Source organism: Camelus ferus, chromosome 16, assembly GCF_009834535.1.
Source record: "Camelus ferus isolate YT-003-E chromosome 16, BCGSAC_Cfer_1.0, whole genome shotgun sequence".
Classification (NCBI taxonomy): Eukaryota; Metazoa; Chordata; class Mammalia; order Artiodactyla; family Camelidae; genus Camelus; species Camelus ferus.
In genome coordinates, this window is record NC_045711.1 from 2,048,749 (window position 1) to 2,117,914 (window position 69,166).

General features: G+C 44.7%; 2 protein-coding genes across 29 annotated transcripts; both read left to right on the top strand.

The window, feature by feature from the left end:
• Positions 1–2,268: 2,268 nt before the first annotated feature.
• On the top strand, positions 2,269–4,458 carry LOC102504527 (C-C motif chemokine 4). Its single transcript, XM_006173582.3, has 3 exons — positions 2,269–2,900; positions 3,400–3,514; positions 4,079–4,458. Exons 1-3 carry the CDS (start codon positions 2,825–2,827, stop codon positions 4,164–4,166), a joined length of 279 nt encoding a protein of 92 aa, XP_006173644.1. The 5' UTR covers positions 2,269–2,824; the 3' UTR covers positions 4,167–4,458.
• A 20,765-nt stretch (positions 4,459–25,223) lies between these two features.
• Positions 25,224–60,672, top strand: LOC102509355 (NFX1-type zinc finger-containing protein 1 homolog). 28 transcript variants are annotated; one of them, XM_032498253.1, is made up of 14 exons: positions 30,129–30,283; positions 31,447–31,548; positions 32,480–32,581; positions 39,374–39,475; positions 44,914–45,051; positions 46,379–46,516; positions 48,405–48,512; positions 50,421–50,528; positions 52,487–52,594; positions 54,490–54,597; positions 56,495–56,602; positions 58,554–58,661; positions 60,098–60,246; positions 60,426–60,672. In XM_032498253.1, the coding sequence occupies exons 1-14, from the start codon at positions 30,217–30,219 to the stop codon at positions 60,453–60,455; spliced, it is 1,476 nt and encodes a 491-aa protein (XP_032354144.1). In that variant the 5' UTR covers positions 30,129–30,216; the 3' UTR covers positions 60,456–60,672. The 28 variants fall into 28 exon arrangements, with proteins under 28 accessions (XP_032354154.1, XP_032354157.1, XP_032354169.1 ...); XM_032498255.1 differs by having other exon boundaries at positions 46,409–46,516; XM_032498254.1 differs by having other exon boundaries at positions 44,944–45,051.
• The last annotated feature ends 8,494 nt before the right edge of the window (positions 60,673–69,166 follow it).

Here is a 69,166-nt window from a genome sequence, read left to right on the forward strand (position 1 = left end):
TCAGAGAAAGCCACAGACTTGGATACGCTGAGGGAAACCAAAAGTACTAGGACCTTTGTAAGGTCGTGGTACTGCTGGGGCTAGTGGTCCTGCTTTCAGCCTGGGCAGGCTGGGAGGACAAAATGACATAACAGATGTGAAAGTACCCAGAATAGAGTTGCAAGCCCAATGGCAGTAAGGGTTGGGAAGGGGAAACCTCTTACCAGCATAGGTGAGGGGAAGGGTAGGGCTTTCTTGCTCAGGAGTGACGGGGTGGCCCACAGCAGGCACATGGAGCTCCCTGGAACCATGGTTGACCCTTGCTGTCACTTCTCACATCCCTGAGCTGGAACTAGTTGATCCTAGAATAGCATCCTTTATGATACAGTCACTGGGTATGTAGGTGGAGGAAGGGGGAGGAGGAGAACCACTACCCCGTCATGGCTGGCGAACCACAGAATTCAGTTGGAAGAGAGGTCAGGGAAGTTTCTCCGAAAAGATGAGCAACTTTTTTGTTTGTGTGTTCGAGAGGCACTTGTTAGCATTCTCTATCGACCGTTACTTAGAAATGGCCTTGATGTATAAACCTTGGCAGCCATTGATTTAGCTGAACAGACTGACACAAGGCTCTGTACTCTCAGTGTGGAATTTCACTGGTGTGAACACAGCATTATTGCTGAGACCTTCATGAATAAAACATTTTACCTCTATGAGCCAAAGATCAAATCAAGCCTACAAAGCAAAAGTCAACAGTCAAACTCATTGTGTGGCTCAGTGCAGACTAATCACCCATTCTTATCTGTTACCATTCCCCTGATATATCTTCATAATCTCTCCTTGGCTTGAAGATGACACATACTTTATTCCATCTCACAGTATGGTTATTTCTGTCACTGTCAACACCATCACTAGATGAAGAACTCTGAGGGGCAGGGACGGGGCTTCGTTCAGCTCTGTCTGCCCCAACAGAGAGCAGATGACTACTAAATTGGGTTGAATGGAAATGCCATGGATAACCAAGTCTGTGTAGATTCTGGGCATCACATCCTCTTTCCCTTAAAGCAAGGTTGCATGAAGATGAAACTCCATCAGCCAGGACAGACCATGAGAGATACTAGCACATATGATATCAGAGGATCACAGAATGTTAGAACTGGGGATGGGGGTCTTGGTGAAGATCAGAACATTTGAAGCCAGACTTACAGAAAGAAAAAGGTGAGGACACAAAGAATGGAGGAAAGAAGTACAGTTTGTGTGCGTGTGTAGGTGGTGGGGGCAGGGATGGGGGAGAGTGATGATGAAGTAGGATGACACTGTACGTTATTGAGTGACCCTGAAACACTCCAAGATGCTGCTCTGAGCCCTTCTATCTCACATCTCTATGGCACCTGGGAGGCCTGGCTCCCTCTTATCACTGTTTCTCAGAGCAGAGGCCAGTAGCAATGGGAGCAGGTGGGTCAGAGTGGTTGAGCTGAAGATGGATAGAGATCTTGATCTCATCACCCCAGTGGCCCTCACTTGCCCCGATTCATGCACTGCTACTGTATTCCTGGCCTTTGGAAGCTTCATGTTGTTGCCTTCAGGTCCACAGCAGCTGCCACACCAGGCAGGGCTTTACATGAATACAAAGAATTCCCTGTGGATGACTGGGAAACACCCACACGCTTAGACTGCACCCTTTTTCTGCCACCTAGATGAAATCATTGCTAGATACATCCAGTTCCATTTGTATACTGGAGGAACGTCTTTATCTGGGTCTTCCAAACTTGATTCTAACTGAATTCTTTCTCCTTTTCTATTCTTGGTCCAAGGGAGCACAGTGGAATGTTGATTTCTTTGGCCTTTCCTTCTTGTTCTGGGACAGACTGGCCCCAATTTTTTTTTTTTTTCTTGCATTCAGCCCTAATAAGATGAGTCTCTATGGGTGGCATGGCCTTTAGCGGTCAGCAGTTTCTCTCTTTGGGGTCACGTCCTGTACTTGTCCTGCAGGTGACAGGGTGCAAAGAAAATGGATTTTAGAGTCAGATGATTCTCAGTCCAAATCTTGGCACTGCCACTGAACAGCTATGTGTTTATCTGTGAACTCTGCTCTGCTTTCTGTTCCTTATTGCCTTGGGGGAATCATCCACCCCTGCTCAGGGTTATGGCAGGATTAGAGGTGTGTATAGGGTGGATTGCCCAGTGCCTGGCACACGGTGAAATGTTGAATAAGTAGAAGTTATACTCGTACTGCAGGGTCCTTCAATGCTGGAATCTTTCTTTATGCCCAAGGAAGCATTAGAGGCATTGAAGTCACTCAGCCCAGCAGAAGGAGGCCTAGAAATGGAACACAGAATCCTGGCTGCTGCTTCCTTCTTGGGGCCAGGCTTGTGGCCACCCTGGAAAGACTGATACCATTTTCGGGAGGTGTCAACCACTAAGAGCAGCATGATTCTCATCTACAGGCCCCTTCTAGCAGGTGTGAAGGATCTATCTTTCTTTCTCGGGTTTGCAATTCTCCCCCAAGTCTCAGTCACTGCCTTTGGTGTACCACTTCCCTCTAGGGGTTCAGCCCACTTCTTCTCCCCTCCACCTCCCTCCGCTTTCCTCCGTGATGACATCGCTGGGGAAGAGAAAGCGGTGCCGAACGCCTCACGATCGCTGGCTTGTTTCCTTATCGGCACCATGACATCATCTGTACCCTGGAAATTCCGCCCTCTTTTCTGTGCCCTCACCTCTGTCTCAGGGCTCAGAGTTCCTATAAAGAGGGGTTCCCAACTCAGTATCAGCACAGAGCACAGTTGGGTTCTGAAGCTTCTGGGTTCTGCAGTCTCAGCCCCGGGCAAGTCTCTCCTCCGCCAAGACCATGAAGCTCTGCGTGACTGTCCTCTCCCTCCTCGTGCTGCTGGCTGCCTTCTGCTCTCCCGCACTCTCAGCACCAAGTAAGTCTGCCCTTTCATCTGCCCCTGGGTCACGATGTAGGCAGCGCTGACTTTTCTCGTTGGGGCTAGTACAGCAGTGGCATCTGGGGATGCACCAGAAGGGAGCCAGGAAGATTTCCCAGTAGTTAAATGTAGAGTCTGGTAGGCATTCAGCAGTATTCAAGTTCCTGTTTTCTTAAGAAATAGCAACCAGTAGACTTGTTTAAGCAAGTGCCTGTCTTGCTCTGTGCCTTGGTTTCCCCATCTGTAAAATGAAGGGAGTTAGACACATCCTCTGAGACCCAGTCCACCCTCAACCTTCTAGAATTCTTTCACAATCTTCTCCTAGGATCCTCTATTCAGAATAAGGCTCCTGCTCAGAGTGGGTGGGATTGGATGCCAGGGACAACATTTGGGGATCGGGTAGATGTACAGGGATGCCCACTGAATAGGTACACCTAGAAGCCAAAATGAACAGCTCCGGGCAGATCGTTCATCTCCCCTTGGCCTTTCTTTCCAGTGGGCTCAGACCCTCCCACTTCCTGCTGCTTCTCTTACGCCCAGCGGAAGCTTCCTCGCAACTTCGTGATGGATTACTATGAGACCAGCAGCCTCTGCTCCCAGCCAGCCGTGGTGTGAGTATCGTCCCTGGGGCCTTTCTGGGAGGAGAGAATGAGGGCGGGATTAGAAAAGGAGGCCTGCCTGGGGCAGGAGAGACCAGGAGAGACGAAGCCTCAGGGAGGCAGGTCAGAGCTGGTGGCCTCAAGAAAAGCAGAGAGGAACAGGCCATGAAGTCACCTGTTGAGTCCTAGAGGGACCTCAGGGGAGGGGGAGGCACTTTCTGGGGAGGAAGCTAGCCAGCGGCCAGGAAACCTGGGAAAGTCAAAAAGATGACAGGAGATGTGGGCTGATTACTTAAACTGTGCTTAGAAAACAGTGGAAAAGTCAGGGATAGCAGGAAGTGAATGGGGAGATATGTCCATACTGTTTGCAAAACTCATTGGCTCCTGGGCAACCCAGGAGGCCACAGCGAAATCCGGGGTGGAAGTTACAAGGAGTCCGGTCCCAGCAGCACCCCAGGAAGGGTTTTCCCATGCACTTGACTGTCCAACATGGGCCCCGGCCACGCAGAGGGAGAGACCCCCCCACAACAGGCAAGGTCCCAGGGGATTCTAATCTGTCCACTCCTTGTTCCACAGATTCCAAACCAAAAAGGGCAGGCAGGTGTGTGCCAACCCCAGCGAGTCCTGGGTCCAGGAGTACGTGGATGACCTGGAACTGAACTGAGCTACTCTGAGCCCGGGGCAGGTGTTCTCCAGGGAAGGTCACCTGAGCCTGACGCTTCTCAGCGAGACGCCCCCTTTCCACGCTCATGACTCCTCTCCATAGTCCCTGTTCCTTCTCTTAATTTAATCTTTATAATGTGCTGTGTTATTGCATTTGGTGTTGTTTCCCATTATTTATGTTAGTTTTGTCAAAGGACATGTATCCCCCATGGGGATGGTCCACCATCACTGTGTCTCTGCTGTTGCGGATACATGGATAATGCAACTCATTCCAAGTGTTTTCATAATAAAACTTAAAAAAAATGGAGACAGTTTCTTTGTGCTTTAATTTGATTTGGGAATTGTAAAGGGAATCGCCTGGTATTATTAACAGGGGCAAACTACAGTTTGCAGACACCATACGAGTGAGCAATTACTTAGTACTTAATATGGGATAAAATGTCTAAAGACACAACCTCACTTAATACTTTCAACAAGGATTTAATACCCTTATAAAATAGGGACTGTTATCATCAATTTCACAGATGAGGAAACGGGGGCACAGAGGAGATGTGACTTGCTAAGGCTTGTAGGTCTGCTTGGGGAGCGTCGTGAAAGGATGATTCAAAACAGATAGCTATCAGCGGGGGTGGGTATAGCTCAGTGGTAGAGTGTGTGCTTAGCATGCACAAAGTCCTGGGTTCAATCCCCAGTACCTCTGTAAAAAAAAATAAAATAAAAAAATTAAATTAAATTAAAAAATAATAAATAAAATAAAATAAAATAAAAAAACTCCCAAATCCAAAGACGAAAAAAAGAAATCTTAGAAAAAAAAAAGATAGCTGTGCTAAGGGTTATCATTTCAATGTCTTGAAAAGAAGTTGTAAGTAGCAGCAGCAGCACAAGGCAGAGGGAAGGTGAAGCAGCTCAGAGTCAGAAAAGGAGGCGTCCATCACTCTCATCACCTTGCCTTCCTGGACCTCAGTTTTCCCACCTGTGAGGGGGGAGTGATATTATCCCCTGTGAAGGGCTGTTACAGGGTGATGTGCAAAGCACTCATCATGGGGCCCAGCATCTGGAAGATTCTCTATTTCCCTCTTTAGAGCCTCAGCCTTTTCACTTAAAGTGGGCTGTCATGTCTGGTCCTCCCATCAGGCAGATCAGACTTGTTAGTGGATGGGCTCTCTAAAGCCCAAAGCAAATGTGAAGTGTTCTCTTGAGGACAGAAGAACGAATGTCAGATTTGGTTCTGGAGCGCTGGGGGAGTGACCTCAAGCCACTTCTCCTTCACAGCCCTTCAGTCAGGGTTGTTCACCCTTCAAACTCTTCCTATGACGTGGGTCAGGGAGAACATGGCTCTGAAGTAGCATTATGTGCACTATTAAGTCTTCATCCACAGGGCACAGAATCTTGGTCTCAAAGCTGGGAGGACCCTCTCAGACCATCTGGTCCAACTCTATCATATTATGGAAACTGAGGGCCAGGGCCTGAGACATGACGTGCTAAAAACCACCTAGAAAGTGTCAAGGCCAGTGCCAAATCCCAGGTTAGTCCCATTTTCTGTGCTCCTTGTGATATGCCTCTGTGATCCCCATAAGGACAACTCATTGTGTAAGGAGGGTAAAGCCGGGGCTACCTCAAAATTGTGTGTCCTTTTTTTTAAATTGAACTATAGTTGATTTACAGTATTGTGTTAGTTTCAGGTGTACAGCAAAGTATACATATATATGCATAACTGAATATATATGTATACACATATGTATTCTTTTTCAGATTCTTTTCCATTATAGGTTATTATAAGATATTGAATATAGTTCCCTGTGCTATATAGTAAATCCTTATTGCTTATTTTACATATAGTAGTGTGCATCTGTTAATCTCATATGCCTCATTTATCTTTCCCTATGCCCTTTCCCGTTTGGTAACTATAAGTTTTCTATGTCTGTGAACCTGCTTCTGTTTTGTAAATAAGTTCATTTGTATTATTTTTTGATTCCACATATAAGGGATATCACATAATATTTGTCTGTCTTTATCTGACTTACTTCACTTAGTATGATAATCTCTAGGTCCACCCATGTTGCTGCAAATGATGATATTGCATTCTTTTTTATGGCTGAGTAGTATTCCGTTGTATGTATGGATGTATGGATATATCGCATCTTCTTTCTCCATTCATCTGTTGATAGACACTTAGGTTGCTTCTATGTCTTGGATATTGTAAATAATACTGCTGTAAACATTGGGGTGCATGTATGTTTTCAAATTCGAATTTTCATCTTTTCCAGATAGATACCCAGGAGTAGGATTGCTGAATCATATAGAAACTCTATTTTTAGTTTTTTAAGGAAGCTCCATACTGTTTTCCATAGTAGCTTCACCAATTTACATTCCCACCAACAGTGAAGGAGGGTTCCCTTTTCTCTGCACCCTCTTCAGTGCTTATTTTTTGTAGAATTTTTTACGATGGCCATCCTGACTGGTGTGAGGTAATACCTCATTGTAGTTTGGATTTGCATGTCTTATTTGAGTGTTCTTAGTCTGATGCAAAAGCAGAACCTTGTATCTCTCTGGGGCCGATAGACACAATTTCCTTCCTTGCCCTGCCCTCGACCACTCCCATCATCCCAGAGTTCCAATAGAAACCTTCTTCAGATTCCACAGAGACTGAGAGAAGGAGGCTGGGAGCAGAACTGATCTCAAAAGTTATTAGGAGAAGCTAGCAGCAGTGAACCTGACTAGTCTTGGCTTCTGCTTTTCATCTCTAGATCAGAGCTGTCTAGTAGGTAGCCACTAGCCACAAGTGGCTATTTATATTTCAGTTTAATTCGACTTAAATTTAGAATTCATTTCCTCAGTTGGACTAGTCACATTTCAAGTGCTCACTGGCTGCATGTGGCTAGTGGCTGCCGTATTGGACAGTGCAGCTATAGAACATTTCCATCATCGTAGAAATTTCCACTGGATAGATATTCTCAGGGCCCAAAGGGAGTGAAAGGAGGGGGAGTTGGGTTGGCATGGAAGGTGACAGTGTGGTCTTTGGCAAAAGATACACAACTCTATTCTAAAGCAAGGGGTTAGAAGAGAGAATGGATGATCCCCAGGCCTGAGACAAGGTACAAATCACTGTGGTGACCTAAATAATGCCCCTCAAGGTGATTCACGTCATAATCCCCAGAACCTGTGTATATTACCTTAGGTGGCAAAAAAAAAAGACTTGATAGATGTGATCAAGTTAAAGATGCTGAGAAGAAAAGATTATCCTGGATTATTTGGCTGGACCCTAAATCTGGTCATAAGTGTCCTTAGAAGAGGGGGCAGAAGGAGATCTAACTACAGAAGAGAAGGCAATGTGATAACAAAAGCAAGGAGCCATGCTGCTGGCTTTGAAGGTGGTGGAAGAGACCAGGAGCCAAGGAATGCAAGGATGCAGCTCTAGAAGCTGGAAAAGGCAAGGAAATGGTGTCTTTCCTAGAGCTTCCAGAAGGAGCGCAGTCCCTTTGACTTTAGCTCAGTGAAACAGATTTTGGACTTCTGACCTCTAGAGAATAAATATGTGTTGTTTTAGGATACCAAGTCTGTGTAATTTGTTACAGCAGCAGTAAGACATTAATACAAATCACCAACTGAAGAATCACTGACAGTGTCCCCCTCCAGTGCAGTGTGGAAGGTGCATTCTAGAAGATGAGACAAACTTCCCCACAGGGGAAACCCAGGGTGAAGCGGACACATTCCAAGGCGATGGACTATGATGGGGTGGGACATTTCAAGGGAAGGTTCTGCTTCCGCAGCGGAGTATGAGGGCTGAAGCTTCACCAAGGTTTCAACACCCATCAGCCACATTAAGAGGAAGTCTGACTCTTCTTGAGACTCCTGCAGCTTTCCGGGGGTCTTGAATTCCTGTCTGGAGGAATCCATCCCCTCATTTGTCTAATGAAGCCCAGAGCAGAGCCATGACTCGTCTCTGGTTACATTACAGAGAGAGGACAGGGTTGGGGCCAGCATCTGGACCTCCTCCCTCACAGTGGAGCCCTTCTCACCACACCTCCCTGCCCCCGAGCAAACAGGAAGGGAGAAACTCAGCCCCACAGAGGCCGGATGTCCAGGGAAGATGGCAGGAGACTTGCACACCCTCATGAGCAAATGCTTTACCCAGGAATTACAGATTACAGTGTGGAATCCTCGCTGTGGGGCAATGCAGGACTTCACCTGTTGTGCAATATCAGACTTCGTTTTTCCTTTCTCCTCGTTTCATAAAACTTCCTTTTCTTACCCAGAGATAGGGAGATTGTATCTGCTTACATGACTGCCCAGTTGAGGTTTCTCTGTGTTCCTGGTTGGTGGCCAGAGCCAGAACAGATGAGACTGGATGGGGGATGGGAACCACTGGGCGCCAAACCTGGGTTTTCTGCTCTCCTGCAGGGCCCACCTCCCTCATCTCCCTCTCCAGACGGAGGTTGTCTGTTTCCTCATGTTCTGATTTATGCAAACTTTCTGTCTCTCGCTACCTCACCGCAACCCAGAATCTTCTATAATGCTCCCCTGACACAGGCATTTTCCTCTTAGGAGGCCAGGAGCTGAGCAAGCAGAAGCAGGGGCCGAGGATGAAAGTTGAGCTGCGGATGGTGAAAGAAACCACAGCTCTTCCTGATGACTGAGCGCTGAGCTGCTTTGTAGACTTACGCTTCATGGACCTAGGGACCTGTCCCCTCTCTCTCTCTCTTTTCCGGTTGTCTCCATTTGTTCTCCCCGCCAAACGCCTCACCTCATGGGTTCCCGTTGGGTCCAGGCCGGCAGGAAAGTGGAAGAAGATGTAGGAGCTGAGAGAAATGTGTGACTGCATTTCCCTACTTTTTAAATAGCTCCATTTTTAGAAACATGATAACTGTGTAAAATACATCCACTTAGAAGAAAAGATTAAGTTACAGTTTTTTTTTCAGGGTAAGACAGGTTTGGTCCCAACAGGATGGTCTGGGGACACCCGCTTATATGACAACTCCCAGCGTAGTCACGGGGAGATCATTTCTCCAGGCTGTATTAACTCCTTCTGAATCTCACAACCCTGGGTGCCGGGACTCCCCAAGGAGACCTGTTGCCTACAGTGACTCCTTATTCATCTCCAGGAATCCTTTCTTCTTTCTGCCCGAGGCTGGAAGAAGGGGGTCCCAGCACTTCCGAGCTCCTCACTGTGCCAGACACTACACTGCCCGGGTTTCATGTATAGTCTTCTTTAATCCTGGAAAATATTTGGGTAGATATCATTGTTCCCATCTTAAAGATGAGAAAACCAAGGCTCTAAACGGTCAAGAGATAGAGTCACAGTCTAGAGATGGATTTTTTTCCTTAACCTTCTCAGTTGTGATCCCTGCAGCCCAATTTGATTTTCACTAGCACTCCTTTTCTATAACCTTCCTACACATCCACCCTGGAATCATTAAGCCCCTCTCCCTTCCATCCTGCCTCTCTATCTCCTTGATTGGGGAGGTTGGAGAAGCCTGTCTTCTCCCCTTTTATTTTGTAAAAGAGCAAATTCTTGACTCTTCCTGCCTGACTGTAGAGGGCGCTGTTGCGCCTGTGACGCAAGATGAAGTCTGGGGATTGAAGTCCTAACCTAAACGGCTGTTGGAATTCCTGACGTAGAGCAGCCAAGTAATAGTTTGGTATCATGCCCTCGGTGACCTTAAAATTAATAATTTTTGAATAGGTAACAATGGACATTGTATAATATTCAAAAGAATATCCAACCAAGATAAATCTCCCTCCTGCTTCTATCACCCTAGGAGACTAGGACACTTCCCTACGAGCCACAAGTGACTGTTTCCACTCTTTAACAAATTCATGCATAGATTCAACAAACTTTTAGAGGCATCAGGAAATAGAACAACACAAGTGATAAGAAGGAAATCCCAGACCACTGGGGCCTTAGGTTTCAAGCGTTTCTCCTAAAGGGGCTTTAAACCTCTCCTTTAACACGTTCCTTCAGCTTTACTAAGTTCCTGCCAGCTGTGCTCTGGTACAAATTTAATTCCAACATAAAACACTTCCTTGAGCTTTGAAGATGCTCCTTTTCCTCCCCTGCACTCAATTCCCCAGACCAAGGGTAGCTGGAAACATCCTTGGTAAGTTTCACAAGCCTGTCTAATTCATGTGATGTTTGTACATTTCAAAGTCTGGACTTGGAGGTGCAAGAATGTTAACTTTATCTTTCCCATAAATGAGCCCAGCTCTCTGGCCCCCATTTCTTTGGGTGGTAGGAGATGTAATCTGGCCACAAGGTGGGCATAAATGCTTCCTGATGTTTTTTCTCTAACCAAGAATCTCCCACCTGTCATCCCTCTTCCTTGTCTCCCATTCTTCCCAGGGTCGCTCTGCATCCTGGGGGCTAGTGTGTGATCAGGCTGCTGGGGGCACAGGAATCTTGCTCCTTGTCATCTCCTGACCTCTGCTGGTTTCTACTGAGTGCATCTCTGTCACTGGGCATCAGTCCCTCTGTTGTATCACTGTTCTGTCATGGCTCCCTAGGTTGGGTCCATGACTCTGCTCCTTTTGTCCCATCCTAAGCTCCTCTGAGCCCACCAGGCCTGGGGCTTCTTGGACAGGCTGGCAGCCTCCCTGGGCTGTTCCCCCTTCCTGCCCCCCTCTATCTACAGTCCACCTTCTTCCCTGGGCAGGGATGGGGCCCTATTAAGATTATTCTCAGATGTCTACCTTTTCAACTCATATCTTTTATCCTCCCATTGGAGAGATCTTATTTTCTCTCCTAGTAAGTGAAGAGCTAGCTCTTAAATCATGAATTTAAAAAATGTATCTATTCTTTATGGTATCAGCCTTATCTCCAGTTTCCTTTGGGGCTTGGCCTTTTGAACACCTTCCCCCCCACTTCCTCCCACCTCCACTCAAATCTTTTTCTCCCCAAAAGCTCAGCTCTACAAAAAGAAAGCCTGTGTTTTCAGAACTATTCTGTAGGGTTGAGCCAGGATGGAGGAGTAGAGAGGCTCACAGCTTGTCCTCTCCCACAAATACACCAAGAATGACATCTACAAGCCCACTGAATCGCAGAACACTTACTGAACTCTGGCAGAGTGGCTCTCGGTTAGAAATACAGGAGGATTCTCACAAAATCCGCTGAAGCACTCCAACCCTGCCTGCTACACACCGCAGCTCAGAAATGGGTCCAGAAACCCCTACTCCAGCAACAGGGGGAGCAGACCAGGCCCCTGTCAAGGCTGTGACAACTACAGAACAAAAAAAGAAGGCCCAGATCAGCAACAACAAGCCCTGATCACCATAACTCCAACCACACCCCCAATCAAAGGGATACCAGCCAGCACACACGGAAGGGAGGCGTGGCAACCAGCCATGCTAAGAACAGCCCTCGCAACAAAACTATTAGATGCACACAGTCTACACCCGAACTGCTCCCACTTTAAATAAAAACAAACAAAAATTAAAACAGCCCTTCAAGACCACAGCAGATAACTGATCCTCTTAAATCCACGGAGCCAGAGAAACGTAAGTAAAATGAAGAAGCAGAGGAACTTACTCCCAATGAAAAGAACAAGAGAAGTCCCCTAAGAACGATCAATGAAACAGAACTCAATGGTCTACCAGATCATGGCTTCAAAAAGGGAATGATCAACACACTGAAGGAACTAAGAGACACTGTCAGTAGAGACCGAGAATACTGTAAAAAGGAAATTGAAACTATAAGGAAGAGCCAATTAAAAACAGAAAACTCAATTGCTGAGAACAATTATGTAGAGTCTGAAGAAAAACCCACTGAGGCACTCGAACGACTTGTTTCTCTAAGCTGTGTCCACCCTCCCCTAAGGGCAGCGAGTCTCCACTTCTAATTGTCTGCTTGCAACAGAGGGGAATGGGAGTGAGTATAAGAAATTGGAGAGGGAGGGAAGACACCTTGTAAATTCCTCACAACGTTGTCTGTTACACTCTGAAAGTAATGCAGAAAGGCAACAGGCCCACAGGTGTTAGGAACACATCTTTGGCCAGATCTGTGCCGTTTGACTTTGCAAGTTTGATCATCTCTGACCTAAGTCTCATGATCCATAACAAAATCTCTTGGTGTCTATCTTCAGCTTTTCATGACACAAGACAAAAGATGCAACACAAACAAGGTGTGGGACTTGGGGGCTGAGCATGCATTTAGGTGTTTGAAGGATTTGGCAGGAATGGGAAATGAGGACGAAATTCCAGGAAAAATGGATCCTAGGAAATTCAGGAGTCTAAACACAGAGGCTGCTATCACCTTATATAGTCTTGTGTGCCATCCTGGGAAAAAAAAAAAAAGAATAAAACTTCAATGGATGCAGGGGTGACGGTTGGGTTTTGCGGACTGAGGACATCTAGGAATTCCCAAGGTCTAGACTCAATCTTCTCCCTTAATTTTTTATATGCACCCAATGGCTGCTGCAGACATCAGGCCCCTTCAAATGGTAATATGTCATGAGAACTGGCCAAAGCCCCAAATTTGTGATGGTGATTCGAGCACTAGAAATCAGCTTTTTATAGGGACATCATTTTGTTTTGTTTTTTTTCACAAAGAAATAAAGGTTTTTATTAGGTAGGTGAAGTGTCCTTCATTTCCATGTGCATAAAAAAGCATTTTGGGGAGTTTTTCTAGAAGCCCACCAGTGGAGACATCACATCTAGGGGGCTGGGGCGGGCTTGAAGCGTTGGCAGGGTGTGACTTTTTTTGAGTCTCACTTTTCATCATTTGGGACACAGGGACGCAATGAAAGCAACCCCACCCACAGGCTTGTGCGCTTTCAGTGTGATGATGTGTGTTAAAATACAGGACCTGCCACGCAATCGCGTGCTTAATAAAGGTCCCGTGTTTGCGTGATTACTGAGAAGAGTCCTTCCTGGACAAGCCTGCAGTGTCTGTTATTGAAATGTCTACCTCAGCAAGACTATTGTTACAGGCCATAATTATCCTTTGCTTTGGAAAGGATAATTATCCTATCCTTTGGAAACTCCAACAAACAGGTTACACTGTGTTAGAGAATTTCTGCTAATTAAGTTTCTTCACATAACTCTTTGTCTTATATTCCCAATTGGGATACATCCCAAGGGGAGGATGAGAATATACAGTTTGAAATAATCCATTAAGAATTTAATCTGGGGAAGTGAGACTAAAAATGTCCTAGATCAGCGTGTGAGACATCCACGTCTCTTTCCCTGTGGGGAGGAGGTGTCAGTTGTATAGCCTTTTTCTTCCCCTTTCAGTTTTATTGAGATGTAATTGACATACAGCACTGTATAAATTTAAAGTATATAAAATAATGGATTTGACTTATATATATATCATGAAATGGTTACAGTAGGTGTAGTGAACATCCATTATTATCTTATTTACGTACAACATTAAAGAAATAGAAAAAAAATTTTCCTTGTGATTCGAACTCTTAAGATGTACTCTCTTAACAGCTTTCATTTATAACTTACAGCAGTGTTAATTATCTTTATCGTGTTGTACATTACACCCTTTACAGGACTTACTTAACTTATACCTGAAAGTTTGTACCTTTTGACTACCTTCACCTAATCCCTCCTCCCCCACCTCTGCCTCTGGTAACCACAAGTCTGATATCTTTTTCTATGAATTTGTTTGTGTGTTTTTTTAAATTGAAGTATAGTCAGTTACAATGTGTCAGTTTCCAGGTGTACAGCATAATGTTTCAATCATACATATACATACATACATTCATTTTCATATTCTTTTTTCATTATAGGTTAGTACAAGATATTGAAAATAGTCCTGGTGCTATACAGAAGAAATTTTTTTAATCTAATTTATATATAGTAGTTAATATTTGCGAATCTTGAACCTCCGATTATCCATTTCCACCCCCTTTCCCCCTAGTAACCATAAATTTGTTTACTATGTCTGAGTTTATTTCTGTTTTGTAGATAAGTTCATTAGTGTCTTCTCTTTTTCTTTTTTTTTTTTTTAAGGTTCCACATATGAGAGATATCATATGGTATTTTTCATTCTCTTTCTGGTTTACTTCACTTAGAATAACGATCTCCAGATCCATCCATGTTGCTGCAATTGGCATTATTTTATTCTTTTTTATGGCTGAGTAGTATAAATATATTGTATAAATATACCACAGCTTCTTTATCCAGTCATCTGTCGATGGACATTTAGGTTGTTTCCATGTCTTGGCTATTGTATTTAGTGCTGCTATGAATATTGGGGTGCATGTGTTGTTTGTTTTTGAAGCATTAATAATTGACCTACCACATTATGTTAGTTCCTGGTGAGTCAATATTTCTGTACATTTCAAAATGATCCCAGCTGAATTATATATATACATATATATTTATAAACCACACTTTCTTTATCTATTCATCTAATCAGATATACAAGTACAGGAGGCTCAGAGGGTCCCAAACAGGAAGAACCCAAACAGACCCACACCAAGACATATCATAATCAAGATGGCCAGAGTCAAGGATAAAGAAATGATCCTAAAGGCAGCAAGAGAAAAACAAAGAGTGAGTTACAAGGGAACCCCCATAAGGCTCTCAGCTGATTTCTCTACACAAACAATACAGGCCAGAAGGGAGTAGCAAGATATATCCAAAGTCCTGAATGAAGAAAAGATGCAGCCTAGGATACTCTATCCAGCAAGGCTATCCTTTAGAATAGAAGGAGAGACAAAGAATTTCAAAGACAAGCAAAAACTAAAAGAGTTTAGCAACACTAAACCCATGCTAAAAGAAATATTGACAGGTCTACTCTAAGTAGAAAAGAAGCAGGATGCTACAAAAATGAGAAACTCATAACTGGAAAGGAGATAACTGCCATGAATTACAAAAAGAATAAACACAAAATTGTAAAAGAAGACATCTAAATCATTAAGAGTGGGAGAGGGAAGCAAGGAAAGCCACTGTGGCAAACAGTATGGAGATTCCTCAAAAGACTAGGAATAGACTTACCATAGGACCCAGGAATCCCACTCTTGGGCATATATACAGAAGGAACCCTACTTCAAAATGACACCTGCACCCCAATGTTCATAGCAGCACTATTTACAATAGCCAAGACATGGAAACAGCCTAAATGTCCATCAACAGATGACTGAATAAAAAAGATGTGGTATATTTATACGATGGAATACTATTCAGCCACAAAAACTGACAACATAATGCCATTTGCAGCAACATGGATGTTCCTGGAGAATGTCATTCTAAGTGATGTAAGCCAGAAAGAGAAAGAAAAATATGAGATTGCTCATATGATGAATCTAAAACAAAACAAAACATAAATATAGAACGGAAACAGACTCATAGACATGGAATAAAAACTTGTGGTTGCCAAGGGGGCGGGGGGCGGGAAGGGACAGACTGGGATTTTAAAATGAAGAATAGATAAACAAGATTATACTGTATAGCACAGGGAAATATACAAGATCTTGTGGTAGCTCACAGCGAAAAAAAAAATGTGACAATGAATATATATATGTTCACGTATAACTGAAAAATTGTGCTCTATACTGGAATTTGACACAACATTGTAAAATGACTATTACTCAATAAAAAATGTAAAAACAAAACAAAAAAGTTGTTCTACCACATTATGTTAGTTCCTGGTGATTCAATATTTCTGTACATTTCAAAATGACCCCAGCTGCATTATATACATACATATATATTTATAAACCACACTTTCTTTATCTATTCATCTACTGATGGGCATCTTGGTTTCTTGGCAGATATGAAATGTACAGTATGGGGAATATAGTTAATAATTATGTAATATCTTTGTATGGTGCCAGATGACAACTAGGCTAACAAGTGTTCCTGCGCTCTCCAGCTTGGCATGTGCATTTCCAAGAAAAACCATACCCTCTTTAGAGAGAAACCAGTTGTGAAATAGAACAAAGAAACTAGAACATCTTGGGGCACTCCCTAGAGAGCTTATATTTTTATCCTCTTCCTGCTGTACTGCCTCCCGCCCCACCCTCTTTCCTGGTGGCGCTGAGTATAAGTTGGAGCTGGGCTCTGTCTGCGCATCACATCAAAGGCCAACATGAAGACAGGCACCTATTTTTGTTCTGGTGGCTTTCATCATGGTGGGGATGGAGGTGGCCTGCGCTCAGAGACCTCCTCTTCAAGGTGAGGACGTTGAGAGGACACTAGTCTGAGGGCAGAGAAGGCTCAGAGCCCAGCGTTAGACCTGGGGATGGTTTGGCACAGACACAGCAATGTAGCTACTGCAGAGTGGAGGTTTGGCATTGATCAGACTCATTGCATTTGATCTAAGTGAGATGTCACCCTGCATTTCCCATTCTCCTTATCAGATTGGGTTGAGTCTGGTTAGGAGTTGGGGATAAAGGGTGAGGATTTTCTCCAGTGCCCTGGATGTGAGACTCCAAAGGGGAGTGGCTCCGGGATGAGCACAGGGTATGTGTGAGGGAGGGACACGGCTGTCTGTGAGCGAAGGTTTTCTAATATTTTCTTATAAGGTGAAAATGAGAGGGTGTGACAGTGCAGGTTTCGTGTCTTCTGAGGCTCTGCAGCTTTTGGAGCAGGGGGAATGCTCTCCTAAGGCCCAGACTGTGGGCATAAGAGTGAGAGTGGAGCCATCAAGGCTGAGGGAGGAGTCCAGAGTTCAGAGCCCGACGGAAGCAATGGAAGAGGCGGGGGTCCTGCCAGCGCCGAGGGCTTCGGACATCCAGCGTTAGCTCTCACGCCTGTTTTGGCGACCGTATCAGACTCCACAAAAACCATTGTACATTTCAGGACGACAGAGACCTGGAGTCTGCCCAGAAGTGCCCAAAGGGATGGCTGGGATTTGTGCTGAAATGTGCTCAGGGGATGAATCTTGTCCCAAAGGAATGAAATGCTGCAGCAATGGGTGTGGTCATGTCTGCAAACTTCCTGTCCCCAAAGTGAGTATAAATCAGCCATACCTGGCCAAGGGTGTAGTCAGCTCCCCAGTGGACTTTGCTGGGCAGACGGCTTCTCACATGGCACTGCACTCAAAGGGGCTTAACTCTTCCTGGAAAACGGGTCTTCCTGGGAGGAAGAGGGAAAGGAAAGAGAACCCCAAGTGATGAGTATCTCCTGTGTCAGGCAGGCATTGTGCTGGAATTGAGATAAAAAGGCAAACACAGCCAGGTGAGGGAGACACAGCTGGGTAAATAATTACAACCTAGTGTGATAAGTGCTTTGTACAGATTTCTCCTAAATTCAGGGTTGGGGTGGGGGTGGCAAAGGGAGGCGTTACTGGTTTTGCCTGCAGGGAGAAGGACTGGGAAACATGTCAGAGAGTAGAGAACACTTAAAGGAGAGCGTAAAGGATGCATAAAGTTTGCTGGAGGAAGGAAGGGAGAGCAGTTCAGATGGTGGGAGGAACATGGGCCCTGCACTGGAGACGGGGAAGTGACTGTAGTCAGTAGAGGTTCCAGCATCTCAGGAAGGTTGGTGGAGAATCAGCCATGCCAGAGTCCAAAGAGGAATGAGCTGCCCACTGAAGAGTTTGGTAAACTTCTGGAGGTTTCTAAGTGGAGGAAACATCATGTTCAAATCTCTATTTCAGAAGGGTGGCTCTGGTGACTATGTGAAAGGTGGACCAGACGTTTACTGAGCGTGCCTGGAGACCAGCCCCAGAAGATTTTTTGTGAGTCAGTAAATCCGATGCTTGGCACAACAGTCAGACTCTTCTATATCCATTCCTGGCTATTTCCTGCCCCTGAAATTGCAGCCTTGGAAGATGAAGCTCTAAAATGGTGGAATGGCTACTTTCTAAAAAGCTTGTTTCCAAAATAAACTCTCTGTGGCATTATTGGGGCGGTGTCATTCTTTCCACTTTGGCATTCTGGTGGACCCTCTGTGGACTAGCAGGACCATATGTGTGCACTGCAGTGAGCCCATGAGTAGGCGGTACCCAGGATACCAACAGCAGAGGCAAAGTCCTCTCAGCTAGTTCCTTTCCTCCTTTCATGTCTGTGTTTCCCGACAGGGCAGAAGGCACAAGAATATTTTCTCAAGCATTCTGTCAATATGATTGTGGTCAAGCAAAAAAAAAAAAAAAAAAAAAAAAAAAAAGACCTTGTAGCACATAGCAGGCCTGTTGGAGCATCCTTTATTAGGGCAAGACTCAGAAGGAGCAGGAGAGGAACAAGTATGGGCATTACCCCATTGTAAGGCAACACACTCACATCTAGCTGGACTGGATGCCTAACTCCAGGAGAGGGACCCTGACCCTCGGGATGTGGAGTTTTGGGTGACATGAGTCAGGAAGTACCAGCTCCTATCCTGGAGTGATTAGGAGTTAGGCTACAGTTAGGAGATGGGCTCTGGGGATGGAGCCTTGGATTCAGACTTTACCTGAGGCAGAGGGTCAACCTAGGTCTCCCAAAGAAGCCCTGACAAAAGTCATGGTCTGGACTGACTGCTACAAGCTTGCTCTCTCTGAGATCTCCATTCACTTCTTTCCACCTAGACTCCCCCCACCTAGCCTGCTGAGTTTGGTCTTCCATATCTGTGTGTCCCTGTCACTAACACTGCTCTTGCTTCTCACATAGCACATCTTGCAATCCCGTGCCCCAAGGCCTCACCAGTCTGTGTGTTGGAATAAGGGCATATTAGCACTGAAATCTTCTCTCACTGGCTGGTCATCCCCATCCCAAACCCCTCCATGCTCCAGTTTCCCTCGGTCATTTGTGGGGGCTCATGAACGTACCCCTAAAATGTTCTCCCTTTATCTGCCATTCTGAATGCCAAGGTCTAACCTTTCCCTGCAATGATACTCGAGGACGCATCCCACAGCTTCCACTTTAGGTTTCTGCCCTCTAGATAGTGGTGATGTCCCTACAAAGTTGTTTGTGCTCTTTTGTAAACTTCTCATTTCTCTCCCCTGCATTTAAACCTCCTTCATAGTTAGGGGAAAACTCTGTTTCTCTCTTTGGAAGTTGATAAGGCCCAGGCGCTCCCTCCCGACTTCCTGACAGGTGGGGCTTGCATTAGCATGCTTCTTTCTGAAGATGTGGACGTGTAGGAAGTGACACATGGACTTAGGGACAGACAGAAACAACTCACGGCATCATAGATGCCAGCAACTGCATCCTAACTGGGTGGTTGCTGTGAGCGGGACTCAGCCACGCCCTCTGCTACCTGCCTTATTTTGACTCTTAATACGTTCCTGAGCCTGATTCGCCAGTCTTTCCTGTTGCTTCTGTAAGCTGCGTAATAGCTTCTTTCCAAAATTCCTGCTGTCTCAAGTTGGTCGGGGCTGGCTTCTTTAATTTAATTTCCATAATTGCACCTGAGGGTGTTAACGCATATGGAAATTGTCTGGCGTGGAGACAGGCCATTTATGCTGAGGGCAATGGCAGGAGCCTGGGTTTCATGAACTGATCTAGTTAGAAGCTAAAGGCCACCAAAATCCAATTAATATCCCAGCCTGGAAACCTGGCATGCAGTGGTGACACAGTGAAGAACCTCCTTGGTTAAATGTATTCCTATGTATTTTATTCTTTTGGAATCTAGTGTAAAAGGAATTGTTCCCTTCATTTCTTCTATGGATTTTTCATTGCTGGTGTGTTGTTTGCATTGACCCCAACAGGTAGGGCTTAGAATTATGATGCTGCATTCTGATGATGTGTTAGAAGCTAAAGGCAACTAAATGTAATGTTTCTTTGTCTAAAAGGTATGAAAGCGTCAGCTCTGGTCACTTCTTTGGGTCTTCCTTCTCCTGAGAGGTCTCCCATGTACCTGTAAAATTTAATAAAACTTTCATGCTTTTCTCCTGTTAACCTGTCTTACTCAGGTAACACTGTTCACTCGTCTCAGGAGGATGGAAGTGAGGAAAGAGAAACCAGAGGCTCAGCGTTTTCCTGTTGTTTTTTCCTTGCAGCCCCATGGCCCCACTGGCTCAGGCACAATCCGTAGGGACTGAGGCCCAGTCCAGGTGATAGCCCTCAAGCTGGATGGATCCCCACCATCCCCTCTGGCCACCACAGCCTTGGTACTGGGCTGGATTCTCCTACCCTGGCCTGTTCTTTCCCTCAGGGTGAGCCTGTCCCAGGCTGTTCCTCCCTCTCCCAGGCTAAATGACACCTGGCAGAGCCACGGGGCTGCCTGGTCGGACCAGCCCCAGCCATGCTCTCCTGTAAACTTGTTTACCCGAATTGGGTGGGGAGAAGCCACCAGGAAGTCTGGGGTGCTCATGTCAGAGCCAGAGGTGAGAGAGATGGAGAAATTGGCTTTCTACCTGTCTTCTCTAGCCGATACCTCACAGGACTTGGGAGCCCTGTGAAGTGAGGGGCAGTCTCCCCACTACTGTCCAGAATGTGATGTGACCACGTGAGGCCTCATGGAAACATGGCGCCATCTTGGAACGTGGGTGGACTCTCAGCTTTGGGATCAGCTGGACAGAGTGCCCCGCTGTCCTGGGCAGCACGACCACGAGGACAGTGACAGTGGGGGCAGGTTGGGCCTCTAGGCTCAGGTGGCTTTGCAGAGAGCAGACCACTCCCCAAGGCCATATGAGAGGGACATGAGTGGGTTTGTTGGTGAGCACAAGTGGACACTTTGGGGTCTCCCAGAAATGTGTGGGCAAGACTAGAGAGGTGGGGTGTGGGTAAATGAGTATGAGATGGGAACAGCTAGGCAGACAGATGTGGGTACACAGAGAATATGACCTCTTTCCTCTCTCCAGCACAGTTAAGTCTTGGAACCTTGAGGTTAAAGCTTTGTGATACATTAGCAGTCGGAGAGGGAAGAAGAGACCGTTTGAAAAAAGTGATACTGGCCACAATGGGGACTGGAGGTAGTAATGAATGGAGCCCAGATGTGTCCTGGAATACTTTTTTAGATCACTGAAAGTTGAGGTAGAAGTTAATGGAAGGCTGATGCACCACAGTCAGTCCTCTCATGCCCAGGATCCTCAGAACTGAAGCTTCGGTTTACCTTACCTGGGAAAAATTCTGCCCTGTTGAGATGCTTGCTCAAGGCCAGGAGAACTTGGACTGGATGCTGGAGGAATCCTGATAACTGTTTGCAAAACAACTGTTTGCATCTTCCCCTGAGATTTCTCTTCATCGTATTAGACTGTAATCTATATCACATCTTCTTCTTCTTCTTCTTTTTTAATGGAGGTGCTGAGGATTGAACCCAGGACCTTGTGCATGCTAAGCACGTCCTCTACCACTGAGCTATTACCCTCTTCCCCATATTCTTCATTTTCAAATAGAATCTTTCTTTTCAACATTTATTTTCTCTTTCCTTAACTCTCTGTAATAGAAAGTTAACACTTTCTGTTCCATCCAGGATTATTTGATAGATTTCTGTTTGTATAGGATTTGTTGATCATGGAAAATTTTTACCATTTATTCTAAAAGTTGTAGATAGACTATCCAGATGGGCTCAGGATAGAAACAGGAGAGGGATGGGAAATTTCCAGAGACCCTGGACTCAGAGGGAAGTGGCCACAGGACACCCGACTCTGCACAGCAGCTGGATAGGTCTTTGGGCTCCTCTTCTGGGATGTTTGAGTGTGTTGGTGGTTCTACGTCATAAGCAGATCCTATCAGGAGAGAATCTTAGGATAGGTAGAAAACTGTGTATGTGTGTGCATATGAGAACGTGCTAGCAGCCTGTTTCTAGGGGTGCAGTGTAGTGTGGAGCTGCAGCTGGTTATATGACTCACAAAAACACTCCGTGTTCTAGGAAAAGCCCCAGTGGCCATATTGTCACATAATGATACTGCCTTTTGACATTATCTGAATGATCAAGATAGACATGTGATTCAATCTGATTTCTTTCATCCTTCTAGGAATCTGAAATACGAACTGGAGACACACAGAGACTAGAAGTCATTGAGGTTGAGTCACATTAGTGGGCGCTCCCTCAAAAGTCTCCTGATGTGAGATCGCTGTTACCATACACTCTACAGACAGGGGTGCTTGTACAGACTTATCAGGCCCTGTCATCTCCCGGACTGGGGGACTCCTATAAATTGGGGGAAGATAACTAACACTGTGCCCTGGCAGTTTCATATGCCTTATCTCACTGTACACTCGCTGCAACTTTGTAAGTCTTAGCATTATGATTTTACCAGTTTTACAGATGAACAGACTGAGGGACCAAGAAGTTAGATGACTTGCCCCACATCATGCCCTTAATGACTGGAGGGGCCACTCTTCCCAGCCAGGTCTCTCTGGCTTTCAGATAAACCCTTCCCTGCCCTGTACCAGGCTGGGCCACGGTCCCAAAGAGGGAAGATGTTCATTTCCTTATCAGGGATCTCTTGCTCGAGTGTTGAAGTCTCAGTAGTTCAACATTATCTATGTTTCATATTTAATGCAAGGGGCGAGGGAGGGTGGAGCAGAGGGGCATCTCCTCAACCTTTGCTCCTTCCACACTGTTGTTAGCTAAGAGCTTTATAAGCTTTAAAACCAAGTTTACTCAGAGTCCCTTGGGAGGCCCACCTTCTCATCCACATATGTATTTTTTAAAAGGAAGGATTGTATTTTTGGTAGATACTTTCCCACCAGTCAAAGCTCTTCACCAATTAAAAAAAAAATTAAAAAAAAAAAAAAAGGAAAAAGCTCTTCACCACCTCTGGGTGGGGGTGGGGGGCTGCCTCTCCCATAGGCAACCTATACGTGTGGGCTCCTGACCCCCTATCGCTCCCCAGTTCTGTGCTATGAAGTGGGGTTGGCTCCACTTTCCTAACAGAGCAGAAATGTGTCCATGTGTGTTACACCTTCACAGGCTTCTGAGACTTTTCCTCCAGCCTGGCCAGGTAGCTGTGGGTCTTTCCCTTCCCCTTCAGCCAATGCATCCTTTTGAAAAGAAAGTCATCTTAAAAAAAAAAAAAAAAAAAAAAAAAAGAGCCCATGTTGGGAAAAATTTTTCTCAGATGCTCCTTATTATGTGGTTGATCGGCCTCCTTGAAATGCAAAACTCCCCCCCCCCCATCACACTCCAGGCAGTGATGACTCCTTTGCATATTACAGGCTGGGGACTTGGTGGCTCTGGGCTTACCTGGGTCATCCCTCCACTGTGAAGGAAAAGCCAGGCTGGTCTAACAAGATAACTCACAAATCTAAGTATTGGAATACTGATCTGAGTTCTGCTGGACTAACTTGCAAATCTAAGTTAATTAGTATTGGTTTGCTGTTCGTGTTTTTTTGCTAGCCAGCTGGATTTTCAAAGATATATATCTGGCTTTGGAATGTTGGTTTGCTGCTTCCCTGCCTCCGCTTTTGTGATAATGATGCTGCTAAAGCTGTTCCATGCCTATTGGCCAAATACCCCAAGCTTGTACTTTACCCTATAAAACCTCATGCGCACGTCTTGGAGGTGCTCAGAGCTTCAGAGCAGAAGCCCCTCTGAGCCCGCCGGCGTAATACATCTGAGTACTCCGACCCTCCGAGTCGTGCTTGTTTCTTGGCTGGCCTGTCGTTTCCGTAACACCACCACCCCATCCCCTGCCCAGCCCGCTGTTTTTCATTCTCTAAGTCTGTGAACAGACGTTGTAGGTCAGTATCACTTGGGAAGCAGTGTCTTTCAGAGTTTGTTTTCTTAATCTCAAATGAGCCCTTGACTACAAAAAAAAAAAAAAAAAAAAAAAAAAAGAAGAAGAAAAGAAAAAAAAATCACAGGTCCCAAAAAACCCTTTCTCTTGGCATAGTAAACCAAAAGCCTTATTCTCTTGGAAGCCATCTTCACTCGTTGCAAAATGATTGAGAAAACAAAAAAAGAATGATGCTCATAGACCCAATAAACTAATAAAAAAAAAAACCAGCCCATTATTAACATTTAGTAATTTACCCAGAAGATTGGCTTATTTCAGGTTTCTTCCTGCCCCTACTCCATCCCCCAGATAATCTTTTATCCAAACCTCAGTGTATAAGGTTTACATGCAGCATGAGCTGTTCGGACAGGCATGTGGAAGTAACGAGTAGATCAGAATGGGAACAATTGGATATGGAGTTGGGAAACATACAGTGTTTCATTTCAGGATGACTTTCTCAAGGAGGTAGACGTTCTGAGGCACAGATCCCACAGGACCTGCGAGAAAGTTGACACTTCCCATTTTAATCTGGGATTATTTAATAGAGCTCAGTTTGTAAGCACAAATGGGGTTTCTAATTAATTAGCCCTTTTACCTAAAGATTACTCTTCAAATCTGCAAAAGTAGGCTAAGAACCAGGATATAGCCCTAATTATGTAAGTATATTACTTAAGGCAAAGGGAACAGTGAATGAGCCATCCTTGGAACTTGAAATGGAAAATCCAGGTGTGTGTGTATTATTTATAAAATGCTGAAACAGGCTCTTTGGGGGTCATGGTACTTAGACCACCCCCCACCCAGAGCTTTACTTTTAACATATGTGAGAAATTCCTTGAACATAATTCTCAAAGGTACCAGGAAATTTTGTGTCAGAGACAGTAAACTGATGAGGAAATTAGCCAAGGACTTTTTCAAACTAAAAAATCAATTTGCATTTTTATCTCTCTAAAAAGGCATCTGAACCAGACAAAATCTTCCCTCCACAGTAAAACAGAATAAAGGAGCCACATCACCGTGTGGCTATCAGAAGTTACTCAGTGTCACGCCTCCCCCAGCCTAGCCCAGCTGCATTCGCTCCCAATGGGAGGTTATCAAATGGGCTGGATTCTGGATGCATCACCCTGCCTGCTGACATGAGGCTAGTGCCTCCTTCATCCTGGAGGCTCTCCTGGCTTTGGGGATGGAGAGGCCTGGGCTTATAGACTTGGTACAACAGGTTGGTCTGCTGAGGACTTTCCAGCTGCCAGACTTTGGGACGATTAAAAAAGGGAAGCCAGCGTTTGATGTAGGACTGGTTTGTCCATGGGAATCCGCAGAATTAGGCACTATCTCTATGGCAGATGTGAAAGATTTTCATTTATGAGTTTCAGCTCCTTTGATCCATAAGGACATTCTCTTTTGAAGTCTCTGTGTAGCTTGGGTGGGGTATTGTTGCCTTTGGAGTGGTTGGGGACAGAATGGGGCGGGTCTCCTCCCACAAGGAACTATGAGTTTCTTTTAAGCTTTGACTCTAAAACAATCATAGTGTGTTAGAGGGACATGAAGATCAAGACCTGCCCAGAAGGGCCAAACAGGACCTATAGGGCTGGCTTTGTACTAGGCACTGAGGATGGCGTTCGTCCCACGGGTCAGAAATGCTGCAGTGATGACGTGAGCTGTGAGTGTAAGGAAATTGTGACCTACTTATTGAAGGAGGACAGGCCCCTCTCATCTTCTCAGGCAAAACAAACACCCACCTGCCCTCTGCACACAGAAGCAGGTTGGTTGCAAAGGACAGGAGAACTGGAATCACTCTACCTAACACATGACATGGAAAGGATAAAGAACTCACAGGGAAGGCGACGGCTACTTCCAGCCACTAGGCTGAGACCCTCCATCAGGCTCCTGGATTCCCAGAGTCACGTTGTCCCAGGGCTGATCAAACACTGATCAAAAATCCTTGAGCGAGGTGCCTTCTGCCTCTTTGGGGTAAAGGATGGGGAGTGAAAAATAAAGACAGCATTTCTTGATTGCTGGTTCACATCAAGGAACTGTGCTTGGTGATGGAATAAGAACATGTATAAGGCAAGTTCAGCAAGACAGACCCATACGAGTAATTCTAATACAACCTGCCTGAGGCTGTGGCAGAGATTTGTGCAAAGTTCTGCAGGAGCATAAAGGGCAATTATGAGTTCTTGCCCAGGAGGTGGGGACATTTTTAGGTGGTATGAGCTATGTGCATTGGAACCTGAGAGGCGAGACAAAGATCACCAAGCGGAGGGGGAGCCAGGTGAACCGTCCAGGCAGGACCGGCGTGCAGGCGGCCTTGGGAATGGGAGGGGCAGGGGGCTGGAGCATGGGGAGGACGGGTGCTGGATGGTGGGACGGGAGGGGCTTTCAAGGTAGCTCCAGGCCAATTCCGGAGGGACTTGTCACACCAAGCAAAATGGATAGGAATTCATCCGGGATAGTCAAACCGGGGAAGTATGATGACCAAATTTGTATTCTAGAACAGCACCTCTGGTGGTAGTGAGTGATTGATAAGATCCCTCCTTCCTTACCCGGTGTTTCATCCCAGAAAAGTCCTCTCTGCTCCTGGGACCACAGCACTGGGTGGGAATTGACAATGAATGCTCAATTTCTGAGGATTTCAGTTCCCACATACTCCAACATGGGTGACTTTAGTTTCTACAGATCAGTAGGGCATATAATGACTTGGAGTTCTGTAGGGTCGCTGCTCTGGAGGAGAAGGAGGTCTATAGGCCATAAGAGAGAGTGTTAAGAAATACTTTAATGGAGAAACCAATTTCCTAAATGAAAAGGAAATAATATTCACCTAGCCAGGCACTCATAAGATTTAACTTTGAAAGGTCACCCAGCCAGTAAGTACATTAACTAAGCTCTGAAATCAGACCTCTCTGTCCTGACTCCAGTGGAATCTAGGGCGATGCCACATAGCGGAGGAGAGTAAGGAGAGGTACCAAGTAAATGCAGTGTGGTTTCCGGGAATGGATCCTGGAAGAGAAAAAAGATATTACTGGAAAAACTAGTGAAAGTCAAATAAATTCTGTACTTTGGCTAACTGTAATGTGCCAATATTGACTTTCTTTGTTTTGACTAAAGTACCCTGGTTATGTACGATGTTAACAATAGGAGACTGGTTGGGGGGAGGGTAATAGCTCAGTGGTAGAGTGTGTGCTCAGCATGTACGAGGTCCTGGGTTCAATCCCCAATACCTCCATAGATAAATAAATACATAAAGCTAAATACCTCCTCCCCCAAAAATATTTTCTAAAAGTGGGGAGGGTATAGCTCAGTGGTAGAACATATGCTTAGCGTGTGTGAGGTCCTGGGTTCAATTCCTAGTACCTCCATTAAAAGTAAATAAATAAAATCTAATTCCACCCCCACCCCAAAGGACTTAAAAAAAGAGAGATTGGTGAGAGGTATGCATAAACTCTTTGTATTGTCTTTGCAATAAATTTGACAACTTCAGTGAAATAGCTAAATTCCTCAAAAGACACAAGCTATCTGTACTAGTTATTGATTTATTTTCTCTCGGCTCCCATTTCAGCCTTTTAGATTGTTCTGTGAAAACAGATCTGCATCCTTCCAGTGTTCTTCTCTCGGCCGGACAACACCGGACTTGGAGAGACACTTTATGAGGATGAGCTTTGCTTCCTGCAGCTCGTGTAGTTTTTGCAGTGCTCAGCTCCTGTGGTGCATGGTGGCCAGCAGTTTCCTCCATGGCTTTGTAGCAGAGAGCCTCCGGCCCCTGCCATGCAGGTGGTCCCTCCCGGTGCTCAGCTCCCGCTGTGCTCGGCAGCCAGTCTCCCAGCAGCCCGGATCTTCCCTTGACAACCATCTTTGGAAGCTTTATAGACAAGTGCCTCTTTTGAGACACCTCCTGGTGAATAGCTTTCCCTGGCACCCTTGAGGGTGGATTTCTAGCAAGTTCTGCTGGTGCAGCACCATCATGACAGCAATTCCATGAACCTGATCATGTCTTCTCCAACAGGTTCTGGATCTCAGCTGAGAGGGCAAGGAGTTGGGAGGGGGGCTCTCTATCTCAGTCCCAGGGTTAGTGGCTGTTTCTTATATCTGCCACTCTGATACTCTTTAGAATTCTCTTGTCTCCTTACTAGTCAGTCCCTTGTTACTCTAATCCCTGTGGTAGCTAATCATTCTTTATATTAAATTTACCCCATTCAAATTACAGTGTGGTGTCTTTCTCCTGGTCGGACCCAGAATGATACCCCACCAAAGCTAACTCAAGATGAACTAGATAACATGACTAGCCTTCTATCTATTAAAGACACTGAAATAGGAGTTTAAATATTTTCTCTGTAAAGTAGGAGGCAAGGTCATCTTCTGAGTGTGAGGGACTGAAACAGACTGAGGTCTGAGGAGCATGGATGAGATTTGCATTAGTCCTTACAAAGAGTGGGAGCTTATGTTGAAATTGTACTAAAATTGCAGGGCAGTGTTGAAGTCCTCAATGAAACTGTTGGTCATGAATCTATGGTGGAACCCATTCCTCTTGGGTGGTACTTAGGTGCAGGGAAGGATAACCTGGATAGTTGGGAGTGCCTCCAATAGCCAGGTTTTGCCAGTGGATTCTATTAAAAGAGATCAGAGTTAGGGTACTTCAGGGTATTGGCAAGAGGTTAGAAAGATGAGGAAGAAAGTTGAAAAAAAAAAAAGAGAGAGAGAGAGAGAGAAACTGAAAGAGAGAGGAGTTTGCACTGATTTACAACCACGTGACTAATTGGAAAGACCATTTGGATTTTAGCTCCTCTCCCTAGAGGCTCTTGACAAGGTTGAGACATACTGACCCCAGTGTGCGGAACATTCCATACCAGACAACTGGGACACAAGGGAAAAATCAAAGCTTGTTTATACATAAGAGCTGGCTCAGCTGTTCTTTGGACTGATTACGTAAGAAGGATTTTAATTTTACTTTCTTTGAATTTGTGAAGGTAGGAAGTGAAAGTAAATGCCTTTCAATGTTTCCCAGCGGGAAGCATCCAGGTACATCCAGGGACAAGTTTGCTTATCTCTCTCCAGCACCAGGACGAGCACCAGCTGGTAGATTCTCAAGTCCTGTGGGGGAGAAAAATAGAATATCAGATAGTTTGGAGGGGATTCAGGGGATGGGAAACAGATTGGACAATCTGTTCATCTATCCTGCAGCGTGATATGTTCAATGAGCCCTCCTGACTGCATTTCCTGCTCTGTCTGTGCAACTCTCCCATCTAGTCTCTGTATTTTAGTGGGGTTTTCTTTCTTTTGTTAATTTGTGTGTGTGTTCCAGGAGTTGAGACTTTTTTTTGTCTTTTGTTCTTTTATTTTTTAATTGAAGTATAGTCAGTTTACAATGTTGTGTCAATTTCTGGTGTACAGCATAGTTTAGTCACACATGTGCATACATTTATTCGTTTTCAGATTCTTTTTCATTTAGGTTACTACAAGATATTGAATATAGTTCCCTGTGCTATACAGTAGAAACTTGTTGTTAATCTATTTCTTTTGTTAATTTTTAATTGTATAAATAATACATGAATGCCTTCCCCTTACTTTTGTCTTACCTCAGTTGAGTCTAAAAAACCCTTGACTCCCTAAAGCCTCCGACTCACTCTGTTATTCCTAAGGGGTAGTAAGTGTTGTTATTATTTGATACGTGATCCAGAATTTCTCTGCATTTTCCTGCGTCTATCTACTCATGGACAGCTACGTATACATGCATGTAAATGCATAAATATTTAGCCCTGCCTTAGGGGAGAGGGAGAACAGATGTGCCCCTTAACAGTATCAAATATTTAGACCTAGGTCCTGGTGCACAGGTAAAGCATTATAGAAAAGCAGTCATGAAATATAAAGCCCAAAATATCTGAGTTTGAAATCCCATTTAGTAGCTCTGGCACCTGTTTAACCTTGTCGCACCTCAGATGTGATGCTGAACTGAGCATCTTGCACAGGTGTCCTTTTAAAAAAAATTTTTATCTTTTGAAGTTTATTTGTTTTTTTTGTTGCGGGAGGTAATTATGTTTGTTTGTTTGTTTGTTTGTTTAACTTAAAAAATAGAGGTACTGGGGTTTGAACTCAGGACCTTGTACATGCTAGGCATGCAGCCTACGACTGAGCTATACCCTCCACTCTGCACAAGGGTTCTTGAGTTATCCCTTCTATCTATCTGTCTGTCTGTCTGTCTGTCTGTCTGTCTGTCTATATCTTCTCCATTCTCTCTCTCTCATCTGATAAATTTCTTAATACACTAACAAGATATTCCCCTTGTCTCCAAGAATTTGTTTGGAAAATTAACATTGCACAACACCACACATGCTTGGTGGTTTTTGGTTTTTTTTTTTGTTTGTTTGTTTTTTACCCCAGCAAAGTCAGCTGCTTGGCCAAGATTCAGCATTCCTACACACTGATGGTGGCCTTGGAGTCTGGCCTGGCCCGCTGTCCAGGAGGATATAAATCTCAGCTTCTTTAGCCTTGCTGCTTCATCGCCAGACGAAGTTGCTCAACCAGCAACATGAAGGTGGGCGGCCTCTTCCTCTTTGCGGTCCTCCTCACCCTCAGCAAAGAGCTCCAGGCGGCTGGTAAGTCCAGGCAAAACCTGTCTCTTACACATTGTAGGTACTTTTTTTTTTTTTTTTTTTTTAGAACAAGGTAATATATTATGGACAAGAGAATGAATGAATGAGTAAATGAATGATGAATGTATGAATGAATGGTTGAATACTGAGAGTTATGGTCCCCAGTTATTTCTCCACAAATTGGCGACAGCGTAGGGGATCCTGAAATATCAGAGCCACACTGACTCTTGGAGATTCTCTGGTCCAGCTCTGCATCAGCATCATCTGGGGCACTCAGTACAATTCACATTTATAAGCTCCACCCTGGAGAGTCTGAGTAATCAGGTCTGGACCAGCTTCTACTCTTTCAGTTCTCTTCAAAGCTCCGCAGTGATTCAGATAATCAGCCACACTTGGGAGTCACTGACCTAGTCTAGGCTCTTTTCACCTCCACAAGCCATGCACAAGACAACCCCAGCTGCAGGTGATAAAGGTGAGACTGAGAGCGATGGATAGTGATAGTGACAGAAGCAGGTCGACCATGTGGCTGGACTCCCTGTGCGCTTTCTCTTGGTGGTGGTGATGTGATTGTTGCCACAGGTGTTGCTCTTCCGCCAAGGGTTTCAATGCAGATTCCAGGGCCTTTCTCCATCTTTGAACTCTGTCTCTCTTCGTATCAAGAAACCACACTGAGACCTTTTTTAGGGGTTAGAATCCACGAAATTCTCAGTTTCCATCAGAAATAACTTCTTGACCTTTGGAGATTCAACTCTGTATTCAAGGTTAATTTCACCGAGATGTAGAGCAAAAGGGACGCATGCTTTAGAGGCAAATAGCCCTGAATTCAAATCCCAGCTCTGCCATTGACCAGACAACCTCTCAATGTCCTCATCTGTGAAATACAAATAACAAAACCTACTGGTTAAAGCCCACTTGGGTTACTGTGAACCTACTTACTTTGCAGCTTTCCTTCCTATAAATACTCCAGTCCTAAGGAAATACTCTAGAGATCCATGCAAATACTTTATATCTTCTTTGTTGGAGGAGTCAGGTGAGCCTATATGTGAGATGGAGTTTAAACAGTGAAGTACTACATCGAAATGCAAACTGCTATTATCAGGTCAGGATCAGTTATAAGTGTTTGTTTAATTTAAGCATCTCAACCAAGTCTTTTTCTAATGATAAAGGTATCTGTGTGGAGGAGTGCCGGGGAGACCAGGACTGCGGGGCAGGAGAATGGTGCATCAGCAATGGGTGTGGCCACGTCTGCTCACGAGCCGAGGAAAGCAGTAAGGGGGAGAGCCCCGCCTGACTTCCTCACCTTAAAACCACCTTCCCAGAAAAAATAAAATAAAGAAATAAAAACACCTTCCCAGAATTTGATATTACTCTTAGTAACTTCTTTCTTTTTTGTGAATTACCTGTTTGATTCTTTTGCCCACTTTTCTATTAGATTATTGGTATTGTTCCTATTGATTTGTAAGAGATTCTGGATACAAGTCATTTATTGTATATATGTATTGTAAACATTTTTTTCTCCCAATGTAGCTTTCCTTTTCACTCTCTTAATGATGTCATTCAATGAAGAAAATTCCTAATTTTCATGAGATTCCATGTATCTATCAATTTTGGTGGTCAATAATATTTCTGTAATATTTAAGAAATACTTGCCTATCCCAAGATCATGGAGCTATTTACTATAGTATCTTCTAGAAGCTTTACTGCTTTACCTCTCACTTAAGTCTGTGGTCCATTTGAAACAGATTTTGTTGTGTGGTGTGAGATAGGAGATAACGTTCCTTTTTTTCATATGGCCAATCCAGTTAATCCAACCACACTTAAGTCCTGCAACTTTTTTTAAAGTTGTCTTGATTTTTTGTTGACTTTTGGAACTTTCAAATAAAGTTTTAGAATCAGCTTGTCCATGTTTGTGAAAAAATCCTTCTAAGATTTTGACTGGGATTGTATTAAATTTCAGTTTGGGGAAACCAACATCTTTATAACAGTGTGTCTTCTCATCCATGAAATATGGTATATCTCTCCATGTATTAAGATGTTTAAAGATTTTTCTTAGTAATATCATGTAGTGTTTTCCACACATAATTTGCTAGATTTATTAGGTTACCGATGGTTTTTGAATAATGTTGTCAAGGCAATTAAAATATTTATTTTCTAATTGTAAGACTTCAAAGCTTTTAATCGAGTCTTTCCTCTTGTCAGGCATCTGTGAGCGTCAGTGCAGAGAAGACAAGGACTGTGGAAGGGGGAAACAGTGCATCAGGAAGGGCTGTGGGCACATCTGCTCCTACACTGCTAGAACAGGTGAGTCTTGACTTCCTCTACCCCAGCCTGTCCAGGGAGAATTAGGAACTTGGCATTATCTGAACTTTCACAATTGTGTGGTTGCCCAGAAGTGTGAGAGAAACATACCGAAATACCTGAAAATCTCCCTCTGTTCTTGCCTTTAGAGGGAAGGGTTGGTCATGAGACCCTTTACTCCAACATTTTCAAGTACGAGAATCCTGAAAAAAAAAATTTCATTTCATTTTTCTCAAGGAATACATACTCATTACAGAAAAGTCAGGAACTACAGAACAAATCGATGGCAAAATGTGCCCATAATCTCATTACCAGTTACATGTTTTATTCATATCCTTCCACATATATATTCAGGGAGTATGGTGCCAAATAATAACAGCATCACACTCCATGAACATTTTTAAACTTTTCTTTTTACACTCAATAGTATGTAGCAAATAGCTTTCTATGAGTGTGGACATATTTCTAAAACTTTATTCCTTTTTCAGAGGCTTCAAAGCATTTTCATAGTGGGTGTATCACATTTTGTTTGCTTATTCTTGACCAAGGGATTTTTAAACCTCTCTTTTGTTTTGCTATCAGAGCATTCCCTTGGAACAAAATCTTTCCATGTATAATTTGATTATTTTCTTAGGAAGCATTCCTAGAAATGGTATTGCTGACTCAAAGGGCATTTTTTTTTAATCTAAAGATACTTTGCCTATTTGCTTTTGTGAGGTCGTATTGTGTGTGTCAAAAAGTTTGATAAACTTCAAAATGCTGGCTACATTTTAATTTTTCACTATTTGACAATGATAACGATTTCATATGAGTTTATGGTTTTAAATTACATACAGTTTTAAAACAACTTCAGTGATGTTTATGAAATGGTTACTTGCTTTTAGGGAATGTTTCAATACTCCTTTGCAATAAGTTGGCATATCCCCTAAAGTGGGAAAAGGGTGAAAAACACATATTTGGCAACCTCTCTGGGCCAGGTCTTTCCAAAAGACATTAATTTTTGATCTTGAGAACTTTAGGAATGAAAGATACAGGTGTTCATCTTACCCCCACTTTACAGATGAGGAAATTGAAGAATGAACTAAGTAATTTTTTCTTTGCTTACCTTCCCGTGATTCCTCTCTACCCTTTCTTAAGTCACTTGGGTCACACTGCAAACAGTGACACCAAGAGGTGCCTTAACAGTGCCCCACAGTGTGCACTAAAGATGGGTGTCCTCTCCTGCGGGGAGAGGGAGTGAGCAGAACCTGAGTGTCTGGCTCAGGAGCTAATCTCTGGCTTTAGCCACCATTGCGCCACCTGCTGGCTGTCACTGTCAGTACATGACCCATCCAATTCTACATGGCAGCACTAACAAAGAGCTGATAAGGGAGAAGTGTCTGCAAATCTCACCCTTCTACATTTAATCTTCATAGCGCCTTTTCGAGGTAAACATTATTACTCATATTTCAAGTGCTTGGAAACTGGGTCTGAGAGAGTAGGTGCTTATCTCAAATCAGGCAGTTAATAAATGCCGAAGCTGGTCTCTTCCCATCCAAAGCCAGAGCACTTCCCAGCACACCCTGCTACCTCCCCAAGAAGTGATACTGCTCTAGCTTTTCCTCCACATTTAACTATAAGAAGAAAAAAACACCTCATGTCTTTGCACAGGCTGGGCACAAGTGTGTGTCCTGGTGTGGCTGCTGCTGGCCACACTGACTCATTCTCTCGCCCCGCTCCCCACTTAGGACGTCTGCTTCCATCAGATGCAACCTTTCCTGTTCTCTGCAAAGTCTCACTCGGACAAGCCATCTCTGTCCCAGTGGGATTTCCCCATCTCTGGCTGGCTGACAGGGCTTTCCCAGCAACACCCCGCCCCACCCCGCCTCACCCAGCTGCATCCTGAGGAGCTGGGGCAGGAGACCAGGGGGCTTCTGATGGGGGCAGCTTCTCCTGGGGTGGTTGTCATTGTCCTGATGGGCAGAAGGACATGGCTGCTGGCTCACAGAGGCTCAGCAGCAACAGAGCATAATGAGGGGCTTTGGAGTTGCCCAGACCCGATTCAGACCCTGGCCCCTCCACTTCTTAGCTCCAAGTTGTGTGCATGTTACTCATCCTGAAATGGGATGAGAGTTCCTACCTCACAGGGTTGTTACATGAGGTCGTGCGAAACACTCAGCCTAGTGCCTGGCACACAGCAAATGCTCAATTAATGGTGGCCAAGAAACAAGAGGGGGGCTGGTGCCAGCTATGCGCCTTCCCTGAGGGTGCCTGGGTCAGGAGAGGGCACTAGCATCATGTGGAGGGGAAGATCCTGGAGTCTGGAGTCAGACAGACATCCTCTTGGCTTTAGGCTCTGCCACTTACTGGCTGGGGGAGCTTGGGTCTCCTCTCTGTGGGCCTATAGACAAGCCTTTGGGGAAACTCAAGGCCTTGCCTATTTTTAAAGCTTTAGATACCTATTTCCAAATTGCCCCATGAGGACCCTTTTAAAACATCAGAAACACTAAGATGCTCATAAGATAGCTGAGCTTTTAGTATCCAGTGTGCCTCAAGACAACGTGCCTCAAGGATTCAGTAATGCCATTAAATGGAAGTTTATGTTATTATTTACAGCAGTCTGTGCTTATATTTGAAAAGAGTAGCACAATATTTATTCACTTTATGGACAATGTACGAGCTACACACAGACTTGCTAACCGCACACATTAACCTCGTGGCCTGGTTCTGCCTGCCGTGTACAAAGCTTAGGAAACTGGTCCCCAAGAGCTTGGGCTACCCATAGCACCCTAGTCCTCCCCAGCTATGGGTCCCAACTCCGGCTCCTCTAGGTGCTTGTCATATGGACTAGAGTTGGAGAGTCAGACCTTCCAAATTCTGTTGTTCTTTAAAATCTCAATGGCAGCCAGGAACTCAGAAAAGATCAAAAGGTTGTCAAAGGCACATTCTCTTAAAGGCATGAATCAAAGATTTTATCCCTTTCCCTCATCCCTGCCAGGGTTTATCTCTGCCCTATTCCCAGAGCAAACAGAGTCCCATTTGATTTTCATGCCTACAGTTGTCTCCCAATTTGTACTAAGGGGTAGCTGGGTTCCAGACAGGAAAACCATAGCCTCAAATCTACAGAGGGGGAGAAATTTACATGGGGGCTGCCTGTGTGGGAATACAGAATGTCTGGCAAGCTGAGTGGAGACCATCACGAGCTCAAATGACACTCTTGTGAGAATTAGATAAGCCCTTAAACTGGACAGTCCTGTGGGTGCTCAGTTTGGTAAACAAACACCTTAATCCATCCTGGAAAAGGTGCCCCTCCCTCTGGGTGGGACTTCAGGAATGAAGCCGGGATGCGTTATGGCTCTGCTCATCCTGTCACTGGACATAATGGTGCAGTGCACAACCTGTAAAACCATGCATGGCAGCCTTGGTTAGAGTGGATGAGGTAGAAGTATGAGTGCTTTGGTTCCTTGTTACATCGTTTTGAAGTTATAGTATCATGCTCATTTCATAGACACAAGAATCAGGGCTCAGAAAGGTGACGGAATCTGTCAATAAATGGCAAAGCTGGCCTCTTTTACTTGTAAAAATACCCAGAACACTTTCAACCACACCAGAAGGCCTCCCCGCGTGACGTACCCTTAAAGAGTCACCATTTGCCCACTTCTGCTTCTTTCTTCATTCATTTCCTCCAGGCACGGAAACTTTAAGGATAAACAACCCAACATCTTTGCATATGGTGTGTTCTGTTGTTCTTTTTTTGGAAAGGCCCCCTTGGAGCGGGCAGGCCCTGTCCCAGTGGGGTTCCCCCTCTCTGGCTGGCTGCCCAGACCTCCTCCACCACTCGCCTCCCTTCCCCCGGTCAGGATGCACCAGCCCCATCCTGAGAAGGCCTGAGGGAAGCAGCTATTCCTGGGGCTGTCATCACTGTCCCGGTTTGTGGGCGAACCCAAATGCACCACAGAGACTTGACAGCTGTAACGAGGACACTTCTTTTCAAATCTTTCATTGGAACCAGACTTAGTTCAGATTCTATGTCCACTTTTTTCTATCTCTGTGGTCTTGGGAAAGTCATTCAAGCTCCCCGAGCCTCGGTTTCTGTAAATGCAGATGAAGAATGCCTTCCTCCTAGGGCTCTTGTGACAAATGCATGAGATCACAGATATGAGTCACTTGCTTAAAGCTGGTACAATACCAGTGCTCACCAAATGGTAGGAAAAAATCCCCGGGAGCACGGGAGCCAGGTATGGCCCACATCTGAAGATGTCCTTCATCAAAATGAAGCGTCACCCTCAAGGGATTGTGAAAAACCAGGATCTCTAGCGTCCAAAAATCTCCAATTGAGTCTAAGCCTCACCATATTTAGTACCTTGGTTTCTGTCTACAGGACAAATAACAAGCCTCCAATCAAACCCACAGTCCTATACACCTTTCAGTGTTTTAATTCATAGTTTCAAAATTGCCCCATTAGGATGATATAATGTAATTATGTAAAAAAAAACCTCAGGCAATCCACATGATGGTTGAATATCCAGTTGACTGAGTGATGCTGTGAAACTGCTTTGTACTTTCTTGGGTACAGCAAGTTCCATGTGTGTTTGAAAAATAGCAGCGTGTCCTTAGTTGGCAATATTTGGTGGCTAGAAAGATTTACCAACCTCACGCATTAACTGATTCCCCGAAAGATACATAGTCACTGTGGGAAGAAACATCAAGTTCTGAGCTCCTGCTATTTGCCAGGCAGGTTCTGAGATGATTGCTTTTAAATCTCAGAGTTAAGAGTAGTAACAGATCTCACTGTTATACCGATGAAGAAACCAAGGCTTAACTGCAGTGAAATGAGTTACCTGTGGCCACATAGATAGCGAGTGGGAGAGCGTGGGTCTGTCTGTGAAGCATAATGAAATTAGCACAAGGCCTCCATTTGCATAAGTTAACACATATCCTAGTCCCTTGTATAAAGTATCCTTTTGTCTATAACATACATCTCTTACAGTTTAATGTTAGTTGTGGACGTCTTTCCGTGTCAACACAAATACATCTCATTCTTTTTGGATTATGTGATTACTGATGAATAACTTTACTACAATTCATTTAATCAGTACCCTTTTGGTGGCCACTTTATTTGCTTGACATATTTTGCTGTTTCGCAGGTTACTGTAATGAGGGTGATTTTAGATGTTTGTCTATCAGTGGAAAGGTTTTCTTTAGAAAAAATTTCTTGGGAGTGAAAAGGTCAAGGTTATGAATATTTGTTTTCATAAATATTTTCTCCCCTCTCTCCCTCCCTCTCTGTCTTCCTCCCTGTCCTCTCCTTCCTTCCTTCCTTCCCCCACTCCTTCCCTACCCCATCTTCCTTATTAACTTTCTCCTTTTCTATGGGACAAGAACTCGTGTTATGACCTGTATCTACTCTCTGCTCAGATCTCTAAGCCCTGTATATGTAAAGAGTTGCTTCTGAAATTTAGAAAACCTTTTCTCTCTCAGGAGAACCTGTTGTCTAATTCAACAAAGTCTACATTGAAACTCACTGCTGACCCCTGGCCTCTTTATTCCAGTCTGGTGTGTCCCTCCCCCAACGAAGCAGGGGCTGCCATTAGCTCAAAGGGTTGGTGGGGCCACGGGGCAGCCAGGAACTAGGAAGAACTAGGAACAAAAGATATGTTGGGTCAACATCTCAGAATAATATTATCTTTGTTATGTCATATACATTGTTAAAGCATCCTTTTTTTTTAATTAAAAATTTTTTATTGACGTATATAGTTGATTTACAATGTTAGTTTTTGGTCTGCAGCATAGTGATTCAGTTATACATGTGTATATTCCTTTTCATATTCTTTTTCATTATAGGTTATTATAAGCTATTGAATATTGTTCCCTGTGCTATACAGTAGGACCTTGTTGTTTATCTATTTTATATACAGTACTTAGTACCTGCAAATCCCAAACTCCTAATTTACCCCTCCCCACTTCCACTTTGGTATTACCAAAGTTTGTTTTCTGTGTCTGCGCGTCTGTTTCTGTTTTGTAAATAAATTCATTTGGGTCATCCTTTTAGATTCCACATATAAGTGGTATCGTATGATATTTGTTTTTCTCCATCTGACTTATTTCACTTAGTATGACACTCTCTAGGTCCACTCTTGTTGCTGCAAATGGCATTATTTCATTCTTTTTATGGCTGTGTAGTATTCCTATGTGTTTGTGTGTATGTATGTATATGTGTGTGTGTATACATACATACATACATACACTATACCAAATATAAATTACTTCTTTATCTAATCGTTTATCCATGGACATTTAGGTTGCGTCCATGTCTTGGCTATTATAAATAGTGCTGCTATGAACATTGGGGTGCATGTATCTTTTTTTGAATTACAGTTTTTTCCAGATATATGCCCAGGAGTGGGATTGCTGGATCACATGATAACTCTATTTTTAGTTTTTTAAGGAATCTCCATAGTGGCTGCACCAAATTACATTCCCATCAACAACGTAGAAGGATTCCTTTTTCTCCACAGCCTCTCCAGCATTTATCATTTGTGGGCTTTTGGACGATGGCCATTCTGACCAGCGTGAGATGATACCTCAGTATGGTTTTGATTGAGAAAGCTCTCTTTAAACTGTAAAGTTCTAGATAGATAGATTGTAAACTTTTTTTTTTTTTTTGCCATAATGGACATTTTGTAAATTATATAATTTGTCAGGGCGATAACATGCAGGTGCTAACTCTTAGGGAGGGCTCCATTCATTCTTTGCTGCAGCCTCTCCTGACACCTGCTCCTGAGACTTAAGCTTTTGATGTATCCTCTCTGGCAGGCCTCTGTGAGCAACAGTGCAGGAGACACCAGGACTGTGGAGCCGGCAAACAGTGCATCAGGAAGGGCTGTAGCCGAGTCTGCTCCCGGACCCCTGACGCAGGTAAGACCAGGAGCCCCGCCTGATTCCCCAGCCAGCTGTGCCAGGGTTAGTCCTGCCTGGCCTTTCCAAAACTGTGCTGCTCATCAGAAGTAGGGCAGAAGCCCATCAGTGCTTCTGGGGCCTCTCCCTCCACTCTTGCCCTTACAGAGGGAAAACAGGTCGGAGTGCTGTGTGCCCAGCATCTCAAAAATCAAGGCCCCTTAAGAACACCTTTAATCATTTCTCTTTTTTTCCCACAAGAAATGCTCATTATATAAAAATCAGAAACTACAGATGAGCCTATGTGTGTATATGCATATAATCGTTATGATATGATCATTATATATGGTATGCTTCTATACGATTATCATATTTTGACTGCCTAGAAAGAAATGAATATTTCCATGGCATTATATTTCTTATTTGTATTTATATAAATAGTAATAATATTTACGATTAAATATTATTATAGTTTTAACCCCCAAAAAAGCCATTCTGTAAATACTTTTTTGTCACTTAAGTTTTGTTTGGAGCATCTTTTACTCTCGGCACTTAATACATTTCATTTTCTTTTATTTCACATATTTAATTATTAAATTTAATAAACGCATTTATTTAATTAATTAAATTTACCATATCTCACCACATAGAATATACTACATCACCGCAGTAAATCACCTTCTGGTGGACATTTCAGATGGGGTTTTTGTTGGCTGGTTTATTTTGGGGTTTTTTTAATGGGAATGCTAGAGTTTGAACACAGGACCTTGTGCGTGCTAAGCACGCACTCTACCACTCTCCCCCCACCTCCCCCGTTTTTGTTTTGTTTCATTATTCTTTTTATTGTTACTGTTCTAAGCAATGCCTCAATGCTGGTTCTTTTCGCTAGATTTTTGTCTACCACCTTATGCCTGATGAAGAATCTAACGTTTCTTGGGTTTAAGTGACCATCAATTGCTCTTGGTTACAAAACCAGTGAGCGTCCAAGTCAGAATTGATCCCATGTCTGTGCTTGGCAGAGTGGGAGGTGCAGGGCAGGGCTCTGGAGCCTTCCAGTCCCACCTCTGCAGCTCACCAAGGTGGAGTCTATGGGAAGTTACTTAACCTCAGTTTCCTCACCTGAGATATGGGGTAACATCTATCTCAGAGGGTGAGATGAGCTAATATATGTCATGCATTTGGCCCTTAGCAGATAATTTTAAAAAAATTAATAGAAGGAAAAAGAATGGAGTAACAGGAAACGCTGTTAAGTAGGAGGCAACATCTCATGCGGTTAGGACTTCATTTCAAAATGTTGCTCTGGGGAAACATGTAAAATTGTTAACCCTGTTTCCTCATCAGGGAAATCCAGAAAAGATCTCTCTGTTACTGCATTGTGGATTAAATGAAATATATGAATGTGTATAGTGTCGTCAGCCTTTTAAAAGAAAAGGGTAAGCGATTCAGCCAGCAAAACGGAGCTTTTGGGGGAAACTAGGGGCGGAGGAAGACTGGAGAACAACCAGGAGAGCCTTCTTTTATAGAGGGCGGGAGGAAGCTGGGAGGGGTCGTTTTGAACACAAGTTCATTGGAGGAAAATGAGAATCCGAGGCGATGGCGGCTTCTCATTGGCTACAGGCGAGGGCTGCTCTTCACTGCCAGCCAAGGGGATGTCTTCCCCCTTCCGGCTGGAGGACGCGAGCAGCGCAAGTGGTACCTGGGAGGAGCCCTCCCTGCGTGGCTTCCCTACTCCGATGTGAGTTAGGTTTCCGCAGCGCATTTCACAGTATGAACATCTGGCAGAGCAGAAGTGCTCAGAAAACCAAAGGCTGCCGTTGCATGGGCCACCCTGTGGCTGAACTCATGCAGAGCTGGGGCAAGCAAAAAGGATCTTAGCGTCTACCGCACCCCCCCCCCCTTTCCACGCTAAACCAGGCTGATTTAATTCAGGTCACCCAGAAGAAGGAAATGAAACAGAAATTGGAAAGGAGCAGAGGGGACTCTCAGATCTGGCACATTGTTGGATATGGATCAGCCTTTACCCTCAAATTACTTTATTTGTGTAAGATACTCCACATTTCAAACAAAGACTGTATCCTGGAGAAGAAGTAGATGCTTCAGGAAGCCGGTGTTTGCGCACTGGCTCAGCTGGCAGAGCTGTAGTGGGGACTATTCTCTTCCCTTCGCTGCAGCGCTCTGAAAATCACACAGGAGATGCACTTATTCACGGAACAGTCCCGCCGGACCAGAGAATGAATGCACTCCCGTGAGTTCAGCCACAGGGTGACCCGTGTAATGATCGTCATTGGTTTTCTGAGCACTTCCACTTTGCCAGATGCTCATACTGTGAAAATGTGTTAAAACATCCTCTAGCCAGGAGCCAGGAGCCAGTAGCAGGAAGCCTGGGAACTGAACTCTCCTGCCATCAGGGGACCTCTGACCCAAACCCCAACCCAAGGTCTACACAGCCAGGCTCACTGGGGATGAACTGGTGCCCACATTGGCCAGATGTCCCCAAGCCCCATTTTTTCAGGGAACCCTACCCCCATCTCCCTAGCAATCTTTCTGCTTAATTCTCTGCACAGCTGGATCAGAGGAATATTTGAGAGGTCCATTGACAAGTTACATCCCTCAGTTGTCCCCCAACTTTACCCTGAACCAATGCCCCAGACCAAACCTTTGCTCCCTCAGAGTGATTATCTTTCCTGCCTAATCTGGTTTCTTAATATGTAAATTGGTGCTAACTAAGGTCTTGATTCTGTGAATCTAAACGCACAAGTAGCAAGTTTGGTCAAGTCATTTAAAGAGGAGACATTTGTTTAAAGCAAAAGAACCTTGATTACAATGGCCACCTGGGCCTTTCAAGCACACCCTTGGCTTCACTGCCAAGGAAGGGACTAGACTGTGCTTCTGCTGTAGCCAGGATGACAGAGGGGCCTCATCCGGGATCTGGTAACTTTAATAGTTTCTTCATGTCACTCAGTTTCACAGCTTTAGTGACACATGGTGGCTTTTACTCAATCAGCCTTTGATCCATTACTCTGCTGCCATTCGAAATATGTGGTACATTTGTCCCTCCAATCCCAAGGAAGGGAAGAGAAGGCAACAGACTTAGCCAAGTGTGGGACTTGAGCCCCTGGGAAACCTGGTGTTGGCTGCATCTGGGATGGTGTCACAAACAGCAAGAGATCGCAGGAGGCACTGGGGCTAGGGAGACTGAGAAACAGCACTATTTTCCTGGTGAGAGAGGCTCTAACTGGGAACCATGGAGGGTAGAATGCCACCCTGCACATCCAGGATGGGAGAGCCATCTTTGCAGATGCAGTACTGGTAAGAATGGAAAAGGTCACGGTGGACTGCATCCAGCGCCTGGGAGGTCAGGGGTGGCCATGATTCCTCAAAGGCTGAAGGGTTTCTGCTCTGAGCACGCCTACCATTAACCTCCCCACCCCAGCAGAAGCCCAGTCATTGTGCCTCCCAGAAGATACTTTGGACCCTCAGGCATATAAGGCCCCAGCAGAACCGATCTGAGAGTCTACGAGAGTATCTGTATCTACTGGGGAATCGTGGAGAAAGTCGGTATTCAGTATGGACTTCAGGGCCAGGTCCTTCTGGGTTCCAGTCCCAGCACCGCCACACACAAGCCCAAACTGTGGGCAAGCCCGTTATGTTCCCTGAGTTCCGGCTTCCTCATTTCTTAAACGGGAATTACATACATCTCCGCAACGCTTTTTGTGTGTGTGCAGCTCTCACACGCAGGAATTGCTCCCTGAGGATGAAAATCCTTCTGTTCCTGTTGTTTTCCAGCTGTTCAACAGCTTTGGCCACAAAGCGAAAGTTTATGTCTCTGAATTTTCTTTATTTCTAATTTGATGTTTTTTGTTGATTAAAATTACGCATTTTTTGCTAAAGTTAAAATGTCATAGATGAAAGAAAAAGTGTTGAATCTGCCTCCAGTTCCATCTCCTTTGAATAATCACCATTAATTGCTGGGTAAACGTGATTTCAATTTCCACTATGAATGTGCTAAAGTATACTTTTTTAAAAATATTATGTTCTGTTTCATTTTCCATTACACTGTGTGATATATACCACCTACAAGTGGGCCCACTGTCTCATCTCTACCACGAGGATGGTAGCTTCCAGATACCCACATTGAAGGTTTCTTTGTGCTCATGGAGTATTTTCTGATGTTAGGAAACTGTATAGACCGCTGCCAAAGAAACCAGGACTGTGGGGCCAGGGAGCAGTGTGTCAGGAAGGGGTGTGGTATAATCTGCTCTCCACCGCGGGAACAATCTAATGGCATCCAGCCCTGCCCAGGTCCCCAAACCCCACACAACTCAGGGAGACGATCTGCTTGTCTCTGCCCAGGCTTCCCATCCTCAGATCAGTAATCCCCAGGGTCTCTGTTTTCAGACTTGTCCATCCAGAAGGAAAAGCATGTTACAGAGCTGTGGGTCTTGATTTTTGAGCACAGAACCTTCTTCACTTATTGTGTTATACAACGAGTACACGCCCATTATAGAAAACTCAGAAATACTACTTAAGGAAAAAGATAAGTTATCCACAGTCCCAGTACCCAGATAACCACGTTAACATTTGAAGTGAAGTCATTTGTCATTCGCACACATGCACAGATGTATTTGTTCAGATTTAACAAAGAAGAAATGTTTACTTTGTAATGACTACATGCATGGCACTGTACTGAGTGCTGGGAGGTAATTCAGGAGAGAGCTATGTCCTTAAAGATCTTATACTAACAGAGATAGACATATAAACAAACCAACAAAAATCTAGGCTATATGATTTTTCACAAGCATGGTGAAGTGATCATCTCAAATCAATAAACACAGTTCTACCACACGTTATAAAAGGTTTCATTGTTTTCCAGTATGTGGATAGGATTTATTTTCCACGCCTCCTTCTGCTATGACAGACATATTTAGAAAATCTATAATCTGAGTTACTTTTAAATAACAAGTAGAAGATGCATGTCCTTGAGCTAAATCGTATTTCTTTAGGAGAAATTCCTGAAACTGGAACGGCCAAATAGACATTTGACTATTAAATTGCCTCATGAAGATGGCTTTCAACACCAAAAAAAATTGGTATCCTCACTCCACGTATTTGTAGTTGAATAAACAAACATCTACTCACATTATGCATGTATGTCTGTGCGTAATTGCGGTGTTTCTGTTTATATTTGTAAAAGCACAGAGAAAGTCCCAGAAAGAACAACAGGAACTAGTAGATGCCTCCTGGGGAAGGGACTGATGGGTTAAGGGAAAGAGAGACTTACTTTACAGTTGTCTGTAATTACATAGGCTCTATATAGTTGAATAATTTTTGTTTTGAAAATTAAAATGTCTTACTTTTATAATAGTGCAAACTATGCAGATATCTTGTCTGTATATCTTGAATGGAGTAAGTGTTTAAAACAAACACACCCTCCCAGCCCTCCCCTGTGCTCCTGCCAGGCTCACAGTTTTCAGCTGAAGTTTTTCTAGCCATAGGGATCTGTGTGGATCAGTGCCGAGAAGACCGGGACTGCGGTGCAGGGAGTCGGTGTGTGAGCAATGGATGCGGCCACGTCTGCTCCCCAGCGCGAGACCAGGGTGAGAGCAGCAGGCCCTGCCTTCTGCATCCCTGATCCCCTGCGTGCTTGTCACCGCCAGGACAGCAGTTAGCAAGGCTATAGAATTAAGACTGCGTGTATCATCCAAGGAACAGCTTGCTTAGACACCTTTATGCAATCTCAGGCCCAAGGACCAACTGAGGTATTTTGAGGGGATGGAGGAGTATGTAAGGGAATCCCACAGATGAAGGAAGTGTCTCCCCAACATGAAGCAGACACTTGTCAGCAGCCAGATCTATTTCCCTTGGCTCACAAGGCCAGTATCCAGCCGGCATTTCCCAGGCCCCTAACTGGAGAGGGAAAGCTGTTTGGGAGGAGATATGCAGCAGAGGTTCTCCAATATCAACACGTGGAAGAATGACCTCGGGGCCAGGCTTGTTAAAATCCGAATGGCTGGGCCCCAGCCCCAGGGGTCCTGTTTCAGCAGGTGTGCAGTGGGACCCAAGAACCTGAATCTCTAACAAGCTCCCGGGGGTGCTGATCCTGCTGGTTCAGGGGACCCAGTTTGTGCAGCACTAGATGTGGGATGGGTTCTCTCCCAGGTAGGAAGCACACGCCTGGAGCTGTGCTGAGCACTGGGAGATAATTCAGGAGAGAGCATATCCTTAAAGATCTTTTGGTAACAGAGATGGACATCTAACCAAACCAACAAAAGTCCAGGATATATGATTTTTCCAAACACGATGTTGTGATCATTCCTGAATCAATAAACTCAGTTCTAACGCATGTCTTTCAAAGGCTTCGTTGTTTCCCAGGATGTGGACAGGCCTTTATTCATGCCTCCTTCTACTCTGACAGATTTAGATAATCTATCATGTGAGTTATTGTTTACTAACAAGTGGAAGATGAATGTCTTTGAGCTAAATCGTGTTTCTTGAGGAGAAAATCCTAAAAATGGGATGACCAAATAGCCACTTGAAAGGTTTTGATGTAGATTGCTAAATTGCCTTTTAAAAACCAAAATGAATTATAGCCTCACTCCACATATTGCTAGTTGAACAGACAAATATGTAATCACATTATGTGTGTATGTTTGCAGTAATGTGTTTTTATTCCTATTTGTAAAAGCACAGAGAAAATGCCAGAAGGAGCTAAAGGAACTAGTAGATACTTCCTTGGGTATGGACTGTTGGGTCAGGGAAAAGAGAGATTTATGTTTTACTTTATATCGTTGAGTATTTTTTGTGTTTTTAAAATTAAAATACACTATTTTTATAGTATTCAGATACCTTGTCTATATATCCTGAATTGAAATAAATGTTTAAAAGAGACAACCCTCTCAGAGCGCCCCCCTGTGCTCCTGCCAGGCTCACAGTTTTCAGCTGAAGTTTTTCTAGCCATAGGGATCTGTGTGGATCAGTGCCGAGAAGACCGGGACTGCGGTGCAGGGAGTCGGTGTGTGAGCAATGGATGCGGCCACGTCTGCTCCCCAGCGCGAGACCAGGGTGAGAGCAGCAGGCCCTGCCTTCTGCATCCCTGATCCCCTGAATGCTTAGCGCCGCCAGGACAACAGCTGCCAGGCCCACTGCACAGAGAGAGAGTGAGACATGAGACAGCAAGAGTGTGAGAGAGACAGAGAGAGGGGGGAGGCAGCTGCAGTGGGGCCACCACCAGCCTCTATGAAAATTAGGAAAGCCGCCCCTTCTCCCAGGTCTGGAAGACCATGAAGATGGATGAACACTGTTTTGATCTTGAAGTATTTGTAAGCTTAAAAAAACTGGAAGTACTCTTAAAACAAAAATTAAATAACATTAAGGTACCCAGTAGTTCCTCAACAAGGGATGGAAAAAACAACGCTTATGAACAAGTTAGCCGATGTCTCCCACCCACACACATGTCCACGCTGGTGTGAAACACACAGGTCCCTTCCTTCAGTCCAGCAGTATGTGCACCTGCCCAGGCTGAGTCATTGCCAGCAGTGGCTGCCAGGTGCTGTTTCCCCACAGAACCTTCAATTCCCTTCCTTTCTTGACTGAAAGGCTAGGATTGATCGCTGCCACTGGAAATTTGGTGGGTGCGTCAAGGTGGACTGGGAACTAGGGAGGCTGTAGAATTAAGACTGTGTATATCATCCAAGGCACAGCTTGCTAATACAAGTCTACGCTCTCTCAGGCTCAAGGACCAACATAGATGTTGTGGAAGTGGAGGAGAATGTAGGGGAGACCCACAGATGAAGGAAGTGTCTCCCCAACATGAAGTGGAGAATTGTCATCCACCAGATCTATTTTACTTGTTTCAGAGAGCAGTATGCGGTCTGCATTTCCCATGCCCTAAGTGGGTGAGGGGTGAGATACAGCAGAAGTTCTCCAATTTCAGCATATGTAAGAATGACTCGGCTGTAAGGCTTGTTAAAATCCAAATCGCTGGGCTCCAGCCCCAGAGGTCCTGTTTCAGCAGGTGTGTGGTGGGACCCAAGAACCTGAATCTCTAACACGCTTCCAGGGGTGCTGATCCTGCCGGTTCAGGGGACCCAGTTTGAGTAGCACTAGATGTGGAATTGGGGTTCTCTCCCAGGTAGGAGGCACATGCCTGGTGCTGAGCTGAGTGCTGGGAGATAATTCAGGAGAGACTTATGTTTTTAAAGATCTTACAGTAACTGAGATAGACATCTGAAAAAAACCCAACAAATATCCAGGATATATGATTTTTAGAAACATTGTGTCAAAAACATCCCATAAAAACCACATTTCACCGTCATGTTTTAAAAAGCTTTGATGTTTTCCAATATGTGGATAGGCCTTATTTTTCATGTCTCCTTCCACTATCACAGTTTTAGATAATCTGTCATTAGAGTTACTTTTTAATGACAGGTACAAGATGAGTATCCTTGAGCTAAATCATATTTCTTGAGGAGAAATTCCTAAAAGTGGAATGACCAAATAGACATTTGAGAGCCTTTGATGTAGATTGCTAAATTGTCTCATGAAGTCACCTTTCAACAACCAAGAAATTTATATCCTCAATCCACATATTTGTAGTTGAATAGACAAATATCTGGTCACATTATGTTGTATGTGTGTGTGTTAGTGATGTGCCTGTATTTACATCTGTAAAAGTACTGAGAAAATTCCAAAAGGAACTACAAGAACAAATACATACCTCCTGGGAAATGCCCTGATGTGTTAGGAGAAAGACAGACCTACTTTTTACTTTATATGGTTGAGTATTTCTTGCATTTTGAAAATTAAAACATCCTACTTTTATATAGTGCGAACTGTACAGTTATCTTGTCTATATATCTTGAATTGAAAAAAAGTATAAAACAGAGACGCCCTCCCAGCCCTCCCCTGCGCTCCTGCCAGGCTCACAGTTTTCAGCTGAATGTTTTTCTAGCCGTAGGGATCTGTGTGAATCACTGCCGTGAAGACCGGGACTGCGGTCCAGGAACTCGGTGTGAGAGAAGTGGATGCAGCCAAGTCTGCACCCCAGCGCGAGACCAGGGTAAGAGCTGCAAGCCCTGCCTTCTGCATCCCTGATCCCCCGAAAGCTTGTCACCACCAGGACAACAGCTGTCAGGCCCACTGCACAGAGAGAGAGAGAGTGAGAAAGCAAGAGAGAGACAGAGAGAGAGCAAGAGAGGTACAGAGACAGAGAGGAGGCAGCTACAGTGGGGCCACTCTTAGCCTCTGTGAGAATTAGAAAAGGTGCCCCTTCTCTCAGGTCTAGAAGATCATGAATACAGATGCATACTGTCTTGATTTTGAAATATTTGTAAGCTTGAAAAAGCTGGAAGTACTCTTAAAATAAAAATTAACTAACATTAAGGTACCCAATTATTCCTCAACAAGGGATGGAAAAAACAACGCTTATGAACAAGTTAGCCGATGTCTCCCACCCACACACATGTCCACGTTGGTGTGAAACACACAGGTCCCTTCCTTCAGTCCAGCAGTATGTGCACCTGCCCAGGCTGAGTCATTGCCAGCAGTGGCTGCCAGGTGCTGTTTCCCCACAGAACCTTCAGTTCCCTTCCTTCCTTGACTGAAAGGCTAGGATTGATCGCTGCCACTGGAAACTTGGTGGGCGCATCAAGGTGAATTGGGATCTAGGGAGGCTGTAGAGCTAAGACCACGTGTATCACCCAAGGAACAGCTTGCTCGCACACCTCATTGCTCTCTCAGGCTCAAGGATCGACCTTAGATGTTTTTTGAGGGGATGAAAGAGTATGTAAGGGAATCTCACAGATGAAGGAAGTGTCTCCCCAACATGAAGTGGAGAATTGTCATCCACCAGATCTATTTTACCTGATTCAGAGAGCAGTATGCAGTCCTCATTTCCCATGTCCTGAGTGGGTAGGGGGTGAGATACAGCAGAAGTTCTCCAATTTCAGCATATGTAAGAATGACTCGGCTGTAAGGCTTGTTAAAATCCAAATCGCTGGGCTCCAGCCCCAGAGGTCCTGTTTCAGCAGGTGTGTGGTGGGACCCAAGAACCTGAATCTCTAACAGTCTCCCAGGGGGTGCTGGTCCTGCTGGTTCAGGGGACCCAGTTTGAGTAGCACTAGATGCGGGACTGGGCTTCTCTCCCAGGTAGGAAGCACATGCCTGGAGCTGTGCTGAGCACTGAGAGATAATTCATGAGAGAGCATATGCTTAAAGATCTTTAGTAACAGAGTTAGACATCTAAACAAACCAACAGAAATCCAAGATATATAATTTTTACAAACATGGTGTCGTGATCTTCCCGAATCAATAAACAGAGTTGGACCTCACATTTCCAAAGGCTTTGTCGTTTTCCAGTATGTGGACAGGTGTTATTTTTCATGCCTCCTTCCACTATCACAGATTTAGATAAGTGATCATCTCAGTTATTTTTAATGACAAGTACATGATGAGTGTCCTTGAGCTAAATCAGTTTTCTCAAGGAGAAGTTCCTAAAAGTGAAATGACCAAAGAGACATTTGAAAGCTTTTGATGTAGATGGATGAATTACCTAGTGAGATGCTTTTAAAAACCGAAAAATTTATCGCCTCACTCAACATATTTGAAGTTGAATAAAAAAAATCCACTCACATTATGTGAGTATGCATGTCTGTCTTTGATGTGTTTCTATTCATACTTGTAAAAGCACAGAGGAAATTCTGGAAGGAGCTATAGGAACTAGTAGACACCTCCTGGAAAATGGACGGATGGGTTAGAGGAAAGAGAGACTTAATTTTCACTTTATATAGTAGAGCATTTTGTGTGTGTGTTTTGAAAATTTAAATGTCCTACTTTCTAATAGTGCAAACTTTGCAGGTATCTTGTCTATATATTTTGAACTGAATAAATGTTTAAACAAACACGCTGTCTCAGAGTCCTCCTGTGTGTTCCTTTCAGTCTTCACAGTTTTCAGCTGAATTTTTTCTAGCCGTAGGGATCTGTGTGGATCAGTGCCGTGAAGACTGGGACTGCGGTGCAGGGAGTCGGTGTGTGAGCAATGGATGCGGCCACGTCTGCTCTCCAGCACAAGAACAGGGTAAGAGCAGCAAGCTCTTCCTTCTGCATCCCTGGTCCCCTGAATGCTTAGCACCGCCAGGACAACAGCTGTTAGGACCACTGCACAGGAAGAGAGTGAGAGACAGAAAGACAGAGAGAGACAGAGAGACAGAGAGACAGAGAGACAGAGAGAGAGAGAGAGAGAGAGAGGAGGCAGCTACAGTGAGGCCACTACTAGCCTCTATGAGAATTAGAAAAGCTGCCCCTTCTCCGAGGTCTACAAGACCATGAAGACAAATCAATGCTGGATTGATTTCGAAGTATTTGTAAGCTTGAAAAAGCTGGAAGTGCTCTTGAAACAAAAATTAAATAACATTAAGGTACCCAATTATTTCTCAACAAAGGATGGGAAAATCACAGTTATGAACAAGTTAGCTGATATCACTTACCCACAGAGATGCCCACGTTAGTGTGGATCACAAGGGTCCCCTCCAGTCCAGCAATATGTGCACCTGCCCAGGCTGATTTATTGCCAACAGTGGCTGGCAGGTGCTACTTCCCCTCAGAATCTTCTGTTCCCTTCCTTTCTGGACTGAAAGGCTAGGATTGATCGCTGCCACTGGAAACTTGTTGGGCGCATCAAGGTGGACTGGGAACTAGGGAGGCTGTAGAGTTAAGACCACGTGTATCACCCAAGGAACAGCTTGTTCAACACCTCTGTGCTCTCTCAGGCTCAAAGACCAGTATAATTGTTCCGTGGAAATGGAGGAGTATGTAAGGGAATTCCACAGGTGAAGGATGTCTCTCCCCAACGAGACGTATAGGATTGTCATCCACCAGATCTATGTCACTTGATTCCCAAGTGCAGTATCCAGTCTGCATTTTCCACGCCCTAAGTGGACAGGGTAGGGGGAGATATATAGCAGAAGTTTTCCAATTTCAACATATGGAAGAATGACCTGGGGGCAAGGCTCCTTAAAGTCCAAATTGCTAGGCCTCAGCCCCAGAGTTCCTGTTTCAGCAGGTGTGTGGTGGGGCCCAAGAACCTGAATGTCTAACAGTCTCCCAGGGGATGCTGACCCTGTTGGTCCGGCGGACCCAGTTTGAGTAGCACTAGATGCAGGATTGGGGTTCTTTCCCAGATAGAAAGCTCATGCCTGGTGCTGAGCTGAGTGCTGTGCGACAATTCAGGAGAGATCTATGCCTTTAAAGATTTCAGGGTAACAGAGATAGACATCTAACCAAACCAACAAAAATCCAGGATATATGATTTTTACAGCCCTGATGTCGTGATCACCCTGAATCAGTAAACTCCTAACCACGTGCTTTAAAGGGCTTCGTTGTTTCCCAGGATGGGGAGACGCATTATTTTCAGGCCTCCTTCTACTATCACAGGTTTAGCTAATCTATCATCTGAGTTAAACTTTAATAATGAGTACAAAATGAATATCCTTGAGCTAAATTATATTTCTCTAGGAGAAATTCAGAAAAGTGAAATGGCCAGGTAGACTTGTGAAAGCTTCTGATGTAGATTGCTAAATAGCCTAATGAAAATGCCTTTTAAAAACAAATGAAAAATATAGCCTCTCTCCGCATATTTGTAGTTGAATAGATGTCTGTCTCGTCACATTATGTGTGTGTGTGTATGTGTGTGTGTGTGTGTGTGTGTGTGTGTGTGTTAGTGATGTGCCTGTATTTATATCTGTAAAAGCACAGAGGAAATTCCAGAAGGAACTACAGGAACTAGTGGATACCTCCTGGGAAAGGCACTGACAAGTTAGGGGAAAGAGACAATTTATATAGTTGAGGATTTTTTCTTTATATAATTGTGAATTTTTTGTGTTTTGAAAAGTTAAACATCCTATTTTTATAATAGTGCAAACTATGCAGATAGCTATATATTTTGAATTGAAAAAATATTCAAAACAGACAAGCCCTCTCTCAACCCTCCCCTGTGCTCCTGCCAGACTTCACAGTTTTCAGCTGAATTTTTTGTAGCCGTAGGGACCTGTGTGGATCACTGCCATGAAGACCGGGACTGCGGTGCAGGGAGTCGGTGTGTGAGCAATGGATGCGGCCACGTCTGCTCCCCAGCGCGAGACCAGGGTGAGAGCAGCAGGCCCTTCCTTCTGCATCCCTGATCCCTTGAATGCTTGTCGCCTCCAGGACAGCAGTTGTCAGGCCCACTGCACAGAGAGAAAGCAAGAGAGAGTGAGAGAGCGAGAGAGCAAGAGAGTGAGAGAGCGAGAGAGAGAGAGAGAGAGAGAGAGAGAGGGAGAGGGAGAGGGAGAGGGAGAGGGAGAGGGAGAGGGATAGGAGGCAGCCACAGTGGGGCCACTCTTAGCCTCTGTGAGAATTAGAAAAGCTGCCCCTTCCCCCAGGTCTAGAAGACCATGAAGACAGATGAGAACGATCTTGGTTTTGAAGTATTTGTAAGCTTGAAAAAGCTGGAAGTACTCGTGAAACAAAAATAACATTAAGGTTCCAATTATTCCTCAACAAAGACTGGGAAGAACACGGTTATGAACGAGTTAGCGGATGTCTCCCGCCCAAACACACGTCCATGTTGATGTGAAACACAGAAGTCCCCTCTTTCAGTCCAGCAGTATGTGCACCTGCCCAGGCTGAGTTATTGCCAGCAGTGGCTGGCAGGTGCGATTTCCCCGCTGAACCTTCAGTGCCCTTCCTTTCTTGACTGAAAGGCTGGGATTGATCGCTGCCACTGGAAACTTGGTGGGCGCATCAAGGTGGACTGGGAACTAGGGAGGCTGTAGAGTTAAGACCACGTGTATCATCCAAGGAACAGCTTGCTCGCACATGTCTGTGCAATCTCAGGCTCAGGGACCAAACTCAGATGTTTTTGGGGAATGGAGGAGAATGTAGGGGAGACCCACAGATGAAGGAAGTGTCTCCCCGATATGAAGCACAGACGTGTCATCCGCCAGATCTACTTCACTAGATTCACAAGTGCAGTATCCAGCCTGCATTTCCCAGGCCCCTAACTCAATAGGGAAGGCTGTTTGGGGGGTGGATGTGCAGCAGAGTTTCTCCAATATCAACATGTGTAAGAATGACCTGGGGGTAAGGCTACTGAAAAATCCAAATTGCTGGGCCCCGGCTGCAGATTTCCTGTCTCAGCAGGTGTGTGGTGGGGCCCAAGAGCCTGAATCTCTAACAAGCTCCCAGGGGGTGCTGGTCCTGCTGGTTCAGGGGACCCAGTCTGAGTAGCACTAGAAGCAGGATTGGGGTTCTCTCCCAGGTAGGAGGCACATGCCTGGACTGAGCTGAGTGCTGGGAGATAATTCACGAGAGATCTATGTCCTTAAAGATGTCACGGTAACAGAGATAGACATCTATCCAAACCAACAAAAATCCAGGATATATGATTTTTACAAACCTGGTGCCATGATCATCCCAAATCAATAAACTCCTAACCACACGTGTTCAAAGTCTTCGTTGTTTCCCAGGATGGGGAGACGCCTTATTCTGACGCCTCCTTCTACTCTGACAGATTTAGATAATTTATCATCTGAATTATTTTTTAATAACAAGTAGAAGGTGCATTTCCTTGAGCTAAATCATATTTCTTTTGGAGCCTTTCAACAACCAAAAATTTTATAGCCTCACTCCACATGTTTTTAGTCGAATAGACAAACATCTAGTCACATTATGTGTGTATGTATGTATGTGTGTATGTTAGTGATGTGCCTGTATTTATATCGAAAAGCACAGAGGAAATTCCAGAAGGAGCTACTGGAACTAGTGGATACCTCCTGAGAAGTGCACTGATGTGTTTAGAGAAAGAGAGAGCTACTTTTTACTTTATATGATTGAGTGTTTTTTGTGTTTTGTTAATTAAAATGTCCTACTTTTATAATAGTGCAGATTCTGCAGCTCCCTTGTCCATATATCTTGAACTGAATAAATGTTTAAAACAAACACGGCCCCTCACAGCCCTCTGCTGGGCCAGGCTTCACAGTTTTCAGCTGAAGTTTTTCTAGCCGTAGGGATCTGTGTGGATCAGTGCCGAGAAGACCGGGACTGCGGTGCAGGGAATCGGTGTGTGAGCAATGGATGCGGCCACGTCTGCTCCCCAGCGCGAGACCAGGGTGAGAGCAGCAGGCCCTTCCTTCTGCATCCCTGGTGCCCCGAATGCTTGTCACCGCCGGGACAGCAGCTGTCAGGCCCACTGCACAGAGAGAAAGCGAGAGAGACACAGAGAGAGAGAGAGGGAGAGGGAGAGGGAGAGGAGGCAGCCACAGTGGGGCCACTCTTAGCCTCTGTGAGAATTAGAAAAGCTGCCCCTTCCCCCAGGTCTAGAAGACCATGAAGACAGATGAGAACGATCTTGGTTTTGAAGTATTTGTAAGCTTGAAAAAGCTGGAAGTACTCGTGAAACAAAAATAACATTAAGGTTCCAATTATTCCTCAACAAAGACTGGGAAGAACACGGTTATGAACGAGTTAGCGGATGTCTCCCGCCCAAACACATGTCCATGTTGATGTGAAACACAGAAGTCCCCTCCTTCAGTCCAGCAGTATGTGCACCTGCCCAGGCTGAGTTATTGCCAGCAGTGGCTGGCAGGTGCGATTTCCCCGCTGAACCTTCAGTGCCCTTCCTTTCCTGTCTGAATGGCTAGGATTGATCGCTGCCACTGGAAACTTGGTGGGCGCATCAAGGTGGACTGGGAACTAGGGAGGCTGTAGAGTTAAGACCGCGTGTATCACCCAAGGAACAGCCTGCTTGCACAGCTCTGCACTAGCTCAGGCTCAAAGACTGACCTTAGATATTCTTTGTGGGGGGATGGAGGAGGATGTGCAGAGATCCCACAGGTGAAGGAAGTGTCTCCCCATCATGAAGTGGAGAATTGTCATCAGCCAGATCTACTTCACTACATTCACAAGATCAGTGTCCAGTCTGCATAACTCGATAGGGTAGGCTGTTTGGGGGGTCGATATACAACAGAGGTTCTCCAATATCAACATGTGTAAAAATGACCTCAGGGTAAGGCTTGTTAAAATCCAATGGCTGGGCTCCAGCCCCAGAGGTCCTGTTTCAGCAGGTGTGTGGTGGGGCCCAAGAGCCTGAATCTCTAACAGTCTCCCAAGGGGTGCTGGTCCTGCCGGTTCAGGGGACCCAGTTTGAGTAGCACTAGATGCGGGATTGGGGTTCTCTCCCAGGTAGGAGGCACATGCCTGGAGCTGAGCTGAGCGCTGGAAGATAATTCAGGAGCGATCTGTGTCCTTAAAGATCTTATAGTAACAGAGATAGACATGTGAACATACCAACAAAAATCCAGGATATCCGATTTTTACTAATATGGTGTCATGATCATCCTTAATTAGTAAACTCAGTTCTACCACACGTGTTAAAAGGCTTCGTTGTTTTCCAGGATGTGGAGAGGCCTTATTTTCACGCCTCCCTCTCCTCTGACAGATTTAAATAATCTATCATTTGAGTTATTTTTTAATAACACCTGCAAGATGAACGCCCTTGAGCTAAATCATGTTTCTTGAGGAGAAATTCCTAATAGTGGAATGACCGAATAGACGTTTCAAAGCTTTTGATGTAGATTGCTAAAGTACCTAATGAAAATGTCTTTAAAAACTGAAAAAAAAAAATTCATATCCTCACTCCACATAGTTGTAGTTGAATAGACAAATATCTAGTCACATTATATATGTCGTGTTGTGTTAGCGACGCACCTGTGTTTATATCTTTAACAGCACAGAGAAAATCCCAGAAGAAGCTACAGGATCTAGTGGATACCTCCTGGGAAATGCACTGAAGTGTTAGGGGAAAGAGAGACCTACTTTTTACTTTATTTAGTTGAGTATTTTTTTGTGTTTTGAAAATTAAAACACCCCACTTTTATAACAGTGCAAACTGTGCAGATATCTTATCTATACATCTTGAATTGCATAAGTGTTTAAAACACATCGCCCCCTCTCAGCCCTCCCCTGTGCTCCTGCCAGGCTCACAGTTTTCAGCTGAATTTTTTCTAGCCATGGGGATCTGTGTGGATCAGTGCCGAGAAGACCGGGACTGCAGTGCAGGGAGTCGGTGTGTGAGCAATGGATGCGGCCACGTCTGCGCCCCAGCGCGAGACCAGGGTAAGAGCTGCAGGCCCTGCCTTCTGCATCCCTGGTCCCCTGAATGCTTAGCACCGCCAGGACAGCAGCTGTCAGTCCCACTGCACAGAGAGAAAGCAAGAGAGAGTGAGAGAGCGAGAGAGCGAGAGAGCAAGAGAGTGAGAGAGCGAGAGAGAGAGAGAGAGAGAGGGAGAGGGAGAGGAGCAAGCCACAGTGGGGCCACTACTAGCCTCTGTGACAATGGAAAAGAGGCCCCTTCTCCCAGGTCTAGAAGACCATGAAGACTGCTGAATACTATCTTGCTTTTCAAATATTTGAAAGCTTGAAAAAGCTGGAAGTACTCTTAAAACAAAAATTAAATAACATTAAGGTACCAAATTATTCCTCAACAAAGGATGGGAAAAATATGGTTATGAACAAGTTAGCCAGTATCTCCCACCCACACACATGTCCACGCTGGTGTGAAACACACGGGTCCCTTCCTTTAGTGCAGCAAGTGCAGCAAGTGCAGCAAGTGCACCTGCCCAGGCTGATTTATTATCAGCAGTGGCTGGCAGGTGTAATTTCCCCTCAGAAGCTGCAGTTCCCTTCCTTTCTTGACTGAAAGGCTAGGATTGATCGCTGCCACCAGAAACTTGGTGGGCGCATCAAGGTGGACTGGGAACTAGGGAGGCTGTAGAGCTAAGACCGCGTGTATCACCCAAGGAACAGCCTGCTCGCACAGCTCTGCGCTAGCTCAGGCTCAAGTACTGACCTAGATGTTTTTGGAGGGGGGATGGAGGATTTTGTAAGGGAAACCACATAGAAAGGATGTGTCTGCCCAACATGAATTAGAGGACTGTCATCTGCCAGATCTATTTCACTATATTTACAAGGCCAGTATCCAGTCTGCATTTTCCAGGCCCTTAAGTCGATAGGGTAGGCTGTTTGGGGGCAGATACACAGCAGAGATTCTCTAATATCAACATGTGTAAAAATGACCTGGGGACAATCTTGTTAAAATCTAATTGCTGGGCCCCAGCGCCAGAGATCCTGTTTCAGCAGGTGTGCAGTGGGGCCCAAGAACCTGAATCTCTAACAGGCTCCCAAGGGGTGCTGGTCCTGCCGGTTCAGGGGACCCAGTTTGAGTAGCACTAGATGCGAGATTGGGGTCCTCTCCCAGGTAGGAAGCATATGCCTGGTGCTGAGCTGAGTGCTGGGAGCTAATTCAGGAGAGATGTATATCCTTAAAGATCTCAAAGTAACAGATACACATCTAAACAAGCCAACAGAAATCCAAGATATATGATTTTTATAATCATGGTGTCATGATCATCCACAATCAGTAAACTCACTTCTGCCACACATTTTAAAAGGCTTCATTTCCCAATATGCGGAGATGCCTTGTTTTCGTGCCTCCTTCTACTAAGACAGATTTAGATAATCTATCATCTGAGTTATTTTTTAAAGCATGTACAAGATGAGTGTCCTTGAGCTAAATCATGTTTCTTGAGGAGAAATTCCTCAATGTGGAATGGCCAAATAGACATTTGAAAGCTTTTGATGTAGATATCGAAAGTACCTAATGAAGATGCCTTAAAAAAAAAAAAAAAGCCTCACTCCACATATTTGTAGTTGAATAGACAAATATCTAGTCACATTATGTGTGTATGTATGGGTGTTATTGATGTGTTTCTATTCCTATTTATAAAAGTGCAGAGAAAATGCCAGAAGGAGCTACAGAATCTAGTGGATATGTCCTGAGAAATGCAGTGAAGTGTTAGGGGAAAGAGAGAGACCTACTTTTTACTTTATGGTTCAGTATTTTTTGTGTCTTGAAAATTAAAACACCCCACTTTTATAATAGGGCAAACTATGCAGATATCTTGTCTGTATATCTTGAATGGAATAAGTGTTTACAACAGATCGCCCCCTCTCAGCCCTCCCCTGTGCTCCTGCCAGGCTCACAGTTTTCAGCTGAATGTTTTTCTAGCTGTAGGGATCTGTGTGGATCAGTGCCGAGAAGACCGGGACTGCAGTGCAGGGAGTCGGTGTGTGAGCAATGGATGCGGCCACGTCTGCGCCCCAGCGCGAGACCAGGGTAAGAGCTGCAGGCCCTGCCTTCTGCATCCCTGATCCCCTGAATGCTTAGCGCCGCCAGGACAACAGCTGCCAGGCCCACTGCACAGAGAGAAAGCGAGAGAGAGAGAGGGAGAGGGAGAGGAGGCAGCCACAGTGGGGCCACTCTTAGCCTCTGTGAGAATTAGAAAAGCTGCCCCTTCTCCCAGGTCTAGAAGACCATGAAGACAGATGAGAACGATCTTGGTTTTGAAGTATTTGTAAGCTTGAAAAAGCTGGAAGTACTCGTGAAACAAAAATAACATTAAGGTTCCAATTATTCCTCAACAAAGACTGGGAAGAACACGGTTATGAACGAGTTAGCGGATGTCTCCCGCCCAAACACATGTCCATGTTGTTGTGAAACACAGAATTCCCCTCCTTCAGTCCAGCAGTATGTGCACCTGCCCAGGCTGAGTTATTGCCAGCAGTGGCTGCCAGGTGCTGTTTCCCCACAGAAGCTGCAGTTCCCTTCCTTTCTTGACTGAAAGGCTAAGATTGATCGCTGCCACTGAAAACTTGGTGGGCGCATCACGGTGGACTGGGAACTAGGGAGGCTGTAGAGTTAAGACCGCGTGTATCACCCAAGGAACAGCTTGTTCAACACCTCTGTGCTCTCTCAGGCTCAGGGACCAAACTTAGATGTTTTGGAGGGGATGGAGGAGAATGTAAGGGAATCCCACCGATGAAGGAAGTGTCTCCCAATGTCAAGTAGAGACTTGTCATCCACCAGATCTATTTCCCTTGATTCACAAGTGCAGTACGCAGTCTGCATTTCCCATGCCCTAAGTGGATAGGGTAAGCTGTTTGAGGGGTGGATTTACAGCACAGATTCTCCAATATCAACATGTATAAGAATGACCTGGGGGTATAAGACTTGTTAAAATCCAATTGCTGGGACCCAGCCCCAGAAGTCCTGTTTCAGCAGGTGTGTGGTGGGGCCCAAGATCCTGAATTTCTAACAAGCTCCCAGGGGATGTTGATCCTGCTGGTTCAGGGGACCCAGTTTGAGAAGTGCTAGGTGCGGAGTAGGGTTCTCACCCAGGTTGGAAGCAAGGCCTGCCACGGGAGTCAGTGTTCATTGACTCCTGAAGACACATGGAATCGGGGGGTCACCTGCTCTGTTGGTGATCTGAGATAATTATCGAGTTTCAGCAGCCATGCTCTGACCTCTTCTCCCAAGATGCTGTAGCTGCTGGTCGGCAGTACGTTTTCTGAAGGACCAAACAGTACTGTCTGCTTCCTTGGTTTAGGAGGGGAAGATTGGGAGCATCAAGAAGGGAAGATTGGGGGCATCAAGAAGGGAAGAGGCTATAAGACTCTCAGGGAGTGATATGCTTCAGCCCCTCTCTCAGCACCAAGCCCCACTCCCTCCTACAGAGGCAGCCTGGTTTCTGGAAAGACTGTTTTGTTTTTCAGCTGGACAAAGACCAGGAGCTTGTCCCAGGGTGCCGGCAGGAACTGTTGGGCTTTGTGTTGAAAGGTGCACTGGGGATGCATCCTGTCCTGCGGGACAAAAGTGCTGCAGCAACGGGTGTGGTCACACCTGCCGAACCGCAGTTCGAGACGTGAGTATACGGGAGAGAGCTGCTTTTGGGGAGGATGAGTCCCTGCTAGTCTCTGCCAGCCCAGGAGGGACCCCAGCCACCCCTCTGCTCACTGAAGTCTGGGTGGCATGTGGAGCAAGCTGTTGGGTAGCTTAGAGCAGGCATTTCTGGAAAGTGACATAATTACCTTTTCATTTTAGGAGGACTTCCTTATTCGTTTGGATGATTGATGGACCTTGGCCTCCTTCAGTGACTGTTCCCAAAAGTCATCTTTACTCTAAGAGCTTGGCTTTCTCACTATCTTTTCCAGGAACCCCGGGATCCCAGGATGAGAATCTAAAATAACTTGGTTTAAGGGTTGAATTCTGGCCATTGTTTGTGAAATCATGGGGTGACTGCTTCCAAAATTATCTTCCTTCTGAATAAAATGATTCCTGTGGCATTATCCAACCTGAGTCATTATTTCTATGGAAATTTTCTAGTTCCCTTACACTAGTACCTCCACCTCCAACAAGTATTTAACCCCAATCCATGAACCCTCTCTCTTTCTCATCATCCATCTTCACTCTTGTCCTCTCTTTCTTCCTCATCCTTTCTCCTGGGAGCACTGACCAGCTCGGGTACTCAGTGCAGCCTAGAAATCTAACTACATTTCCCCCAGAAAATTCACCCTCCCAACAACCAAGAGGATGATTTCGCACTTCTCTTTCTTCAGATCTCCATCTCATCTACGTCTCACTCCAACCTCCCCCATTCAGGTCTCCCCACTATCTCGCCACAGCTTTTGTGGAGAAAATAATTGCAAGTCAGCACAAGTTCCCTGCTGTTCTATCCCCATATAGTTGCACCCATTTTCTCCACTTTATCCCCAGCAGTAATGGAAAAAACCCTCCCTACTCCTATGTAAGTCCAGCCCCTCCACATACATTCTGGATAGTACCCCTTCTTAGCTAATCAAAGACTATGCTTCTCTAATAATTTTCTCCACGATCACAGACATATCCCTTGCTACTGGGTCACTCCAGTTGTCATACACCAATTGCCTGGACTCCATGTTTCAATATGGCTCCCATCCATTCCACGGCTGAAATTCCAGATATCATTGTTCATATTTCTTTGCCTCCCCACCACTGCCTCCACCCATTCTCCCCTCAAAGAGCATGCCTCTCTCTTCCCTGCGATTGGCTCCCATCCCCATCTGACCTCACTCCAGGACTCTCGCCAAGCTTCCTCTGGTCTACCACGCACAATGAAACTTGGATCATGCCACTCATGTGGCCTGAACATCACTTGTGTAGCGACAGCCTCCAACCGGGGCTGGCACCAGGGATGGAAAGCTGGCACATTGCACCACAAATGTTCTCAGGAGTTAGTAGAATAGCTCAGGGTCCTGTTGGGCCTCTGGAGGATGATGCCCAAGGTAATGACAACTCAACTGTGGTTCTTTTCACGGTACCAATGCTCCGTAGAGGTTGTGAAGAGCAGCCTCTTACCTTTAGGAGTTTAAAACCCAACTGAGGATAAGGGGAACATTTAGAGGAGAATAAAAATATTTTATCTGGTGTATTATTGGGTGTTAGATATTTTACCTACATTACTTCCTTGTCATTACAACAGCCCCATGAGTTGAGTATGCTGAGCCTCTGACTCTTGAAGAAGACATTCTTTTTTTTTAGATACACAATTTTATTTTATTTATTTTTAATGAAGTACATCGAATTACAATGTGCCAATTTCTGGTGTGCAGCACAATGTCCCAGTCTTGCATATACATACATATATTCATTTTTCATATTTTTTTGATTAAAGATTATTACAAGATATTGTGCACAGTTCCCTACGCTATACAAAAGAAACTTTTTTTTGAGATATAGTCAGTTTACAATGCTGTGTCAGTTTCTGGTGTACAGCGCAATGTCATACATGGATATACATATATTCATTTTCATATTCTTTTTCACCATAATCTACTACAAGATATTGAATATATTTCCCTGTGCTATAGAGTATAAAGTTGTTTATCTATTTTATATATATGAGTCAGTATCTGCAAGTCTTGAACTCCCAGGTTATCCCTTCCCACCTCCCTCCCCTCTGTCAACCACAAGTCTGTATTCTATGTCTGTAAGTCTGTTTCTGTTTTATATATAAGTTCATTTGTCTTTTTTCTTTTTTAGGTTCCACATATGAGTGATATCATATGGTATTTTTCTTTCTCTTTCTGGCTTACTTCACTTACAATGATAATCTCTAGGCCCATCCATGTTGCTGCAAATGGCATTATTTTATTATTTTTTTATGGCTGAGTAGTATTCCATTGTAGAAATATACCACAACTTCTTTATCCAGTCATCTGTCAGTGGACATTTAGGTTGCTTCCATGTCTTGGCTATTGTATATAGTGTTGCTATGAACATTGGGGTGCATGTATCTTTTTGCATTAGAGTTCCCTCCAGATATATACCCAGAAGTGGGATTGCTGGATCATATGGTAAGTCTATTTTTAGTTTTTTGAGAAATATTCATACTGTTTGCACCAAACTACATTCCCCACAGCAGTGTAGGAGGTTTCCCTTTCCTCCACACCCTCTCCAGCATTTATCATTTGTGGACTTTTGAATGACAGCCATTCTGACTGATCTGAGGTGATACCTCAGTGTAGTTTTGATTTGCATTTCTCTGATAATTAGTGATATTGATCATTTTTTCCTGTGTCTATTGGCCATTCGTATGTCTTGAAGAAGACGTTCTGGATGAAGAAACCTAGAGAGATTAATTGTCAAGGTCATATGGCCAGGATGTAGTAAAACCTGCATTGAAATCCAGACCTTATTGGCTCCAAAACTCCCTTTTTTTCTTATACTATGTCCCCTCCACAAATGAAAATGCAGGATGGATGTTTATCTGGAAGTTTGATTCCAGTCAACCACTTTGAAGGGTATTGTGCTCACCACTCTTCCATGGTGGGAAGCACTTGTAGTGTTGGGGCCTTAGGAATGGACACTGAAGGGTCTCCTAATACTTGGTTAGTGACTTGTTACAGGATCTTGGTTAACATTTGGGCAACTAAGAGCTTGAAAGACCTGGATCAATTACATAGTCTCTGTGCCAAGCTGATTAAACAGTGCCTAAGAGAGAGGCTATAAGTTCTAGGACCTCCTGAAATGCTGAGAGATAAAGAGAGGACCTCTGAGGTTGTGAGACTAGAACCCTCTCAACTGACACTGGCTCGCAGTATCCCTGGAGTCTAAAGGCCACATGATGCTACCTGGGGAAGCAGCTGCTTTCTGACTCCTATAATTGGATCTGTGCAATGGAAAGTCACTGGTGGCCCGGAAATCTGTACTTATTTCAAGCCTGTCCAGTTCCAAAATATTTGTCTACCCTACCCTTTTCTCCTCTCCGCTGAGCTTCACTTCCTCAATCTCATGCTGAAATCCCAGGGCTCACAAATATTCCCTTCCCTATGCCAATAAAATATACAGTGGCGTCACCCTAAAGTTCTTGAGCCTCACCGGCCTGTAAGGAAGGAAAGAAATTATGTCTGATTAAGAGCGTTGGCTGGTACTCTTTAAACACAATATGACTGTAGTATTCTGTAACACCATTATTCAGAAAAAATTAATAGTGACTTTAAGAAATTGGAATTCCCCCCAAAAGGATAACCATTCTTTTTTTGGAGTGGAGTGGGTGGGTGGGTGTCTGGGGAGGGGTACAGAGGGGAGATTGGAGCAAGAGATCAAATGGACTTGCCAAAAGTGATGTGACTAATTAAAGATTTATGAATTAGCTGCTGCAACAAACCCCCAAATCTCACTGGCTTAATTCAATTAAGGTTTATTTGTCCCTGGTGTGAAATCCAAAATGAGTGTTCTTGAAAGGCAGGTAGCTTTCCTCCAAGTGGGGATTTGGGGACCAGGCTCCTTTTATCTTGCAATACTGACCAGCTTCAACACTTGGCTTCCAGGGTCACTTGCCTAAGTGCTTCAGGCTAGCAACAGGAAGGAGATGGGGGAGGATTGTGCATGGGTGGGGGCAGGGGAGTTAGGGGCCTGGCCCCAGAAGTGGTGCAGTCACTTCTGCTCACATCCCACTGCCTAGAACTGAGTCACATGGCCATGGGCAACTGCAAGGAAATCTGGGAGCTGTAATCTACCATGTTCTCAGGGAGGAGAAATGAGTTTAGTAAACACCCAGTCTGTCACTCCTAGACCTATCCTTAGTGATCAAATATTCTACAGAGCCACCTCTGCAAAATGAAGATTTTTCAAAATAGCTTTGCAAAAGGAAAAATGCAAAATGCATACATACAAACTGGAGCCACATTTCTGAGGACCTGCAATAAAAGGAGGCTTGAGGATTCTGTCCAAGGTGGAAGGAGGGGGAAAAATAGGATGATACTCAGATATGGGGTGTTCCTCACATCTGAACATGGCAGGAGGCTTATTTACCTAAGGAAATTTCAATTTATTAGCAGTTCAGGTAGTATGATCCAGTGAGGAGTTCTAGATAGTTCCATGGAGGTTGAGGGAAGAAGATGAGAGAATGCTAGTCCCCATAACTACCAAGCCCTGAGCCCTGTGATACTAACATTTGGATCTAAAATCAAATGAGTGCGAACACGTAAGGAAAAGGCATAAACTGTATTGAGTGGAGGAGAGAGCTTGGGGTTTGGAGTCAGAAAGACTTGGGTGATTAAAAAGCTATGTGAACTGGGGAAGTTATTATCTCTTCAGGTGTGCAATGGAGATAACCCCTGAGTATTTTTGATCTTTCAGGAGTGTAGATAATGAATGTATATAATTATACATATTATTTAAAATTCATATACATATATTAGTGTCTGTATGTATTTGTAAAACCTGGCACACAGAAGGGCCCAATAAAAACCAGGTCTTTTTCTTCCCACCTCCTTTCCCTCTATTGCTCAGAGTGGCCTCCATTCTTTAGTTATCTTGATTATTAAGTGGAACAAGCTATTTCTTTTGGTACAGGGAGCTTATGGGAAAATACGACATTACTCAATGCTAAGCCCAGGTCTACGTCATCCAGAAAGGTCAGCTGTCTATTGGGGATTAAGTGTGCAATTACCTGTGTTTTGATCCAGGTTCCACATGCTGCCAAGCTCAGAGAGGAGGAGTATTGCTCTCAGCCCATCTCTGCCCACCTGCGTCATCATCAAAGGAGACTTCACTCAGCATGATGTGAGGGGCGTCTTCCTCCCCATCGTCCACACAGAGCTGCAGGAGCTGCCCTCAAAACTCGCAAGGTGGTTGGCAAATCCAGGTAGCAACTGTCTATTAGTGTTGGAAGGAGGAAGTCAGGCACATGGTGTGTACAAATACAAGAAGGGAAAGGGAGTGGGAAAGACAGGGGGCACAAGGCATTCTATATGACATAAAAGGGCAGGGGGACATCTCAAGTGCCACCTCTGCATCTGCTCACACGTTCGTCCCTCAGCTACACTCCCCACCCTTCCCATGGGCCTCCTCTGCTTCTGCACACACCTGTATTCACCATGGTGCCTTGCTGGGCACATACTGAATGCCCAGTAATACCAGGAATATGGTTCATTTCTTTTAAAGGAGAAACATTCATATCAGTGGAGTTTCCAACTAACAACTCTTCTCAGAGATGAGGAATCTGGAGTCCCATAGAGAGGGCATAACTTACCCAAGGTCACACAGTGGTGACTCAGAGACTTAATCCCCGGGTGCACTGCGTTATAAGCAAGAATTCCTCTTTAAAAGAAACCTCTCATGAATCCTGGAAACAGCAACATTTGTTGGGTGGTTGCTGTCTTCCAGGCATTGTGCTGAGTCCTGAATATAACTAGCGAATTTAACTCACACCCCAACACTGTGGGGCAGGTACTATTCTTAAGATCATTCTATAGGGGAGGAAACAGAACTCACAGGGGTTCTATGATTTGCCCATGGTTACACAGCTACTAAATTGGAGTCAGAATCTGACCCAGGCAGTCAGGTTCCAGAGCTCAGACTCTTGCCTGATGCATGATCTCGATGTGGAGCAAAAAGAGGTTTAGGTGGGTGGACACGTGCTTAACATTTTCGTGAGGTCCAGATCTTACCCTGCAGTCCCTGCTGGTAATCTCAACCTTGGTCTCACGCTCTAATTTCAGAGCACAGGGAACAAATAGTGGAGCTGGTATTTGGAGCAGTCACTGCTGATAACAAACCCCTGGGATTGCTGATAACAATGTTTCAAATGCTCTCATTGGGAGCCGAACTCCTTGGGTGGGGACAGTACCTTTTAGACACTTGCAATGCTCTTTACCACCTTGTGGAGAAATGATACAAGATTATTTGTGACTTAAGGGACCCTCCTCTGGCTACTGACTCTGTAAACAGAAAATGGTCCCATGCTAAGCTTCCTGACCTCCATACGGGAATCATGAACCCATGCAGAGTCATCCAGTTGTCAGTGATACCAGCTTGAGCCCTGGAATTTCTTTATGGTTCAGTTAATAATTTCTAGCAGAATAAAATATGGGAAGGTTCTGATCCCTCTTTCTTTTGTAATATTTACTCCGTGAGCTGATACAATTTTGCACACATGGTCTAAACTCTCATTCATTTCTCATTCTCTCCATCATGGGCTTATTTAATAATTACTGAGCACAATAAACAGCCATCATTCAGCATGGAAGACAAAAGATAAATAAGACCTTCCACCTCCCCCCCTCCATTCTAGCCATCAAGATATTCACAGGAGAGAAACATTTAAAAATAATAATAATTAATTAATTACAACATAGTGTGCTAAGTACAATGACCAGATAAGTATAAAAAGAAAGTTAATTCTCCCAGGGTAGAAGTTGAGGGAAGCTTCAGAAGTGACATTTGTGCTGACCCTTGTTAGATATGGCAGAGAAAGAAAGGAAAAAGGAATTCCAAGTTCAAGGAGCTGCCTGATCTGTTTCACAGGGGCGCGAAGCCCTTGGCAAGAGGCAGCAGCCAGAGCAGTCTGATGTGTCTGGGTGGTGAGAGATGGGGGGAAGAGGCAGGGGAGCAGAAGGGGCCCCATTACCAAGGCCCCTGAGTAACCCAAAGGACAGACTAAGCATGTACTTAGGGCACCAGCAAAACAGAGAACCCTAGATAAAGTCAGAAAAGAGGACATCTTAAAAAGAAACAAATTTAATTTCAACATATCTTTGAGTTTTGTGTAATTTAAAAAATGCTTTAGCATTTAAAAAAACTTGGAGTTCCATACAGAGACTATCACTTTACAGTAATAGTCTTTTCAGGGTTTAGGATCTCTAGAAGTTTCTTTCTGTCTCTGACCCCAATTATAGAAATTAGATACCAACCAGTCTTAGCTTTGGGATAGGCAGGATTGAGTTAAGGCCATTTGCAAAACTGCCTTATGAATAACCCATAAATGTCCCCCTTAATCCACCTCAGGGCACTAACACTATATGAGCTCTGTCTTTTGCCCAAGGGACCTCTAACTGGTGCATTTCAGGAACTGTGACAAATGGAGCTCAACAGGGAGGATCTCTTCCTGTAGCCCAAGAATTAGGAACCAGGGCTCCTGGTGAAACATCAAACACTCCGCTTTCTAAAGAGAAGTCAGCCATCTTCCCAGGGCCTTATTAGGAGGCTACGAACTGGTCCTGCCATTACCAACCAGCCCAGGCATCCTTATCTCACATGAAGATAGACATCTTATGGGACACAGTGTTCACAGCCAAAAGTTATACAAGCCTCCTTCCATCCCTGCTGCCATGGGGGAAGGAAGAGAACACATCCCTCCAAAAAAAACAAGAGGAGAGTGTGTTTCAGAAATCACTCCTCTCAATTAGAAGTGTCTACACAAAGCCAGGAAATGAAACCTCTCTCCCTAGCTGACTGGTTACTGCAGCCCCATCTCTTTCCCACACCAGTGCTTCCTGATGAGAAACTTTCTGGAAGAGTTGAACATGTATATCGGGCATTTGGGGGTCTCAGAAATGAAGGTGGACAAGATGAGGTGGAAATCCATCCCAAGAAAATTACATGTGATCATATAGGCAAAGACCACCGCACCTGCCTAGGTGCCCAGCAGTAGCGAGAATTAGACCAATCCAGAAGGAGATTAGAATCGTCTCCTTACCACCAGGAGGGGGCCTAGGAGCACCCCTGCTGGCTGTCCTACTGCCCCACCCCCTGCCCTTGATACCAGAGATGCCGGGGCCCAGAACAGGGAGGGGTGAAACAAAAGAGCAGACTGCACTACACTAGCTGGCACCCAGTTCCTACACTATAATTACCATAAGGACATATTCCTTATGTCCAGCACGGGCCTGGCCCAGAAAAGACATGTGATACTTGTGTTGAAAAATGAATGAATGAATGAATGAATGAATGAAAGTATCCTCACCCCAATACACTCCGTTTCTCAGCCACTCACTGCTTTCCTGGTTTAGGAGTGTTAGTCAGAGGAGGGTGTTCCCTTGGCTCAGAGACTTGCTTAGGTAACAATGTGGCATTACCCAAGGTACACATGGTGTGTATTCTCCAGAAATGTCAGCTTCTGGGCAGGGCTTGGCCCTAGTCCCACCCCTGGCGTTTCATCCCAGCTCAGTGGGCAGAAGAGCATAAATTGCAGCTGCTCCCAGCCCTGCTGTATTTTTACCGAAGACCTCCAACGGCAACATGAAGTTGGCAGGCTTTCTCCTCCTCGTGACCCTAGCCATTCTCAGCTCAGAGGTACAGGAGCTTCAGGCTGCAGTGAGACCGTTGAAACTTTTGGGTGAGTCCGTGCGGAAGGCAAACCCATACTTCTTTGAATGAGTAAGCCAGAAAAATAAGCCATCAGGGACCAGCGAGTGCAGGAGCAGGAGGGGAAGAAAGGAGAGAGGGAAAGATATTCTCATCAGGGAGCCGTTTCTGGGACCTACCTTGCCTGCAGGATCTCTCTTCTGCTTTTACTCCCT

Bases quoted from the DNA above. Each gene is read 5' to 3' on its own strand.
- LOC102509355 (XM_032498253.1), top strand. From the start codon at position 30,217: ATGAAGGTGGGCGGCCTCTTCCTCTTTGCGGTCCTCCTCACCCTCAGC. The intron at 32,582-39,373 runs GTGAGTCTTGAC...CCTCTCTGGCAG, and splicing joins CTCCTACACTGCTAGAACAG to GCCTCTGTGAGCAACAGTGC. The intron at 58,662-60,097 runs GTAAGAGCTGCA...TTTGTTTTTCAG, and splicing joins CGCCCCAGCGCGAGACCAGG to CTGGACAAAGACCAGGAGCT.
- LOC102504527 (XM_006173582.3), top strand. From the start codon at position 2,825: ATGAAGCTCTGCGTGACTGTCCTCTCCCTCCTCGTGCTGCTGGCTGCC. The intron at 2,901-3,399 runs GTAAGTCTGCCC...CTTTCTTTCCAG, and splicing joins TCCCGCACTCTCAGCACCAA to TGGGCTCAGACCCTCCCACT. The intron at 3,515-4,078 runs GTGAGTATCGTC...CTTGTTCCACAG, and splicing joins TGCTCCCAGCCAGCCGTGGT to ATTCCAAACCAAAAAGGGCA.